The 72089-nt window shown below is 45.8% G+C and overlaps 1 protein-coding gene across 1 annotated transcript; it reads left to right on the top strand.

Annotated features, from left to right (window-relative positions):
- The first annotated feature begins 32591 nt into the window (after positions 1 to 32591).
- Positions 32592 to 69365, top strand: LOC142802886 (uncharacterized). Its single transcript, XM_075887966.1, has 10 exons — positions 32592 to 32644; positions 51347 to 51435; positions 52019 to 52078; positions 53922 to 54147; positions 58056 to 58227; positions 59572 to 59714; positions 61961 to 62090; positions 64933 to 65094; positions 65749 to 65883; positions 69009 to 69365. The coding sequence occupies exons 1-10, from the start codon at positions 32592 to 32594 to the stop codon at positions 69198 to 69200; spliced, it is 1362 nt and encodes a 453-aa protein (XP_075744081.1). The 3' UTR covers positions 69201 to 69365.
- The last annotated feature ends 2724 nt before the right edge of the window (positions 69366 to 72089 follow it).

The following is a 72089-nucleotide window of genomic DNA, read 5'->3' as shown; positions in this document are numbered from 1 at the left end:
TCTGGAACAGCCTACCCAACGACATTGTTTGTTGTAGTACGATTGACTCTTTCATCAACCGCATACAGTGTATTGAATTTGCACCATGATTTTTTTTTGTTGTTTGTTCATTTTTTTATTATTTTTTTTTTCTCTGGCAATGTATGTATTTCGATGTATCTGTGTACCCACTCCTGCTTGGGCCGTGAAGGGCCTGCAGTATATTCAAATAAAAATATATATATATATATATATATATATATATATATATATATATATATATATATATATATATATATATATATATTGTCACGTCACTCCAGGGGGTGTCGACAAGGTTTACTGACGTCTCAGCAACAGGGCCCTAACCAAGCGCGTCGGTTGGGCTTGTTTGCCAGAGCGAGGGCCCACGTGCACTTCTTTCTTCTCTGTGGTGTGAGCCTTCACCTTGGCATACGACCCACTACTAGAAAGAGGTGGCAATATTCCCCCTCAACAACAAAAAAGAGCATCGTCCCGATGCTGCAAAGTTATTGAAAAAAAAAACCAAAACAAAGTAGTTTAAACAATGAAAAAGGGCACCAATAATGAAATGTTAGACGCGATAAGTTCACCAATGATGAGGCAATTGTCGGAGCACAAATAAAAAAAAACACAGGAAAAGTGGTCTTTTAGGAACGCGCAAAATAGGGCTTCATGCGCACCACGTGAACTACGTCAGAGGTCGGTTGTTTTCGTTGTACCCATCGTGACGACGTAGCGTCCGGAACCACTTCGTAGTTTACGTCGCTCACGCGGCGCAATACTTTATACGGACCGAAGTATCTGCTGAGCAACTTTTCGGAGAGGCCACGGCGTCGAACAGGGGTCCAAATCCAAACTTGGTCTCCCGGTCTGTAAGATACGTCATTGTGACGCATATTGTAACGTCGTGCATCAACCTGTTGCTGCTGACCAATGTGTAGCCGGGCGAGCTGGCGAGTTTCCTCGGCACGCTCTGCAAATTCTTCTGCGTCAGTTGTTAATTGATCGGCGCCTTCACAAGGAAGCATCGCATCCAGCATCGTCTGAACTTCGCGGCCGTAGAGAAGGCGAAACGGTGTAAATCGGGTTGTTTCTTGAACGGCGGTGTTATAAGCGAACGTCACATAAGGCAAAATGCGATCCCATGTTTTGTGTTGGACGTCGATGTACATGGAGATCATGTTTGTGACTGTCTTATTTAGTCGCTCGGTTAAGCCATTGCTCTGCGGATGGTAAGCAGTCGTCGTTCGATGCCTAGTGATACTTAGTCGAAAAACTTCATCAATAAGTTGTGCAGTGAACGCTGTTCCTCTGTCGGTTATCACTGTAGATGGAGCACCGTGGCGCAGAACAATGTGGCACATGAAGAACTGTGCTACCTCAGAAGCCGTGGCTCGTGGTATCGCCTGTGTCTCAGCATAGCGGGTCAAATAGTCAGTTGCAACAATGACCCATTTGTTGCCGTCAGACGATAAAGGAAATGGGCCGAGAATGTCCATGCCAACTTGGTCAAATGGCTTGTGGGGTGGATCAATTGGCTGGAGTAATCCAGCCGGCTTGCTTGGTGGCGACTTTCGACGCTGGCATTCGCGACAGCTTTTAACGTACTGCTTCACGCTTGCAGAAAGTCCGGGCCAGTAGTACGCCTCACTTACTCTGGCGAGCGTTCGCGAGTAACCTAGATGACCAGATGTGGGCTCGTCATGACACGCAGAGAGGACTTCATCCCGCATGTCCTTCGGAACGACGAGGAGGTAAGTGCGGCTCGTAGGACGGGCGTTTTTTTTGTACAGGACATTATCTCGGAGGCAGAAAGATGTCATGACGCGAGATAGATGGCGAGGTATAACGGCGCTATGACCCTCCAGATAGTCGATGAGCGGTCGAATCTCTTCATCCTCTCGCTGGCGTCTGCTCAAGTCAGATGAGCTAAGGGCGCCCAGGAAACCGTCATCGTCGTCTTCTTCTTGATTGACTAAAGGTATGGGTGCACGCGACAGCGTATCAGCGTCTTCATGCTTCCGTCCAGACTTATATACGATAGTAACATCAAATTCCTGTAGACGCAAGCTCCATCGGGCCAGTCGTCCAGAGGGATCACGAATGTTTACCAACCAGCAGAGGGCATGGTGGTCCGTCACCACTTTAAATGGACGACCATAGAAGTACGGGCGAAACTTGGTGATCGCCCACACTACTGCGAGACACTCTTTCTCTGTGGTCGTGTAATTCACCTCGGTACGGGACAGTGAGCGGCTGGCATAGGCTATGACTCTTTCTTTGCCGTGTTGATGCTGGACGAGCACTGCGCCGAGGCCGATGTTACTGGCGTCAGTGTGCACCTCCGTGTCAGCATCTTCGTCAAAATGCGCAAGAACAGGGGCTGATTGCATCCGCAGTCGTAGCTCGGCAAAAGCAGCCTGTTGTTCGGTAGCCCATACAAACGGTGTGTCGTCGCGTGTAAGGCGAGTCAAGGGTTCCGCTATCTTCGAAAACCCTCTAATAAATCGTCGATAGTAGGCGCACAAACCCAGAAAGCGCCGAACAGTCTTTTTGTCTGTAGGATGCGGAAACGCGGCTGCAGCGGCAAGTTTGTCGGGGTCGGGTCGTACTCCATTCGCATTGACTACATGGCCAAGGAATTTGAGCTCTTCATAACCAAAGTGACACTTCTGCGGTTTGAGTGTAAGATCTGCTGATTGAATAGCCTGTAGCACACTCCTGAGGCGGTGAAGGTGTTGCTGGAAGGTTTCAGAAAAAACGACAACATCATCAAGGTATACGAGACAAGTTTGCCACTTCAGACCAGTAAGCACAGTGTCCATCATTCGCTGGAAGGTTGCGGGCGCTGAGCACAAACCAAAAGGAAGGGCTCGAAATTCATACAGGCCATCAGGGGTCACAAATGCCGTTTTCTCGCGGTCTCGCTCGTCAACCTCAATCTGCCAGTACCCGCTTTTTAAATCCAAAGAGGAAAAATAGTGGGCGTGGCGTAATCTGTCTAACGAGTCGTCGATGCGTGGCAGCGAGTACACGTCCTTTTTAGTCACGCTGTTCAGCTTCCGGTAATCGACGCAAAAACGTAGCGTTCCGTCTTTCTTCTTGACTAGGACGACCGGAGAGGACCACGCACTGTTGGAAGGCTCGATGATGCCGTCGTCAAGCATTTCTCGAACTTGCGTACGAATGGCTTCTCGTTCCTTCGCTGACACACGGTAAGGCTGTTGGTGTACTGGGCGGGCGTCGTCGTAAGTGATGATTCTGTGTCTAGTGATCGAAGTCTGGCGCACCTTAGAGGAAGCAGCGAAGCATGACTTGAATTCAAGCAAGAGTTTCCGCAGTGCTGTCTGGTTTTCAGGTGTGAGGTTAGAATTAATATTGATATTGTTTAGAGACGTATCGGCGGCCTCCACTGCTTCCGACGAGAAGCAGATGGGAATGGTTCCTAATTCATCTGCAAACGCTAACGAAGTGCCACGGAAAAGGTGTCGGTGTTCGTTGCTGAAATTTGTAACGAGCAGTTGAGATCGGCCATCACGTAGCTGTATGATACTCCTAGCCACGCAAACACCTTGTCAGCAGGTGTTCAAAATTACTTTCTGCAATCGCTTCACCATTTCGCAATCCACAGCATGTGACGTCGACAATAACACTGGCTCTTGGAGGAAGCGTTATACTTTCAGCAGAAACACGAAGAACGTCGGTACGTTGTTGGTCGTCCTGCTTGTCGATTGCTCGGTCGGCTGAGAAGGTGATGCGATTCTCTTGAAGATCAATGACAGCTCCATATTCGTGCAGGAAGTCAACACCAAGAATAACGTCGCGTGAACATTCACGGAGCACAAGGAAACTTCCTACAAAAGTATAACCGCAGACCCGAACTCTACTCGTGCAGGTTCCAAGCGGAGAGACGGTGTGGCCACCAGCCGTTCGAATCATGGAGCCATGCCAAGGCGTGATTACCTTCTTTAGTTGTCTGGTCATTTTCCCGCTTAGTATCGAATAGTCAGCCCCGGTATCAACTAAAGCACCTACTGCATAGCCATCTATCAGCACCGGTATATCCAGAGAAAGCCGCACATATCGCTCAGTCGAATCTACACCCTTTACTGTTAGCGTCGATCGGAGGTCTTCAGCACGTCGACTGCCAGCGACCTCGCCTCCAAGGGTCGCTTGCGTTAGTTTTCCCGGCGGGGACTGGAGAACCGTGCGCCAGCATGGCGCTGTGGCGAAGATGAAAAGCGCCTCGGCGACGGTGAGCGCGACTGCCGTCCAGAAGGCGGTGGCATGCGCTGTTGAGCCAGGTAGTCCTCAATGTCCCGGGGTCGCTGGCCATATCGAGGAGGCGCTGAATATACTGAAAATCCGCGCAGCCCGAGGCGCCGGTATGGACACTGGCGGTACAAATGGTCCGCTTCACCGCAGTGGAAGCACAAAGGTCGGCGATCAGGAGTGCGCCAAACATCAGATTTCCGAGGCAAAGCACGTCTGTCGTCAAGGTAGTGTGCTGGTTGTTCCGCAAGATGCACAGGGCTGGCGTAAACGAGGGGTGGCGGTGTGCGTGTGTTCTCGTAGTACCGTAGAGGCTGCGCCGACTGAAGTGAAACCGTAGGAGGTGCCTGAACAAACAGCGGGGAAGAGGAAGCTGGGCGTTTCAAGGCTTCTGCATAGGTCGGACGGTGGTAGTCAGCCGGGGCGGGTGTGGCGTTATTCAGACTCACAGGGTCACGAAGGGCATGATGCAGCTCGTCCTTGACGATGCTTGCAATGGAACTCACCGCAGGTAGTGGTGGTGTGGCAGCCTTTTGCAGCTCCTCGCGTACTATGGAGCGGATAAGGTCGCGCAGACACTCGGTGTTGCTCCCAATATTCGTTAGAACTTGAGCAGTGGACGTGTTCACTTGCCGCTCATACAGGGTGGATCGATGCTGAAGCATCTTTTCCATCGTGACAGCTTCAAACAAAAACTCGGCGACCGTGTTCGGAGGGCTCCGTACAAGACCAGCGAAAAGCTGCTCTTTAACTCCCCGCATCAGGTGACGCACCTTCTTTTCTTCTGTCATACTCTGATCGGCTCGTCGGAACAGGCGCGTCATATCTTCCACATAGGTCATGACAGTTTCATTGGGCATCTGGATGCGGGCCTGGATCGCTCGTTCCGCTCGTTCGTGGCGATCAGCACTTCTGTAAGTATCCAACAGCCGGCGGCGGAATTCGGGCCACGATGTCATCTGTTCCTCGTGATTCATGTACCAGGTACGTGCTCCATCCTCTAAATAGAAGTACACACGTCGTAGTTTGGCCGCGTCGTTCCAGTCGTTCAAAGCAGCCACGCGCTCGAAGTCGACCAACCAGTCCTCGACGTCTTCGAGCTCGGTGCCATGAAACGGTGTCGGAACCTGCGGACTTTCGAGGGTGTACCGAGTCACCGGGGGGTTTTCCGTACCTGTTAGAGTGGTTTGAACGGACGTGCTCATCATACTGGTGTGAACTATAGGGTCAGCTTCGGGAGGCAATCCCCTGATCCTGCGGCTTGTCCGATGAACGGGAGTGTTGACTCGAACTGGGCTTGTGGTGCCGCTTCCAGGAGGGGTCTGCAACATCCGTGAGGGGCCTACCCAGCACCTCCACCAGTTGTCACGTCACTCCAGGGGGTGTCGACAAGATTTACTGACGTCTGAGCAACAGGGCTCTAACCAAGCGCGTCGGTTGGGCTTGTTTGCCAGAGCGAGGGCCCACGTGCACTTCTTTCTTCTCTGTGGTGTGTGCCTTCACCTTGGCATACGACCCACTACTAGAAAGAGGTGGCAATATATATATATATATATATATATATATATATATATATATATATATATATATATATATATATATATATATATATATATATATATATATATATATATATATACAGTTACAAGAGCATGAGCGTGATCATATCGACGAAAACCTAAGGCATATATCGTTCTGCGCCTCCAAACACCGAGAGGCTCAAAAAGCGATGACAGCAATGCCTGCCAATCTGGTGGATTGCTCGTGGGTTGCTTAAAGGCGTAAAGGCGCCCCACTATACTCCTTGTGATACTCATGGCGAGAAGACAATTTAAACGCATACGAGTGCCATACTTTGGGTGACATGATCCCGAGAATAAACGTATACATCCCATCAGTAACTAATATCAGTTGCAGCGCTCCACTGGCTAAAGTGGCTTGCCGGGCCTGGTCCAGGCTTGTCAGTTTGTTTCCTTGTGCCTAATTTGTAGCGTGGAAACTTGGGCAAGTTGGTAGGACATAACTGGATGTACGAACAGTGCAACCTAGAAGTAGTTACTTCATAACTACGGAAGCGAAAAAACAAGGACAGAAAAGAGCGCTATGATTAAAACACTGGGAGGAACAAAAGAACAAAAAAAACATTCATTTATGGCCTAATTTGAGAGTCGCACCTCCCACGACCAATGTGGTAACGGGTGTGTTTTTATGAGCGTGGAGATTTCCGCAACAGGTCGGCGAGGGACAACTGTATGTAATTTGTGTGACTGTTAGCATGTCTCCACACCAGATGCATTCATTGCAGTATTCGGAGGGGTATATTTTGGAAAGTGTGAATGTTGGGGTAAGTTTTCGTGTGCAGACAGTGCCAGTCTCTCTATCGTGCTCTTTTCCGTTTCAAGTGAGGTGGTTATATAGTGCGTCGCGTCAGCCGTTGAGCTTTGAGAATATCTGCTGGACCGCTTGGTCGCCGGTCGTCGTCTCCAGGGGCGTCCATTGCTCGGTATGTACTTGCGCGAGCAAGTTGGTGCCGCCCGTTCATACCCGCTTACACCAGCATGTGCCGGGCACCAAATGATGCTGCGGTTCGATGGGATGCGCGAGCCTAGGATTCTTAGGACAGTTCGTCTTATTGTACCATGCATAAAAAGTCGACATGCCGCTTGTCAATTTGTTAAGATGGTGGAAATTATATACCTCATATGTCTCTCTACGTGTGTGACCCTCTACGTGTGTGACCCTCTACGTGTGTGACCTTGTTGTGGTGCTGGAAGGGCAGGCGTCTGTATAGTACAGTCAGGATCAGTGCCATGTCTGCGAAGCGTCCATGCGTGAGCTTGGCGTCGTGCTTTGTGGAAGACCGGGTGCATGTGATTCGGTATTGGTGCCACACGGATCAGCGAGCGTATATTCGGAGGTTGCAATTCTGCACTACCTCCACTGCACTACCTACACTGGGAGGCTTGGTGCTGCATAATGCCACGATGAGCCTACATCTGTTCACTTAGGTTCCTTTCGACCTATCAGCGAGCTCGACAAGCGTAGTGCTGGCCAAAGATTTCGGCATCCGTAAAGCGCTACGTAAAAAAATCTTCTGGGAATGCCAACGCCGCCAATCCCCGTCACTGCAGCCCGCGGGGCTTCCTTGACCGATCGCATCACCTAGGAAGCCATTCAATCAAATAGGAATGGGTTTATTGGGACCCTTTACGCTGTCAGCTGTCTGGAACAAGTAAATCGTAATCGTCGCAGACTATTTGAGGAAATACGCCGAAACAAGGGCGCTATACAATGCGCTACGGCTTCCGATGGACCAGATAGTTCTCCGACATAGTGCCCTGTCATGCATGCGTTATCACAGACAGGGGAACAGCTTTCACGGGTCCGCTCATTCACGACGAACTCAGGCTCAGCCACACGAGTCATCCAGTACTACGGAATATCACGCGCAGGCCACTGCTTCAGTGACAAAACAAAACCATCAACAGCATGTTATTCATGTACATACGTAGATGTTCCGCACAAGACATAGTGCCAGATGCCACCGTACGCCTCATTCGTTTACAATGCTGTCATCCAGGAAACTGCGTAATTCGTCAAGGGGTGGTTCGTCAACGCCTTGTCTATGAACTTGAGTTCCATACTATGCTGGATGCTACGTTTCCACACAGTTGCGACGTTTCGATCATGTCTGAAGCTGTGCAACATCCCCAGTACGCCGAAAAAACGCACCACAACGGGCGGAATACACAACTCACCGACGTCGGTAACACGTCTCCCATCCCATTACAACAATCGTAGGTTTGTACACCAGACTACAGTTCTGGTGGTGATTGATGGTGTTGGGTCTGCTTAACGATGTCATGATGTGTGGCCAGGAGCATGTGAGACCATCGTTACATAATGATTGCGTCTGTAGCAAATATCCGAATTTGGCATCATCATCATCATCATCATCATCATAATCATGATGTGTCGCCATTGAATCGTACTTTACGCATACCTTTTGCCGCACGTGGCTGAAGGCATGGACCATGTTCATTAGGTCTGGCCTCAGCCGGAACCAATGCTGTGGCAACTGCCGCTTCTCGCTTCGGCTCAACAAATGTGAAGGAAATCTGTTTAGGGGCCCAAAATTATGATCGACAAATAAAAAGCATTTCCGATAATTTTTTTTCTTTATTTCATGCTGATAAGCACGCAGCTTACGTAACCTTGCTTTGTTTTATTTATTTCACATTTATGTTTCATTGACTCTGGTTCAGTACACATTTGCGTAACCGCTTAACCTGTTTACGTTTCCACAATTGTTTTTGTCGGTAATGCCCTCTTACATATAGAGCTTCTGCTGTCTTCGGCCTCGTTGAACGCACGAGTCGTAATACCGAACCTCGGCAGCTCCAATGAACCGGGCCCTGGCGGTTTCCAGCGGATAGGCAGCTGACCACCAGGGACAGTTTGATGTTTGAATGTTTTAGATTCATTCACGCGCTGAAGTATTAACATCGGAGCCATCGAAGGCACTGATGTCATTACTTGGCCAGAGTCCGTGCTTCCGCCACCGGTCGGGTTGACTGTTCCGTCGGTGCCTTCCATTTAGGATTAGGTTTACCAGTTGAAACTCACCTCGATGAAACTCACCTCAACTCGATGAAACTCACCTTAACTCACGACGGGTACTGGATGGTTGTCCCACTTCTGATAATGTTGTATTCGGCATCGTTGAACACACGAGGCGTAAAAAAAAGAAAGTTAATTTACTTAAACTCAGATACCCCTGTGCCCCACAGGCTACACAAACGCTGCACAGGAGAACAGTGCGCGAGTCTGTCTTCCACGTCGTCGTCTTCGTCCTTCACGCCCAACTGATCATGTGCATCTCATGGAGACGCTAGTGATGCTTTAATGCCTCTTATATACATGAACGCTTCTACCACGTCTATATAATATATCACTGCAGCTGATACATACATACATACATACATACATACATACATACATACATACATACATACATACATACATAAATACATACATACATACATACATACATACATACATACATACATACAGCCATGCATACATGCATACATACATACACACACACATACATACATACATACATACATACATACATACATACATACATACATACATACATGCATACATGCATACATGCATACATGCATACATACATAGATACATACATACATACATGCATACATACATACATACATACATGCATACATACATACATACATACATACACACACATACATACATAAGTACATACATACATACATACATACATACATACATACATACATACATACATACATACATACATACATACATACATACATACATACATACATACATACATACATACATACATACATACATACATACATACATACATACATACCGAACGTCAGCGTTCGGTATCACGGCACTAATGTTTGAGAGCGCACATTCGCGTGGTTAGCTGATGACATATTGGCACACTGTGGCTTGCTGATACCACTGCCTAAGCACCTGTGTTTTGAGTGAGAGACGGAGAGAGATAGAGACACATATTATTCAGTGCTGCAGAAAAATTCCCCTGCATCTTCCCACGGGGAAGATGCCGGCCGCACTGTACTCATTCATGTCCGTTTTGTTGGACTTTTTTATTGAAATAGAAAATAAACAAAGGAGCTTTTGTCACCGTTACTTGGCGACGGCTACCCCTTTCCACTTAATTGGTACAAATATAAATAGTAAAAAAACAAAAGCATGTATACATATATACAATCCTACATGGGTGACAGCAAATGTTCTCCTATATGGGCAGAACAAATACGTAGACGACACGCTCATTTTTAACTTTTGTCCGCTCAGTATTCGTCACAAATCATCGTTTCTTCGAAGAACTGTTGCAGCACCTTCACTGCTTTGCCGTTTGTTTTGGATGGCCATGGACCTAGTATTTTATTCAACCCGAATGGTCGCTCAGGATCTAACCTATGCAGTTCTTGTTCTAATCGCCTTCGTTGTGTGTCATGTTTCGGACAGACGAGCAAGAGGTGGCAGATATTCTCGTCGTCGTGGCCGCATGAACATGCTGACGATGTTGCACGATGAATACGAAGTAGGAAGTGCTTTGTGTAAGCAGTTCCGAGTCGTAGGCGATGAATGAGTGTGTGGATACGTATTCGGAGGTTACGGTCTAATTGATATTCAAGATTAGGATCAACAGAATATAGGATCGATTCCTTCGTTTGGTCTGTGAACCAGGTAGACAGGCACAATTCACGTTTTGTTGTTCTTAAACTTCTATTTACATCATATTGCGATACCGGAATGAGCCACGTTTGCGTAAAATTATGAACGGTTTTCGGCAACTCATCCGCCAATTAATTTCCCTTAATTCCGCATTGACTGGGGACCCACTGCAATGCCACTCGATGATTCAACTTCGTAGCTTCTGAGAGCTCTTTTAATATAGCGTATACTATACGCACATCAATGTGTCTTGAAGTGGCACTTTCCACACATGCCAGTGCTGCCAGAGAGTCTGTAATTACCACCCATTTTATTCGTGTCGTTGACAGTTTAATAAAGCTTATGGCTAGCAGAATCGCTACGAGCTCCGACATTGTTGAAGAAGAGAGGTGGCCCAACCGACATGCATATTCTTCGTGCAATTCCGGAATCATGAATGCTGATGTCACTGTCTCTTTGGTGACGGATCCATTATTGTACACGTGAGTGTATCCTTGGTACCTGTCAAACAGATGATGTGATGCCAACTGCTGCGCGGCAACGGTTGGCACTTTATGTTTGCTGCGAAGTCCTTCTATTGACGTTTCAATAGTTGGTAGCGCAAGCAGCCATGGAGGGTAGTTTTGGTCCAGTGGCCAATGTGTCAACACAGGAATCCGGGAAATGTACTGTTGGTACACATGGTGTATTCGCGATCCAGCACGGTTCACGATGTTGGATATGAGCGGATGGGAAGGGTGTTGCGTGACCAGACGAAAGTGGTGCCGACATGTCTCCACATTTCTAATTACTATAAAGTTGGGTTCTCTTGCCTCTGCCAGTGTCAAAGAACTTGATTTTGCCCGTGGAACCCCCAGACATATGCGTAAGCTTCGTGCTTGTAACAGCTGAAGTCGGTGTAGCGACGTCTGAGAGATGTTGTGGAGAACTGGCGCAGAGTAGCCAATCTTCTGTCGGATTTGTGCACAATGGACGTGGAGGAGAGACGCTGATGTACCGCCCCAGTTTGTTCCCGCGATGCGACGTATAACATTTATGGTGCTGTTCACTTGATTTTGTAGATCAGCAATATGCTGACTCCATCTGAGTTGGCTATCTAAGGTAACGCCAAGGAAGCGATGATTTCGTGCGATTTCGATTTTCTGGCCATTTACAAAAAGCTTCAAGTTTTTCACTCTTTTTCTCGTGAATGGCAGAACTACAGATTTGGCGTGAGAAATCTGCATGCCTCACTCTTTGAGGTAATCACTTATTGCGTCTAGTCCTCCTTGTTGAAGCCGATGTTCGATCACTTCCGGTGATTTGTGAGACGTCCATATGCATATGTCGTCTGCATACATGGATATTTTCAAGGCTTCATGCAGTACTTCTGGAAGACCTGCCGTTGCAGCATTGAAAAGAAGCGGACTTAGAACGCTTCCTTGGGGTACACCTCTGCTCATGTTGAAGCGATCGCTGTCGCCGTTATTGGTTGAAATATATATTTGTCTGTTACATAGGAAGTTTGCGATCCATTGAAGGATACGACCGTGAACCCCTAGTGAGGTAAGCCCGTGCAGCACAGAAAGGTGGCTCACAGAGTTGAATGTCTTCCTAATACCTATGAACGCCGCAACAGCAATGTTTCCACAGCTCATGTCATGTTATACAAGTGTAACCAGGTCGAAGACGCAGTCTGTGGTGCATCGCCGTTGCCTGAAGCCATCCATCTGTTCTGGAAGTGAGTTGTTAGCTACAATCCACCGCTCTTATCTTCTTTCAATCATTTTTTCGTTACTTTAGATACACAGCTAGTGAGGCTGACTGGTCGGAATGAGTCAAGCGAAAGCGGTGATTTACCGGGCTTCAGTAGTGGGACGATTCTCGAGACCTTCCAACACATTGGAACCTACGCCTTCGTCCACATGTCGTTATATATCCGTAGAAGAACTGGCATGCCGTTGGGTCCTAGATTTTTCAGAACACTGTACGATACGTTTTCGGTACCGGTTGCCGTTCTTACGGGGGTTAGTGATAGAGCAGTACGCAACTATAGTAGAGAATACGTGTTATCCAGTTGAGCATGTGATAAAATGTATGCATCTTGGATTTGCTGCTCTACAGAACTAGGCAGTGCAGTAGTGTTGGGAACCAATTGCCCAATTCCAGTCAGCATTGTGCAAAACTTATTAGAAACATCACGTTCGGATAATCCAAGAGATATGGCCAATGCTCTGAATGGGTTTCGCTGGGATACTGGATGTCTTAGAGCAGTGATTGTTTGCCAGATTTTCGGAAGTGGAGTAAATGGGGTCAATGAATTGCCGGAATCATGCCATTTTTTCCGACCTAACTTTTGCATGTGTCGGTTAGATTGGATGTGTGTGGCCTGACTCTTCTTATAATCTTCTATCCTCCGAGTGCGGCGATAGCGACGTTCTGCTCGCCTTCTAATAGCTCGTAGGTGCTCATAGTTTGCATCTACACGGGAGTGGCCTGCTGGGACAGCTGTAAACCTTGTCGCACGGGAGTAACTGCTTTTAATGCAGGACATAAATGTATCCAACTCATTGACTCCCATCAAGTAACGTCCAGTATGTTCATGAAATAGTTTCCACTCAGTTAGCTTTGAAATCAATGTGGCCGTTTGCACTTGCATTCTTAGGTGTTGCATGAGAACTGGGTAATGATCACTCCCTCGTGTTTCGTGGTCTGTACACCAGTTCATATCTCGTGCAATGTCAGGAGAAGCTATAGCCAAATCTAGACAGCTGGAATAATTGTTACCTCTTAAAAACGTTACTGATCCATCATTCAGTACAAGACCACATCGATCAATTGCTTTTTTGAGTGTTCGTTGGACTAATTGTCGTGAATCGAGGAGCTCCGAGAGATGCCCATGCCTCTCTCTAGGCTCTTCAATGCGCGAGAGGAGGTGGTCGGTGCGAGAGGGTTTGGACCAAGTGTCTAACTCGTGGCAGGAAACAAACGAGGTCAGGACTCGAAACTCCCCTGAACCGGTTTGGGGGAAGGCTTTATACAATTCCGTTTCACTTCACTTTTTATTAACCTCTCGAGTTGAGTTGAATGAACTTTATTTGTCCAATGGTTGCTGTGCCCCGGGGCTACGGGGGATCAGCGCTGGATAAGTGGCGCGCCGAAAAAAAGCACTTGGTGGAGAGTCGCGACACAACTCAGCTGCTCGCGCCCAGGCGACCGGCTGCAGTGTACCATTCGGAGAGCACGCGCGTCCGCCACTGCCGTGCTTCATTTTGGATCGAACAGCTGGAAAAGTCGTTGCGCCAGTAATACTGCACTGTGATTTAGAAAAATAACTTAGTCCGAAGGGTATACTCTCCCATAAAAATCACTAAAGTATGGAGAGAAGCCATCGTGAACTTACAGCGCAACACCAGGAAAAATACAGGACAGGGAAGGAGTAGAACAGAAAGAAAAGACGGCGCTGTTCTACTCTGTTCTACTCCTTCCTTGTCCTGCATTTTTTTGGTGTTGCGCTGTAAGTAAGTTCACGATGGATCCTAACCAACTGGCCCAACTTACCATCTTACTACAATATGGAGAGAAGCCGTGCAAAGCTGACAGCTATACATAGTATCGAAGGGACAGTGCTGTGCGGTGATGACAACTCCTTCGTCCTCACTTTCTGGTTACGTGCTGAGTTTTGCGCTAATGCTTGTGGTGGCTGACATGCCCCCATTGATAGGTTCTTGCTACGACGATAGCACGCTCCCAACATCTGCAGCAAAAATGAACAAAAACAAAAGCAGAGTAAGTGGCGGCTGCGTCATTTTTCTTCTGACATCGTCTGTGCGCCCTGTCCGCTGTATCTATTCAGGGGGACGTGGTGCTGGTAGTGGTTAGAAGATGAGAAAAGGCACCTAATTTCTGCAACCCGGTCGGGAGCACGGCGCAGTGCCTGAGGGGGACGTTGAAACCCCTGTAGCAGCATAGCGCGTGTGGGGCTGCACTGCTCTTCTCGAGGGCACGGAATAGATTAGCGACCACAGCGGCCACACTTAGATGGGGGTGAAATACAGAAAGAACACCCGTGAACCAAGATATATGATTGGAGAACCCCAAGCGGTCACAATCTTGATACGCACACCACCTCCAAATGGTATCTTGCTCGGCACATGAAAGCCTAGCAAATAACGAAGTTGAACAGACGCCTTAATTTTAAGCCGTCGGACACAGGCAAGTGGGAAAACTGAAACTGTGTGTTAGGCGAAATAAACGACGAGTGAAAATTGATTGATTTGTGGGGTTTAACGTCCCAAAACCACCATATGATTATGAGAGACGCCGTAGTGAAGGGCTCCGGAAATTTTGACCACCTGGGGTTCTTTAACGTGCACCCAAATCTGAGTACACGGGCCTACAACATTTCCGCCTCCATCGGAAATGGACGAGTGAAAATCGAATACATTTGATACTTCTCTAACAAGGCATGAATTTGGATTTTATAGCCACGGCAGCCAGTGAGAAAAACGCTTATTGCATCGGCTGACTTCAGAAAGCTAACCTTCGAGTAGTCCGCTACTTTGTTCGTAACAAGAACCCTGTCTTTTGCACAAATTAAGTTAAAACAGAGGCATGTCCACCGAGAGTGTTCGCCGCGAGAGTATTTTTTAATACAGTTCAGAGGAGACGGTGAACGTGGCCCCTCACGAGTTTTGTGGACATGCAGCTTCCCTTTACACGCAACTCTTCACGAAAAAAAAAAATTGCTACCTGCCTATCGTATCATTTTCACTTCACGCGAGATATTAGATGGAGTTTGGTGGTGGTGGTCAAATGGATGGATGCATGGAAATTTTGTTAGTCCTCAAGTGCATGACTCAATGCTCAGCGGGCCAGATGAAAAAAAAAAAAGTTTACATAGGACATCTGTTGCATATAATACGCTCGTTTTATTTCCGGCAAAACGCCGTTTAAACTCGACTGTTTGGCCCTGGTTTCCACTGGTGGCTGTCTTCACTATCGAATAAATATAGCAGACACGTGCCATTCGGTTTAGAAACGAGCCCAACAGCACTAGACAGGAGAGCGAGAGCAGAATTTCACTCGCCTGACCACTTGGATGCAACGCCACCTGTTCTTTCTACGTCCTCCCATTACTCTAAACGTCCGCCCTCTATTTATTTATATATTGTTGCACTTCAATACGCAGCAATACCGCCAGCGCCCTTTGGTTTTGTTACGGTGATGTGCACCCGCACCGCCTCAATATACCAGCCGCCTCTCCCGTCTGCGGGAGCAGTTGAGAAGTGGGCGCTTTGACCGCTAGTGTGGTCGTGGAAACTCCAGCGCTGGTTCCCTATAGGCTGCCAAGGACACATCGTTCGAAAAACATCTCCCGAGGTCCTCGGCGACGGCCCTGAACCACTGGACGATCCACGCCCGGTCTTCGAGGGCCTCACCGAGAAGGGCGGCTTGCCATCGCTCAGGAAGGCGCCCCATTTCGGAACTCGAGTAAATACGTCACCGTGTGGAGAGGGGGGCATCGCGTGAATGTTGCGTAATTCTTTATGTTTTGGGAATGCCTCATTGTTATTTCGTCTTTATTATTCTTATTTACTGAATGAATGAGAAGCTTTGCCTTCAACATGAAGCGATAGCCAAGTACAGATGGCCCCTGACTGAATTCCGAAAGCGCGATCCATACACATAGACAGTTTCAAGGTTGCAAGCGTTCTACCCCAACAAACTTCTGGTAACGTCATTTACCAGTTTATAATATCGAAACTGAAATCACGTTTTCAAGTTCTTTTCAAGGGTAAAGGAAGTCTCTCTTTTATTCTTAACATAAAAGGAACGCGTGTAAAGTACGAGGCAATCCTCTATATTTTCAGTGTATAGCTCGAAACAACATTTATTTCAATATATTTTGCCAAAGAAGAGAAGGAAATTGGAGAAAATCAGCGGCCTTTTTTCCAAAGTTTTTGTTGTCCACCGATGCTATTAAGGCACATTGGTGGATAATGCCGCATGTCATCATCGTGCAGCACGAGCAGTGTTTTTTTTCTCTTGCTAGCGGACGCTGCCTGCGTCGGCCTTGCGAGGCGAGAGAAGGAGAAGCGAGCGACAGTTTTGTGGGTGTCTTCCTGGGCCGGCACGAGGCGCGAGCATGCGTAGTGGGGTTGTGGAGGGCGCCCCCACCGACGCCGAAGCTCTACATCGTGTGAACGATATGTTCTGCATTTAAAAGTTGAAAGGTTGGCTCGAAGCACGTTCTCATCGTTTGGGTGGAGAATTGAAGACGGCGCCATTGAATACTGCTCGTTGCAGACTGCTTGAAGACGGCTCATCGTTTGGAATTTGAATCGGCTAAGTGAAAGAGAGAATGACAGAGAGAAAAAAAAAAAAACAGCGGGTTGTTCTTTAAGGGGATGAATATGGTGGTATCCATCCACGGACCATTCCACGAAGTTTATCACGCAAATAAATATTTATTGGCATAGGTTGATCAATGCCTCGGCAATATTGCGTTCACGACAAGGAAGCAGAGAATACAGGCTTTAGCGGTACCTGTTCAGGTTGTGGTTGATTGATACATTTTGTCAAACGTTTTGTCAGCATCTGTCTCTGTGCGCGACATATCGCCGGGAGGCGTGAAAAACTTGTTAAACGTTGCATGCGATGACAAGTTGCATAATACATGACAGTGAATAAGCAGTATTTTACACTTTTGCGTGCGTACATGAACGCACACTTTCAAACACACACGCGAATGTACATAGCGTGTGATCAATTGAACGCACCGGCAAAATAGATATCTTGCTATGCACCTGCTAATGGGGAACATATAGTTCGCGTTTTTTTTGTGTGGTTGAAATATCATAAAAAAGTATCCTGCCTTCCCTTCCGCAGCCTGCACAGAACTTGCGTGTGGTCATTGCGAATTCGCGTAGCGTCGTCACGTTTGATTGCGTGAAGAGATCGAAAGTGTCTCACTAGAATAAAACTCAAAACACGCACTTTATCTGAGTCCCTTATCAGTGATATATGGCCAAGGTTCGCTCTTGCTTTGCGTTGCATACTGCCATGTGGTCGCGCACGGCGACACCAGCTGCTATAGGCGACGTGAAGGCGTAGTTTTTCATATGGCTGCGCGCCCGTTCGCCACAAGGAATGTTTGAAAATTATCCAGATTTCAAGCTAAAAGTAGCCCAAGTCGCCATGTAATTTTATTTTATAGCCATACTCGTTGCCAAATATGTATACAATCAGAACTTTTATACAATAAATATGACTTTCACTATGCGAAAACGTACAAATAAAGCGATATTTTTTTCCATCTTGCGGTTCAAGCCAGATGCGAGTTGCAAAAAAAAAAAAGATTTATTTATTTACCGCAAGTCGAAAAGCATGTATGGGGCGAGTGAATAAAACACAAACAAAAATATAAGCAGACTACAGTGAGTCAAAAAGAACAATGAAAAGACTTACAACAAGGTAGTAAGCTTCGGGTCTTACAACATCGAAGGACCTCAAAGCGATAACGGAAGGGATGACCCACAGTGCGGTGGTAAAATAGGTAGGCCATGGAGCACTCTTTGCTGCTATATATTCGACAAATGAAGCTCCAGCGGCGACAATTTCGATGCGCTATTGGAGAGCGAGTGGAAGGGCGGCATTTCACGGCTCCTATGGATAGCAGGGCAGTTGTATATACGTATAGTCATGCATAAATAATTACACTGTATTTCTGCTGATATAACGTGATATATGTGACAATATCTATAGGTATTACAAGCCACGGCTGAAGCGACGCAACGCGGTTCAAGAAGTACACTTGGTCTGTTTATAACTAGGCAGAGTTTTGTGTTTCAGATCTGGCATTTTATGACGTTTAGTTTTCATAAATAAGAATTTGTAGCAATGGCGCAGCAACTCTAGCATGTAAGTATCAGTTCAGTGCGTCTGTACACATTTATGCAGCATTCAAGCAAACAAGTCAGTGGAGACGTTAAATGTTTCTGCATATTTATTTAAAACCGAAAACCGAAAGTGGTACCTAAATCTGCCTTATATTGGTGCTGATATTTGTTTCTCGTGGGGGTGCTTCGGCGCGCATTGGCCTGTTGCCGGCGCGTTAAATAGCTTACGTAACTGAAAAGGTTGAAACCAGTGGCGTTCTTCTTCTTTTACCTACAAACGATAAAAAATATTGACTATATACTAAATGAGCCTTACCGGGAGTTTAATGTAGTGAAAAAGTAGCTATGACGTCATCAAAGTTTCCTAGCCAGATTGGGTGTGAAAGCAGCCAGTTTGAAGAAAAAGATAGCCACCTACGGCAACCCTGGTTGTGCGCTTTGACGTCGCGGTGTCCTCGTCTGTAATCGATATCGCGAAAAACTTAAACGTTTCACGGTGTATGTTTTAACCCAAAGTTCTGATTTCTGTCTACGTGCAGTGTGGGAGTAGCATCTGCCAATAGAACCGCCGGCCAATTCAGGGAAATAGTCTTTTCTCATTATGCACGTAAGCCACTATCATCACAGAGAATTGGAAGCGCGTGCTGATTTGCTCGAGGCGGAGAACGAGAAGAAGACAACGAAGAAGAAGAAGAAGCCTTGGTTCGGCGCTCACGAGCTTTCTTCGGGGTTCTCTGTTCTCATTTCATGAGGAAGTGCCGTGAGGTCTTTCCGCGAATTCGGCATTACCGTGCGCACAGAACAACATGCCTCGACGCAGCAGGTCAAGTGAGTGTATGGCGCGTGCAAATAGATATAGATACATGTCGCAGTCGAAGTCAGTTCATGCACGGCGGTTGTGAATTGCTCACCAGTATGCTCAGCTCGCGACAGAGCACGGGGCGCACCACTTTGATGCCCGTGTAGCCGGTCGGCAAATAACAGTACTTTACTGTTCACGGCGTTAATGAAAACAACAGATGGGGAAGCCGTTCAAAGTGTCGGTGGCTTTAACTGTACAGTTTCGAGTGTGGCGGAGTAAGTTTGGTAGAGATGTGACTTTGGGATTCCATACATGGTGCACCCTTAAGATTACATCCATGGTGTTCATGTAGCCATGCGGAGCTCGGCCGTAATCGAAGGCACACTTACTTGAGCCACCCTTCGCTGCGACCGCCCGCCACCGAGGACCGCTTGCTCAAATTTGCTAAGCGGCCGATCACAAGACAAAGCTTCCTGCACAATGTAGCCTCAGCACATGGTTTTTTTTAATGGCGTCCTTGTGACAAATCGGTCAAAATCACCTTTAAAACTATTTCTATCCGCTATACATAACAATGAAGTTGAGGAAAGTATTTGGGGTTTTTATTTGTAGCAGCTATGGCATAAATGTGCGTGTCACAATCAAGTCAAGACATATTGCGAAAGTGGCGAGAAGGGAGTGGAGCTTTTCACCCTTATAACACATCTCGGCTCTTGCAATCCGCTTTATATTTCGAGTGATTGATCGAAAAGAGAAGTGAGATAAGTAATCTGACTGAGTTCTGCAGGAAGCCGCAAGTCAACCTTTCGCCATTCGAACTACCTTTTACCGGTTGTTATATCTCAGTTTTGTGCGAGGCTGAGCTTCTGAGTAGACATACACGGCAATTTTCGCACACTGTAATGATCACCTCGCTGACTTGGATGCGACCTTAAATATCCCTGCATGCATCAATCGGCAACAGTGGAGTTCACCTTCCTGCCTCGTTGCTTACTCTTACCTATTTGCCAGGGGAGTCCAAGAGAACGACGAGAGCGCGGTCTTCTACCAAGCTTTCGGCGAGTGACCGGTCGACGCTGCCGACGAGTGCCACCACTCGCTCTACCACTGGGCGCGACACCGCGACATCGGCCTTTCTGTCTTCAGGTATATATTGTAACTGACAATTATGTCTCAGTTTCGCCAAAACGGTGAAGCAATGAATGCGATAGCGACATATTCGAACGTTTTCGAAACTAGCCTATCCTTTTTATGAGAAATAACAATTTTAGTAAAGATGCGCTTAACCAAGTTTCCTGCGGTGGGGTCACAATAGATGACCACAACAAAACTATTGCGTAGTGACAGCGTCGATGAGTAGCGCCTCCCGTGGGCAGCGCATGCTGGTACTAAGGGCTGTACTACGTCGTTGGTCGCCGCTGGTGGCAGCGCATCTATACGTGGGCGGCTTCGTGTTGAGAGCGCAGCCACTACCCCGGCCTCATAGGCGATGTTCGCTCCGCAGAAAGACCAGACCCTGATATATATTGGGGATGGCAAAATCAGCTGAAACTGCCCATATAATTGATACCGCAATGAAAAGTCATGACTATGCCCCCTCTTCAGTGTTACTTGAGGCGACCCCCCCCCCCCCCTCCCTAAAAGGAGTGGCTGGATCCGCCCTTGCTACCAATGCCACCAATACTCACGGCTCAGGTCCTTTAAAGGTACGGAAGGGGAGGTCAAGTTTATAGAAAGTATAATGTAAATGCAAGTCGTAAAGCGGTAGCAGCGTCGGTAGTGATGCAGCAAGAACTGGCCGGCTATACCATACGGGCGTCGTCGCAGCAGCAACCAGGCAGTCCTAGCTCGCACCTCGCGCCAACATGTCGATGTCGCTGCAGTAGTGGGCATTCCTCTTCACTAAAAAAGAAAGAAAGAAAGAAAGAAAGAAAGAGAGAAAGAAAGAAACAAAGCAAGAAACAAAGAAAGAAAGGAGAAGAGTTGAGTGGATGACACGAGAGTGACTTGTCAGTCCAGGCAGGGAGGACGAAGCCAGTGCGTGCTATTCCTGAAATTTGCATCGGAAAACACCATATATGAATCTCATGCAGTGCAAAAAGTCTCCTCAACGTAATGAATGTTTCGTGGCACAGGCGTATAGAGTCACGCCAGGCGTCAAAACGCGCGAATTGCCGCGGAGGTTTGTTTCGAAACGCCCGCCCATGATAAAGCGCTGAGATATAACTAATCTTTGTCAGCCGCAAAAACTATCAGGAGAGTGAGGTTCACGTGTTGTGGGCCCTTCGCTGACTCGCAAAAGAATTGTGGCCTAGCGGGCACCTAACTGCATTTTCAGTAGGCAATCTATGACAGTTCATTGGAAACCTGAGCTACGCTAGCAATTGAGAAGGCGAATGATTCGCACTGGCTCGATTACGCCATACCACGAACTACTTTCGATCGCAAAGCTCAAGTGGCCTCCAGTTTCTTTTTCCCTTACGCCAACGCGTTTCAGAGTATGCGAGATCAGATAAAAAAAAAGTTGTCTGCTAGCCTTACTTCGCATAACGTTATACACTTGGACGATTTAGCATTAATTGCTTCACACTTTCTGACGAAAGTGTGACTTTTTCTTGCTGTAAACTATTTTCTGCCCTTGCAGAGTACACGGAATCTCCGGTGCGGAAGGAAGGACGGACGAAAAAAACTTTATTAAAAAAGAAATCATCAAAAAGAGCCTTGCCGGACACGAAAGGTAAGGAAGACTGTGTGGCGTCGATTGCTGTTCTACAGCCTGAAGTGTCAGGGTACTCGTGCCAGAATTTTGCTCCCTCTTTCAGTATTACACTTTATATTGTAGTGCCGGTAATTGTATTCAAATACACGGTAAAAAAAACATAAATGTGGGAGAAGGCATCTCACAATGAATGTTTCCTTTAATGCAATTATAGCCTTGAAACCATGTACCTAGAGACAAAAACACGATATTTTTTCCTTAATGCTGGTAGCATCTTCACTGCTCGGTAGTTTAACTCGCTTTGCTCAAAGCACACTCTGGTAGCTTTCCGTTCACTTCCCCTACTTTTATGAACTCTGCTGTTTTCCTCTTTTGTGCACCAAGTCTCATCAGGGTCTAACATAGACTCAGGACGGCAGTGTCCGCACTATTAATCCGTGGCGCGCACATCAAATTTCCTTAGTTAATTAGTGTGCACACTGCCATCTCAATTGAATCCATGTGCGGCGCACACACGAAGGCTCCCTAAAACGAATCGCAGTAGTAAATCTGTCGTGTTAGCAGATGAGTCTATCGACAGCTTAGGCGTGGTCGGTTAATTCGGGCGATCGATAAATGTTCACCAATTCCCAACTGGTTGTGAACGATTAGTCGTTTCCGCCAGCCAATAACAGGTGAATAAAACCTTTTTTGTCGTATAGTAATCAATTATTCGACAGTTCTAACGGGAGCATCCGAGAACAATTTTTAATTTCTCAGGTTTCACAAGTAAACACCAGAAACAACTGAGGCACACCATAGTGGTCTGCTTGATTTTCGACCACCTGAGGTTCTCTAAGGCGCACTTATGTTTATGTGCACGGGCCACTTAACATCTTCGCCTCCATCAAAAGTGCGACTGCCTCGGACGGGGTTTAACACGCACCGTTGGAGTGAGACGCACGTTCGAGTTCGCAGCCGAGCGCTGTAACCACTGTACTACGCGGTGGCTGATATTTAATTAAAGGTTAAAACATTTGATGGTCATGTGCATTTATTGGAGCCCTAGATTTCCGACAAATAGAATTTGGGCTCTACTTAATTATTTGTTTGAAAGGTGGAACGAAGATGGAAAACTAGAATGCCTGATGGTTTGATGATTATTTTGGTTTGCTAAACAATAAATATAATGGGCGCTTATAGCGATAAGCAATATATGGTGTAAATCGAAAGAGGACGCCTATTCGAGGGATGATGGTGACTTGAAGTCATAAAAAATTGTTGAGCAAGGAGTACTGCTGGGGTGTAGCGGAAGAACTGATTGAGCGGCGATATGACACTTATCGAGTGCATGTATTGAGCCTGTGCTTTAACCCAGCGACACCAAGATAACTTGTCTTTCTTGTGTGGCACATTCATTTCTTCACAGCAGGGGTCTCAAACTCGCCTCACCTGGTGGACAGAGTCTTGCATGGGCCGGGGTATTAACGAATTAGAAGAGTTGCTTGTGGGGCAAGTTGGTACATGTACTCAATGAACTACAAAAGCCTCAAAACGTCAAAATTAGGAAAAGCAGAACAGTTGAAACGGATACAGAGAGCAGAGGCGTGGCAATCTGGGGTTTCGCGTCTCTGTCTCTGTTTTAAGTGTGAATACACTTCATAAGCGACCCCAAACCATCCACCGCCGTCGGCGGCGTCCGCAGTCTTCTCTCTATCTTTAAAAGAAAGAGGACTTGGCGGGCCGCAGCGCGACGCACTACCGAATAAGCCACGGACGCGACGCTGATGTCGGTGTCAGTAACGCGCCTTAAACCCCCTCCCCCTTCGCTCGCTCCTCCGCTCTCCTCGCTCGCTGCAGCTGCGCGCGCACCCCTCTCTCTCGCGCGCCCGCCTTCTTTCTCAGTCTCCCGTCGAAAGCGGGTCGTGAGGGGGAGTAAAGTTAAAATCCGTTGGCATTCGCCAGTGAGTTAACGTAAACTCCCCCGTGTGATCAAATTGCGATTCCCAGGAACCATTACGCCATAAAGGCACCATAGTGTGATTAATATATATAATAGTGCGAAATAATAAATACCCCTCATAGCATCACCCCGTGTATCCGCACTTAACCATGTTCACCATCGGGGAAATGCTTGGGAGTTTTCTACTGCTCTGATTTTTCCGACTTGGACGTTTTGTGACTTTTGTAGTTCACTAAGTAATAACAAATGCGGAGTGGAGTGAAATTAGAAGGAGAGAAGGCGGCTTGCACAAGATATCAGCAGATGTTTCCATTTCGAATCCTACAGGAAGCGAATCATACAGGGAATTTATCGGGCATTTTTAAAAGCACCTAAATCAGGATTTGAGAAACATCGATACCAACATGCAGAGCAACTGAAGTTTGGGCACCGGTTCTGAAACAATAATTTGTTATGTGGTCAACACATGGTGACCACATGGGTTGTTTCAGGAAAAGAAGGCGCGAGACCAGTTAGGTCTGCGTAGTCCATGAGCACACTTAACAGAAAAAAAAGGGACGAGAACGGTAATGTGCAGGCCGCTCGAAAAAAATTCACGAGCGGCCTGTTTGAGACCCCTGCAATGAAGGGATGTTGGTCTTACGAGACAGAGATGGATGGATGAATAGACTGTTTTCTCGTGGAGTCAGCATAGACATGCTTATTCACTTGAAACAACTCTCTAGGACAAGACGTATACGCTAAAGTCGACGTGAAGGACTGCACAAAGAAAGAAAATTTACGCTCTGCGAAAGTTAACAGTCGAAGTCGCGTTTAGGTCTTCTCGGCATGCGGCTACTGTAGGACCGTTTCAGACGTCGACGAACGCTACGCAGAAGGCGAACGAAATCATAAATCGCGCATTGTCAAAATATAGAAGTGTGGTTCGGGCGTTCAGGTAACAAAACAAGTCCCGCTCAATCGTGATCAGGTATTCACCAATAGATGATGATGATGGGGGGCTACCGTAAGGCCATGTCGCGATAGTTGGCCTCCACTGTTTCGTAGCATTGAACATACGCTGTTACAAAATGTGACGATAGCCGAACTCTTGAAGCTGTTTAATAATACACTGCGCAAATAAAAATACACTGTGCAAAAATTGTGACCGGTTTATGTGAGGAATTTGTAGAAAGGCGTAGAATTACATCCCCCCTCCTGAAAAAGAAATCTTAGTTGAAATAGAGGATTGCATATAAATCTGGAAAACATATGCTTTGCAAAAATTTGATGTCAACGTCGCGGTGGTTGCGGGTTGCGGCTACTGGATCCATTATTTATTATTTCATCCATTGCTTATGAATATCAGTTCTTTTAGTACACTGTGCCCATTGTTTAGGTACAAATTCATAGCTGTCTTTCAAACAGCACTAGTTTAGGCATATTGTTTTTTTTGTTGTCACTTGCTTAAAAGATGAAATGGAAGCTTAATTAGCGTATGTAGTGAACCTTAATGTGCAGAGTACTGTTGATTTATTTCCGATAAATATCCAAACTCTGAAATATAACCAGACTTGGCATGGGGGCTTTGGAGGACGACTTAAGCTTAATGGGACTGTTGTTTGTGTTCCATCATTCGCATTCTCATCCGTCTCTGTTTGCTGCCGGCTGCTTGCTCTACGATTCTTACTTCGGCTGTTGCACAGTGATCAGTGTCCCGCGCGTAATATTGCCTGCTGTTTCTTAGGCACCAAGATACGCTAGTTACTACCAGATGCACGGCTTAATTCTGCACCACAAACACTTAACGTACCTGCATTTTATTCAACGGCATTAGCATTTTATCGACACGCGCAGCAGGTTTGTCCCAATGTGGACATTCACAAAAGTCGCATTGTAGATTCAACGGCGGCTCTTCTGCTTCCTGTAGTTCCTCCAGCCCATCTAGAACAATCGAGACATGTCTCGCGGAGCGCGATAACGGCATCGTTTTTGTCTGGTCACCTTCGTGACTTTATGTGGTGTCTTGGACGGAGAGTACTCCCAACACGGGACAGACTGGAGAAGTGGGGCATGGTCCCATCTTCCACTTGTCCTAACTGCCCGTTACAGGAGTCTAATCAGCATATGCTGCAGCAATGTGTCATTGCAAAGGTGTTTTGGAAGTCAGTTAACACTACTTTTCGTGGCCTAGGTGTTAATCGCTTTGTAACATCTGCTTGCTGCTCGCGTAGTCTCTTTGCACGCCTTCTAATAGCTGCGGGAGCTTTTTGTTTGTGGCGTAATAGGTGCGAAGCTGTGTCGGCAAGTCATCGTTGTCGTGATCTCTTTCCGATTCTGCAACGCCTCTACTCTGAACTCTTATCGTTTTTGTCGGAGGAATTGTTCTTCCTTGGGGAGGAAGAATTTCTGCTACAATGGTCGTGCCGCTTTCTGTCCGTAGTTGACAGACATGTTCGATTAGTCTTCCACCTGGCCTGGTTCCTATAGCCAGGTAACCTGTCAATGTCTGATTAGTGCATGTAATCAGTATGTGTTTACTATTTCTATGTGTTTGTGTATGTCCCATATGGGTGTGAGCTCTTATACCGGGTGTTCAAAATTAAGCTTTATGATTTTTTTAAAATTAGGCGCTCGAAGGCACGTGAGAACCACTTGTGCAAATAAGTTAAGCGGCCAGGGGGACAGAAAGTTAGATGATAATTATCGCTGTCAGCAGCCCAATTAACTAAAATTTAATAATTAACTTTTTACTGGCTGCGGTAAGTTGGCATGTTTATATTGAAAAAATGTAGGCAGTGGTGTTTGTACACAGTTTCAGTTGGAAGATTTTTTCTAGCACGCCTGTGTTCCGAGATATCCGGCTCCAAAGTTTAATTGTCTTTCGCACGATTACGCATGCAAGAGGGTGAGGGTCCGCGCAAAGCTCCTCCCTAAAGTGACGCATCTGTTGCGTGTGGTGTTTAGTGTGTGAAGAGGGTGGAAGCGTAGGCATAGGTGATAGCAATTACCCTTGCCCTCTTCGGCCGGCGAAATCAAAATGTGACAGCGCGGTGCGCCATGAGCCTTACGCATGATCCTGATGAACGCGATAACAGGAGACCATTTTTCGCGACGTTTTTTCGTGACTTTAGATCACACTGAGACATCTTCTTGTGAACGCGTTAGCAGGACCGTCCTGCACTAGGGTGCCTCCGGTTAGAGCACAGCGTCTCTGCATTGAAGGTCTACCAAGGAAATCCACGTGGAGTCCTTTCGAGCTAATATGGCTGCTTCTGGCGTGAGGTATTCTACCAAAGTAAAAGTAGACGTGGTGCTTGCAATGGCTGAAATGAATGGCAACGCTTCGTTAGCAATGGAGCTTTACGCGTCTCGCCACCCACACCGTCCCCTTCCAACAAGGCCCACTTTCACAAACCTGTTTCGACGCTTCTGCACAACAGGCTCTGTCCACCTTCCGAGACGGACCAGGAAGGCAATCGTCGATGAAGACTTTGAAATCGACGTTGTCGCGTGCGTAACCTCGATGCCAGAGCTCAGCATCCGACAGATTGCCGATCAGTGCGGTCGCAGCATCGGAACAGTCACAAATGTTTTAAGAAAGCACAAGTTCCATCCATATCACGTTTACCTTCATCAGGACCTAAATGAGGCGGACTTTGAAAGGCGAGTTGACTTCTGCAATTGGGGCCTCATCAAAACTGATCAAGAAAATGACTTTTTGCACAGAATAATTTGGACTGATGAAGCTCGGTTTTGCCGAAATGGAAGTGTTAATCTTCACAACGCCCATTATTGGGCACAAGAAAACCCACACTGGCTGAGGCAGCACAAGCATCAAGTTCGCTGGAGTGTGAATGTGTGGTGCGGCATACTCGGGGACAGGATCATCGGACCTCACTTTTTTGAGGACAACTTGAACGGAAAGATGTACACAGAAGAAATATTAGGTGTTGTCATTGATGATCTTGTCTGCAGTCTTTCCCTGAATGACCTGCGCCAAGTATGGTTTCAGCACGATGGAGCACCACCACATTTTTCTACCAGGGCGAAGAACTGGTTGGACAGACGTTTTCCACAACAGTGGATTGGGCGCGCAGGAGCGATGTTTTGGCCACCAAGATCACCTGACCTTTCTCCGCTCGACTTTTTCCTTTGGGGCTACGTTAAAGATCGAGTTTACGTAACAGAGCCCAGCGATGTTAATGACATGAAGGACAGGATAACATCTGCCTGTGCGAGTATTCCTGCAGAAGTACTGCGCCGAGTCATCGAGTCGACGCGACAGCGGTTCATGCTTTGCGTTGCTGCCGAAGGCAGGCATTTTGAACACTTTTTGGGGCATTGACGTCTTGAGAGGTGAAGAGTTTCGATGAGATTTGTGCATGACCGAAATATGCTTATGTAGCAGCAGGAAATATGCGTTAGCAAGGATAAAACTGTTTCAGTTATTATTGGTGGAGTTGTTGCTCTTGTTTCAATAAAAGTTACAGTACTCGGACATCAGCAGTCACGCTATTCGCGTAGCCCAGGCAACGACCACGCATGCTTCTCTAGTGATTATTACGCACGCGCACTGGCATCCAGATTCTCCGCTCGCACCATTATCTCGGCATGGTATCTGCCACTATCGTTAGAGGCTCTGCAGTTGCGTGTTACGACACTGGTTGCAAGCGTTCTTCGATTTTTGATTTCGCCGGCCGAAGAGGGCAAGGGTAATTGCTATCACCTATGCCTACGCTTCCACCCTCTTCACACACTAAACACCACACGCAACAGATGCGTCACTTTAGGGAGGAGCTTTGCGCGGACCCTCACCCTCTTGCATGCGTAATCGTGCGAAAGACAATTAAACTTTGGAGCCGGATATCTCGGAACACAGGCGTGCTAGAAAAAATCTTCCAACTGAAACTGTGTACAAACACCACTGCCTACATTTTTTCAATATAAACATGCCAACTTACCGCAGCCAGTAAAAAGTTAATTATTAAATTTTAGTTAATTGGGCTGCTGACAGCGATAATTATCATCTAACTTTCTGTCCCCCTGGCCGCTTAACTTATTTGCACAAGTGGTTCTCACGTGCCTTCGAGCGCCTAATTTTAAAAAAATCATAAAGCTTAATTTTGAACACCCGGTATATTCGCACTTCATTCTAACGCTGTAAGTTATGTAACTTTTATGAATATTGATACCTGTTGTACATATTTTATAACATCTTCACCAAGTCTTGTATAACATCATGTACATTGTCCCTATTGTGATCAGTGTATATTTGTAGTGTATGTAGTTATCAGTACCATGAAATATGGACTATGGACACCCTGCGGACTTGGACACTTTGTTTAAATGTGTAATGTATGTTGTGCTTTGTCATTTGTTTGTTATTGTGCCCGTTGTACAGACGCTCGTTCCTTAGGTTTGTTGCATCCCATGGTAGAATAAACTTTTTCTAAACACAATGAGTATTTATTTCATAGCTTTCTTGTGAAGGACTTAGTTCATGGGACGGCTTCATGCTCTCTCATAGTAGAGTACCTCGTGCTATAAATCGTTGGCAACTTGTTCTAAACAATCACTTCTGGCCTAATCCGAGGCCTAAGAGATGGCTTTCAGCTCTCCCATACTATAAATCGTTGACCACTTTTTCTAAACACACTAGGAACAGCGCAAACATGAAACATCCTTAGATCAATGATTGACTTACTCCAAACAAGACGCGAAAGCCAGAAGAATTCGGGGAGATTGTCGCACACGTATCCAGGCACTGAAGACCGTTTTCTCCAGGCAATCAATACCAAATTCTTCAATGACAAAGTATCGATATCTCCGTACCAAGTTGACTACAATGGCTACGCACACTCAGGAATGAATGAGCTCTTCACGGAAGCAGAAGTGCGAGAAGCAATCGCCAGCGCAAAGTGGAACACAGCAGCAGGGGTGGATCAAATATCAAATGCCATGATCAGACACATGACCGATGAATCTATCACAGCCCTCACGAGCTTTATAAATTACCATTGGGTTAAAGGGACGACACCACATCAATGGAAACACGCTGTTATTATCATAATCCCAAAACCAGGAAAGAAACTGGCTTTAAAAAATTTTCGCCCCATATATCTCACATGTCTACGAAAGCTGTTAGAAAGATTAGTAAACGCTCGACTACAACGTCACTCTGAGGAAAAAAACTTCATGCCTGACATCATATTTGGCTTCAGTTCACATCTTACAACACAAGACATCCTCCTGCTTTCAAAAGAGGTCTTAACCAACGTCCCCATGGCAGGATAACACATTGTCATGGCCATTGACATAAAAAGAGCCTTAGACAACATAAGCCACAAAGGGATGCTGAATGGCCTAGCCGAGACGAACTGTGGTATGAGGATGTATCAGTACGTTCGAAGCTTCCTGAACGAAAGAACAGCTGTCAACAAAGTAGGAGATGATAAATCCAACGTCATCCATTCTCCGAACAGAGGCACACACCACAAGGAGCAGTGATTTCACCTACACTCTTCAACACAGCCATGATTGGACTGGCTAAAAACCTCCGAGAAATTCCCGACATTCGACGTTCTCTATATGTGGATGATATAACAATATGGATAACAAAGGGTAACCTGGGCGAGAAAAAGAAAATCTCCAGTTGGCAGCCAATATAATAGAAACATATACAACAGAAAGAGGATTGCAGTGCTCACCTGAGAAGTCGGAATCGATTCGCCTCACTAAAGACAAGAAACAAAGAGCAGATCCGGGACTCACACTTGGGATCCGGCTTCAGGGGATGGTTGTTCTGGAGCGGTCAGCACTAAGAGTGCTACATCGTGGCTACAATCGAACAACAGGCGTCTTCACACTTTAAACAGATTAATCAGATGATAGCCCATGTGGCCCATAATCGGAGATGGATGGGGGAGCATGGCACCCCCATACTCGTGAAAAGCCAAGTAATCAGCAGAGTGATGTACTCGCTCCCTTACCATGCCCAGAATAGGGAGGAACAAGACAAGGCTGTTCAGTTCATAAGAATGGCAAACGAGACAGCCTTGAGGTTGCCGTGCAACACATCTATTGAGAAGCTTCTATCCCTCGGCCTCCGCAACACCTTTGATGAGCTAGCTGAGGCCCAACTCATAGCGCAGAGTACTCGATTGGCGCAAACTCCAGCAGGCAGAGATCTTCTTCATAGAGTCGGTCTTGAAAGGTGTATCGGCACTTACCAAAAGACCAAGACACTACCTGACAGATCAGAGATTTGTATGTGGTATCACCAATACCACAAAACATGGATCCGACATTACACGCAGGGTGGAGAAAAGCTTGAGCGGCATACATCGACACAAGAACAAGGATCTCGAAAATTTCAAGATTCACGTATGCTTCGCCATACTGGGCCAACGCAAAAATTATGGTAGCGGTTGTGGTAAACAGAAGTGGTAAGATCACAGCCTGTGGTTCGGTACTCAAGCAACTGTCATAGAATCAGAAGAGATTGCCATTGCCTTAGCTATAAGGGAAGGCACGGAGTGCAACTCTGCGCTGACTATTATCACAGATTCTCAGGCCGCATGTAGAAATTATCAGAAAGTGAAAATTGGTGCCAAGGCACACCGGATACTCACCCAAAGTAGCAGACAGCTGGACATACGCTATACCCAGACAATCAATTGGGCTCCAGGACACGGCGGTGTTACTGGGAACCTATGCAGAAGTGGCGGCTCTAAGTTTCGCTAGTAACCGAGCTGCTGATGGCAACACCATCGAGTACCCGACATCCATCAATCCCAGTCACAAAGCGATCATGCAATAACTACAGAGATTTGCGGAAACATTACCCAGCACCACACAACAAACTTTCGGCCATGGATTTTGTGACGTTACGCCGACTACAAACTAACGCATACATAAACATCCACAGATTGAATACATAGTACCCAACAGCATACAGAGACATATGCCCATGATGTAGAAGCACACCGATGCTCTACCACATCACGTTGGAATATACGGCACACACCGAAGAACAGGAAGGAGATAACAGCAGAAAGATGTGTGAGGCAAAGCCTAGCCCTTGAGGAGCAGCGGAGGCTGGTGAGGAGGGATGGAAGGATGGTGAGAGCCAGTGGCGCCTTGGAATAGGGGCCCGACACACGCGGCGTTGCCCTGCGTGAGCGACAACGAAGTCTTTTTCGCTAATAAAGTTTTGTTCTTCCTCGTGCTAAAATTTGTTAATTCGGCCTCGTTAAATGTGAGGCCCAAGGGACGGCTTTCAGCTCTCTCATAGTATAGTATATGGAGTACCAGACACTCTAAATTGTTAAACCACTTTTTCTAAACGCACATTTTACGCACAGTGACTTTGCGTTAAAGTTCCAGTAGGATGGATGCTGACCGGGACAGCTTATGGATCTCCCAAAGTAGACTGCGTGTAGTGCTCTAAAGCGTTCACTACGTATTTTAAACAGAATGTAATTTTTGTGAACCCGGCTTCATCAAGTGCGAGGCCCGCGGGATGGCGCCAGTACTCTAAATACACACAGACACTTTTTTTCTAAACACACATGTTCTAGTGCTAGCAGAGCTTGCCACGCTCCCATAGTAGAGTAATCGAAATCATTGGACACTATCCGAAAACCATCATGGTGCCTTGAAGGCACCCTTCGCTGCCCCGTATAAGGAAAATTGTCGAATTGATTTGAAGCCGTACATGTGCGAACCATGGGTGGCGCCACGCCTGGTGGTGGTGCGTACATCATGGTGCGTACATCACGGTGCGTACATGAAGTAGCAGTACTGAGGGTGTTTCTTTGTATAGCTCCCCGTAGACCCCCAATCAACACGGCGGTGTCAACGCTGGTTCTCCCTTGGTTCATTCTCAGCCCTTTCGCACGGGCGGAATCCAAGATGATAGCGCACACTGTGTTCGTCGCCATTGCAGCAGGCGCAGCAGCCTCGCAATGCCTGCGTTGACTCCTCCGCTCTCGTGGCCAGCGCACCGCGTTTCAGCGCGCTGCTCATAGGCGCCCATCCCTGCGTTGGCCGGCGTGGGCTTCGTCCTAACAAAGTGAACGAGGACAAAATTGAGCGAGCATGGACCGCAGCGGAGGATGAAAGAGTGCGATAGCTTGCGTATTCTAGGCTCTGTAGCTTGGAGGGTGCGAGGAGGAGGGAATCAGAGCGGCCAGACGACAGGTTCCGCGGCGGCCGCCCAGTATGTGGTTTTTCGTGACTGAAAAATATTGCGCTACAGTTACTGCGGAGAACAAAATTTAGAGAGAAGACATGAAATGAAGTGGACAGCACAAGCTCAAACCATCAACTGATGATGATATAAGGGGGTTTAACGTCCCAAAGCCACCATATGCTTATGAGAGACACCGTAGTGGAGGACTCCAGAAATTTCGACCACCTGGAGTTCTTTAACGTGCATTCAAATCTGAGAAAATGGGCCTACATCATTTCGGCCTCCATCGGAAATGCAACCACCACAGCCGCGATTCGATCCCACGACCTGCGGGTCAGCAGCCGAGTACCTTAGCGACTAGACCAACACGACGGGGCGCAATCTGTCAACTGAAGTTTATTGAAAGAACTTGGAAGAAAGACGGCTTCCAGGAAAGAGAAAAATGGGTTTTCGAAGATGGTGGGGCGCGACAATCTTGCTCCTCAGTCTTCAGATGCTACACGTGGGGTGATTACGATAACCAGATGAGGCGCTGATTCAAAGCTTTTACCTGAGTATGCTGATTCCATTGCTCTTTCTGGCTTCTGAATAATTTGATTTGCAACTGACACATGGGCTGTATTTGTCTGATATGTGAAAGCATTCCCGAATTTCGTGTGCAGTCTTATTTTTTTAATTTTACCAGAATTGTTTTTATAGGAACTCAAAGGCTCCCATGGGACCTTTGAATCCCTATAAAAAATTTGGCCTCGTATCTGCATGTTACACCGCAAATATCGTCGAAATACGATAGTCTTGCTTCTGGAGAGAGTGAACAAAACGCTTATTTGATGTTCTGCGCGAGAAAATCGGTGAATGGTATTCTGGAGGCGCTGCGTTAGAGTGCCTCGAGCGTGCAGCGGAGGTGAACGAGCGCATCAAGCCACGTCACACGTGAGACATGAGGGCCATCTGGCAGTTATCCTGGAAAACGGGGTGCGTGCCGTGTGCGCCCGTCTCCGAGGTGATAAGGTGTAGAACGCAAGGTGATGGGTAGGTGGCACCACCGTGTCGTCTTAGGAAAGTGTTGGAAACATTTTCCATTTTGTGCAAGCGTTGCATGGCCAGCGCAGCGTTATAAAGGCTACGATCCTCAAAATTACTCATGTATGTCTTTTCTAGTAAAAAATACACATACATATTATTGGCGTGTTGTTATGGTGCCTCAGATATACGCACTAATTGCGCACAAGTATGAACGCTGAACCTTGGGCAATATTGGTGGGCACTGCGGATGGCGTCGGACGTTTGGAGTTTTGTTTGGTCACTAAGGGGCCGTTTAAGGTACCGTTAAGGGCGGACAAACAGACAAATGCACACAGACAGACAGACAGACAGACAGACAAAAAATTTTTGCGTCGAAGGTTTAAAAACCTAAGTAGCGCCAACCACGCACATTCGCCTCTACCTCCTCTCCAGCTACTGCAGCAGCGCTATACCCTCTTCCGGAGCACGGTTGATGGCAAGCCGGTGTCGCCGTGGAGCGTGCGCTTGCTTCAATGGCCGTAACACAAGCAAAGCAAAACACACGATAGAGAACGGACAAAGTGGCGCTTGCACTACCAAGCAGACGTGAGAGAAGGAGCCTGCACACTGACACGAATGGCGTTACTTTAGTTATTATTAGGGACTTTACGGTACGCAAGTAATGCCCGCCGTCGTGCGGTCACTGATGGCGTTATCACCAAGGTATGCGGCGAGTGCATCCACCGATACTACATAAGGAAATGAATGGCTGCATGAACGAAGATATCTCTTTATACGGCGACTGCTGTGGAACGCGCCAACACGCTGCCTTCCGCAGTCTCCCGGTTCGCGAAGAAGTCGCGGTACGCTCCCTGTGGCCTAAGGGAAATCTATCATCATCATAAACAGGTATGCACCGCAGAAGTTGGTTAATAACAATTATCACCACTGGTGCATAAAAAATGAAGAGGTCAAAAGTTAGCCCGACAAATAACGGCAAAGGGACGGCGGTGAGCCGAAGACCTCGAGTGCCAATGGCGAGACAATACTATCGAACGGTAAAGGCAACGGCAGTTGAGAGGAGGCCCCGAAGCAATGGAAGGTCAATGTGCCAACTACGAAGGGGAGGTGGATCTACGAGAGATGCGAACGCATGGTTTCAGCGCGAGGTTTGTATCTTGAGTTCGGACAACCATGCCACGCCTGTGACTGTATGTGGTTTAACTGAAACCTCTGTGCGCCGAGAATATATATATATATATATATATATATATATATATATATATATATATATATATATATATATATATATATATATATATATATATATATATATATCATCATCATCATCAGCCTGACTACGTCCACTGCAGGACAAAGGCCTCTCCCATGTTCCGCCAGTTAACCCGGTCCTGTGCTTGCTGCTGCTCTCATCTGCCCACCTAACCTTCTGTCTCCCCCTAACACGCTTCCCTTCTCTGGGAGTCCAGTCAGTTACCCTTAATGACCAGCGGTTATCCTGTCTACGCGCTACATGCCCTGCCCATGTCCATTTCTTCATCTTGATTTCAGCTATGATATCCTTAACCCCCGTTTGTTCCCTAATCCACTCTGCTCTCTTCTTGTCTCTTAAGGTTACACCTACCATTTTTCTTTCCATTGCTCGCTGCGTCGTCCTCAATTTAAGCTGAACCCTCTTTGTAAGTCCCCAGGTTTCTGCTCCGTAGCTAAGTAGCGGCAAGATACAGCTGTTATATACCTTCCTCTTGAGGGATAGTGGCAATCTACCTGTCATAATTTGAGAGTGCTTGCCGAATGTGCTCCACCCCATTCTTATTCTTCTAGTTACTTCAATCTCGTGGTTCGGCTCTGCGGTTATTACCTGCCCTAAGTAGACATAGTCTTTTACAACTTCAAGTGCACTATTACCTATCTCGAAGCGCTGCTCCTTGCCGAGGTTGTTGTACATTACTTTCGTTTTCTGCAGATTAATTTTAAGACCCACCTTTCTGCTCTCCTTGTCTAACTCCGTAATCATGAGTTGCAATTCGTCCCCCGAGTTACTCAGCAATGCAATGTCATCGGCGAAGCGCAGGTTACTAAGGTATTCTCCATTGACTCTTATCCCTAACTGCTCCCATTCTAGGCTTCTGAAAACCTCGTGTAAGCACGCGGTAAATAGCATTGGGGAAATTGTGTCCCCCTGCCTTACACCCTTCTTGATTGGTATTCTGTTGCTTTCTTTATGAAGCACTATGGTAGCAGTTGATCCCCTGTAGATTTCTTCCAGAATGTTTATATATACTTCATCTACGCCCTGATTCCGCAGTGTTTGCATGACGGCTGATATTTCTACTGAATCAAACGCCTTCTCGTAATCTATGAAGGCTATGTATAGTGGTTGGTTATACTCTGAGCATATATATATATATATATATATATATATATATATATATATATATATATATATATATATATATATATATATATATATATATATATATATATATATATATATATATATATATATATATATTGAAATAATTGAAAGAAGTGTATACCTAAGGGCTCATTTTTTTTCGTGTTTTAACACAATATTAATCAGATCTAACAGACAGTAATGCCAAGGAATGTACAGGGGAAGTTATTAGAACCAATGGGATGTAAATAAGAAGAAAGAAAATTGGATGAAAAAATAACCAGCCGTGAGCAGGAATATATATATATATATATATATATATATATATATATATATATATATATATATATATATATATATATATATATATATATATATATATATATATATATATATATCCGTGCGTGTGTGTGTGTGTGTGTGTGTGTGTGTAAAATTGAAGCAACCACATTATTCTTCAGAATCGAGCAGTTTCGCGACTTGAAAATTTGCGTCGCTTCATGCAAGCTTCAAGATTTTTTTTTTTTTTTGCAGAGGAAACATTTTCTTCGATAAAAAATGAAGTTGTTTGCCGGCGATATTTGTTTACAAAGTATGTACATCGAGCACGCATCACGCGTGGTTGCCATGATGCGGTGAATCCCTCTCATTCTTACCGCGTTTGGAACGTAAAACCACAAATATTAATAATAATATAAAGCTTCCCGCGTGAATGGATGACGATCTTTAAAGCCGAACTCTGAGTATGAGTTTCAGTCGGCGTTTTTCTTTTTTTCAGAGGAAGTGTAAGTATAAACCCTGTTTTCATTCTTTTGCTTTAGATGCTATATACTTTATTGTTTGAATGTAAACATTCGACAGAAGTCTCTCTGGTTGGGTATGAAACTGAGAGATGATTTAGACTCCAACCAATTGTTTCGAAAATACCCGACGTTTCGAAACCGACTTGGTTCCTTCCTCAGGGGTGACTGCGCAGGCTACGTAGCAGCGGCAACACGCCACACGCCAACGCCACACGTCAGCTTGCCAACGATGTGCGGAAGTTCTGCAAAGAGCGCAGAGCAGTCGCCGAACATGCTGAGTCGTTGGATCACCAGGTCAATTTCGAAGTGACCGCAATGCTTGAAAGCGAGCCGAACTGGAGGAGAAGGTTGTTACTCGAGCCGTGACACATACAGAGGACGGCCCATAACATCAACCTCTCTCTCGGAACCCTTTCCCCAACGTATACAAACGGACTGCGCTCCACGGCAAAACGAGAGAGATAGAGGGTCATTATCCACCCCGTGAGTGCTTTGAAGACTTCGCTGCTACATAGCCTCCGCAGTCACCCCTGAAGAAGGAACCAAGTCGGTTTTGAAACGTCGCGTTTCTTCAAAACGTTTGGTTGAAGCCTAAATCATCTCCCCCTTTAATGTTTGCATTAACTTTCTGTGACAGCCCATACATGCCGTGTCGCATTTTCAGGCAGCGTGTGCATTATTTTGTTAGGTCATATTAATGTTAAGAAAATTTGCATTGCATGTGTGGGCAGCCGTCTGTAATTTCAGCCTGGTATTGCTGCTTATCTCTTGGAATTAGTTTGAAGCTTCATAGTGTGCATGAGCATCTCCTCACTCTGCCGCAGTGATTGTTAAGCTGGCGTTTACAAGTACAAACGTGACACTTTAAGAGGATCGACAATCATTAGTGTCCACCTGCAGTAGTGCTTATTATTATTATTATTATTATATTTATTATTATTATTATTAATATTATTATTACTTTATTATTATTATTATTATTATTATTATTATTATTATTATTATTATTATTATTATTATTATTAATATTATTTCATATTATTATTACCCCTACTACTACTGATATTTAATCGATACCGTGAACACGAAGTCCATTCAGGATGTAGCAAAACAGCCATTTTGGTTAGTTGGGAGTGGTTCATGATGAAAGATAGAAGTGGGGCGCGGTACGGGACACAGACTGAAGAAGAAAACAACAACAGAAACGCACACTCGGAACAGAAATTTTCATTGAAGGTGCAACACATAAATAGCTTACAAAAAAATGGTCCCATGTTACAAGTTCTCTTGCCTCAAAAAAAAAAAAAACAACAACTGAAGAACCATCCCTATTCCGCAATAAGTCATCAAAATATCAAGGCACGTGCGCCTGAACAAAAAAGATAAACAAAAATATATATTAATAGATGAAAGAAACAAAAAAGATTCGTACAACGATTTTACTAAATATAGGTACTCTTTCTCTGAAATGGCAATGGAGGGTTGGCTTACGCATCGTTCTCCGCATCTCTTAATGTGAAATGATTATATTATTTCACGCGTGGTCTTATCCCTGTGCCTTGATAGGACAGCCGTGTCTACAAAAAAGGGTGAGAAGCCGCACATAATGCAATGTTGCACCAAGTTAGCAATGTCCTTTAAGGTAGCCACTCTGTACAGCTCCTGTAAACGGATATTTAAACAACGACCTGTTTGGCCTACGTATACACGGCCGCATTACAGTGGAATCAGGTACACAACTCCTATGGCAGACAGAACGAAAAGCGAGCTGTGTTTGACCTGGCCTTTTTTGGACTCTACGCACTTTGCTTTCGCTGCTATCTTTCTCTCTCATGACTTTTCCACATGCAATATTAAGTTTATTAAGATCCCGGTTGCGGCGGCCGTATTTCTGGTGGAGGCGGAAATGTTGTAGGCCCGTGTGCTCAGATTTGGGTGCACGTAAAAGAACGCCAGGGGATCGAACTTTCCGGAGCCCTCTACTACGGCGTCTTTCATAATCGTATGGTGGTTTTGTGACGTTAAACCCCACATATCAAGTTTTTTCGGAGCCGAGAAAACAACTTTCACATCGAAGAGATTAGCTACATTATTCAACCCATGGAATATTTTATGAATGTATAAAATAACTATGGGTTTAGATGTGCGCGACATTTCATGCTCTATTTCTTGGGCCCCCAGACCTGATTTCACGCTTTTTAATAACTTATCGGCTACATTGCGCATGACTGTCGGCGGGAAATCAGCGCGTGCTAGCCTTTGTATAGTGTATTGCTGAAACTTCCGAGCAGTTTATCTGGACATGATTTGGATATCGCTGCTCGTAGGCAAGATACTGCAATCTCAATTTTTCTCAATTTTTTAATGTCTTGAATTAAAATTAGGTATCGGTTTTTTTTAACGTTGAAGAAACGACCCGCACACATGATTATCTTTAGCCGTGTTGTTGTTCTCTGCTTCAGTCTGTGTCGCGTAGCGCACCTTACTTTTATCTTCCAGAATGATCCATTCAGGATGAATGAATACATTAGGTCAACAAAACTATTTTCTTATAGTTGAACGATGCGGTTCTGAGAACGCAACTTGAGAAATTGAAAAAAAAAAACCGTTTTAAGAGTGTACTTTAAACAACTGAAGTTTCAAAGGTAAACTATTACAGGGAACACTAGTTGTTCGTTTTTCAAGACATGATCAAGTCATTTCCTAGCGACCCCCTGTAAATAAAACGACCATTGCGACGAGTCTTCAATTACTTATACCGCTTCACACCGCTCACGTACAGCGCGTTGGTTACCAGTGCAAGCATGGCAGATTGAAAACGCCATGACAAAGTTAATATTCGCTGCACGGCGGCAATTCAGTGAGATCGGTGCTCGTTGAGGAGAAGTGGTATATATTTGTTTGCCTTTGAACGTTCTGTTTGTTCAGCTATTTTTTGCTTAATTTTGATTTCTTGAACGTTTTTTTCTACCTGGCATTTTTACCTTGCATCCTTTTTTTGTACATGTAAAACTTCAAATAGCTTACCCGTGGATAGAGACTTTTGTTGATTGAGAAAAAGGTTGCACTCGCCTCATGCGCATACCAAAAAAAAGTCTCAGAGGGAAAAGGGAAGTGACGTACCCTCCTAGACTAATTGTAAAACATTAACATACAAAATTATTCGCTATGTTTATCCTAGAACAAACTGCGTGAATCCTCAATTGGTAATGACAACAATAATATTGCCACCTCTTTCTAGTAGTGGGTCGTATGCCAAGGTGAAGGCTCACACCACAGAGAAGAAAGAAGTGCACGTGGGCCCTCGCTCTGGCAAACAAGCCCAACCGACGCGCTTGGTTAGGGCCCTGTTGCTCAGACGTCAGTAAATCTTGTCGACACCCCCTGGAGTGACGTGACAATTGGTGGAGGTGCGGGGTAGGCCCCTCACGGATGTTTCAGACGCCTCCTGGAAGCGGCACCACAAGCCCAGTGCGAGTCAACACTCCCGTTCATCGGACAAGCCGCAGGATCAGGGGATTGCCTCCCGAAGCTGACCCTACAGTTCACACCAGTATGATGAGCACGTCCGTTCAAACCACTCTAACAGGTACGGAAAACCCCTGGTGACTCGGTACACCCTCGAAAGTCCACAGGTTCCGACACCATTTCATGGCACCGAGCTCGAAGACGTCGAGGACTGGTTGGTCGACTTCGAGCGCGTGGCTGCTTTGAACGACTTGAACGACGCGGCCAAACTACGACGTGTGTACTTCTATTTGGAGGATGGAGCACGTACCTGGTACATGAATCACGAGGAACAGATGACATCGTGGCCCGAATTCCGCCGCCGGCTGTTGGATACTTACAGAAGTGCTGATCGCCACGAACGAGCGGAACGAGCGATCCAGGCCCGCATCCAGATGCCCAATGAAACTGTCATGACTTATGTGGAAGATATGACGCGCCTGTTCCGACGAGCCGATCAGAGTATGACAGAAGAAAAGAAGGTGCGTCACTTGATGCGGGGAGTTAAGGAGCAGCTTTTCGCTGGCCTTGTACGGAGCCCTCCGAACACGGTCGCCGAGTTTTTGTCTGAAGCTGTCACGATGGAAAAGATGCTTCAGCATCGATCCACCCTGTATGAGCGCAAGTGAACACGTCTTCTACTGCTCAAGTTCTAACGAATATTGGGAGCAACACCGAGTGTCTGCGCGACCTTATCCGCTCCATAGTACGCGAGGAGCTGCAAAAGGCTGCCACACCACCACTACCTACGGTGAGTTCCATTGCAAGCATCGTCAAGGACGAGCTGCATCATGCCCTTCGTGACCCTGTGAGTCTGAATAACGCCACACCCGCCCCGACTGACTACCACCGTCCGACCTATGCAGAAGCCTTAAAGCGCCCAGCTTCCTCTTCCCCGCTGTTTGTTCAGGCACCTCCTGCGGTTTCACTTCAGTCGGCGCAGCCTCTACGGTACTACGAGAACACACGCACACCGCCACCCCTCGTTTACGCCAGCCCTGTGCATCTTGCGGAACAACCAGCACACTACCTTGACGACAGACGTGCTTCGCCTCGGAAATCTGATGTTTGGCGCACTCCTGATCGCCGACCTGTGTGCTTCCACTGCGGTGAAGCGGACCATTTGTACCGCCAGTGTCCATACCGGCGCCTCGGGCTGCTTGGATTTTCAGTATATTCAGCGCCTCCTCGGTATGGCCAGCGACCCCGGGACATTGAGGACTACCTGGCTCAACAGCGCATGCCACCGCCTTCTGGACGGCAGTCGCGCTCACCGTCGCCGAGGCGCTTTTCATCTTCGCCACAGCGCCATGCTGGCGCACGGTCCTCCAGTACCCACCGGTAAAACTAACGCAAGCGACCCTTGGAGGCGAGGTCGCTGGCAGTCGACGTGCTGAAGACCTCCGATCGACGCTAACAGTAAAGGGTGTAGATTCGACTGAGCGATATTTGCGGCTTTCTCTGGATATACCGGTGCTGATAGACGGCTATGCAGTAGGTGCTTTAGTTGATACCGAGGCTGACTATTCGATACTAAGCGGGAAATTGACCAGACTACTAAAGAAGGTAATCACGCCCTGGCATGGCTCCGTGATTCGAACGGCTGGTGGCCACACCGTCTCTCCGCTTGGAACCTGCACGAGTAGAGTTCGGGTCTGCGGTTATACTTTTGTAGGAAGCTTCCTTGTGCTCCGTGAATGTTCACGCGACGTTATTCTTGGTGTTGACTTCCTGCACGAATATGGAGCTGTCATTGATCTTCAAGAGAATCGCATCACCTTCTCAGCCGACCGAGCAATCGACAAGCAGGACGACCAACAACGTACCGACGTTCTTCGTGTTTCTGCTGAAAGTATAACGCTTCCTCCAAGAGCCAGTGTTATTGTCGACGTCACATTACTGTGGATTTCGAAATGGTGAAGCGATTGCAGAAAGTAATTTTGAACACCTGCTGACTCAAGGTGTTTGTGTGGCTAGGAGTATCATACAGATACGTGATGGCCGATCTCAACTGCTCGTTACAAATTTCAGCAACGAACACCGACACCTTTTTCGTGGTACTTCATTAGCGTTTGCAGATGAATTAGAAACCATTCCCATCTGCTTCTCGTCGGAAGCAGTGGAGTCCGCCGATACGTGTCTAAACAATATCGATATTAATTCTAACCTCACACCAGAAAACCAGACAGCACTGCGAAAACTCTTGCTTGAATTCAAGTCATGCTTCGCTGCTTCCACTAAGGTGCGCCAGACTTCGATCCCTAGGCACAGAATCATCACTTACGACGACGCCCGCCCAGTACACCAACAGCCTTACCATGTGTCAGCGAAGGAACGAGAAGCCATTCGTACGCAAGTTCGAGAAATGCTTGACGACGGCATCATCGAGCCTTCCAACAGTGCGTGGTCCTCTCCAGTCGTCCTAGTCAAGAAGAAAGACGGAACGCAACGTTTTTGCGTCGATTACCGGAAGCTGAACAGCGTGACTAAAAAGGACGTGTACCCGCTGCCACGCATCGACGACTCGTTAGACAGATTACGCCACGCCCACTATTTTTCCTCTTTGGATTTGAAAAGCGGGTACTGGCAGATTGAGGTTGACGAGCGAGACCGCGAGAAAACGGCATTTGTGACCCCTGATGGCCTGTATGAATTTCGAGTCCTTCCTTTTGGTTTGTGCTCAGCGCCCGCAACCTTCCAGCGAATGATGGACACTGTGCTTACTGGTCTGAAGTGGCAAAGTTGTCTCGTATACCTTGATGATGTTGTCGTTTTTTTTTGAAACCTTCCAGCAACACCTTCACCGCCTCAGGAGTGTGCTACAGGCTATTCAATCAGCAGATCTTACACTCAAACCGCAGAAGTGTCACTTTGGTTATGAAGAGCTCAAATTCCTTGGCCATGTAGTCAATGCGAATGGAGTACGACCCGACCCCGACAAACTTGCCGCTGTAGCCGCGTTTCCGCATCCTACAGACAAAAAGACTGTTCGGCGCTTTCTGGGCTTGTGCGCCTACTATCGACGATTTATTAGAGGGTTTTCGAAAATAGCGGAACCCTTGACTCGCCTTACACGCGACGACACACCGTTTGTATGGGCTACCGAACAACAGGCTGCTTTTGCCGAGCTACGACAGCGGATGCACTCAGCCCCTGTTCTTGCGCATTTTGACAAAGATGCTGACACAGAGGTGCACACTGACGCCAGTAACATCGGCCTCGGCGCAGTGCTCGTCCAGCATCAACACGGCAAAGAACGAGTCATAGCCTATGCCAGCCGCTCACTGTCACGTACCGAGGTGAATTACACGACCACAGAGAAAGAGTGTCTCGCAGTAGTGTGGGCGATCACCAAGTTTCGCCCGTACCTCTATGGTCGTCCATTTAAAGTGGTGACGGACCACCATGCCCTCTGCTGGTTGGTAAACATTCGTGATCCCTCTGGACGACTGGCCCAATGGAGCTTGCGTCTACAGGAGTTTGATGTTACCATCGTATATAAGTCTGGACGGAAGCATGAAGACGCTGATACGCTGTCACGTGCACCCATACCTTTAGTCAATCAAGAAGAAGAGGACGATGACGGTTTCCTGGGCGCCCTTAGCTCATCTGACTTGAGCAGACGCCAGCGAGAGGATGAAGAGATTCGACCGCTCATCGACTATCTGGAGGGTCATAGCGCCGTTATACCTCGCCATCTATCTCGCGTCGTGACATCTTTCTGCCTCCGAGATAATGTCCTGTACAAAAAAAAAAAAAAAACGCCCGTCCTACGAGCCGCGCTTACCTCCTCGTCGTTCCGAAGGACATGCGGGACGAAGTCCTCTCTGCGTGTCATGACGAGCCCACATCTGGTCATCTAGGTTACTCGCGAACGCTCGCCAGAGTAAGTGAGGCGTACTACTGGCCCGGACTTTCGGCAAGCGTGAAGCAGTACGTTAAAAGCTGTCGTGAATGCCAGCGTCGAAAGTCGCCACCAAGCAAGCCGGCTGGATTACTTCAGCCAATTGATCCACCCCACAAGCCATTTGACCAAGTCGGCATGGACATTCTCGGCCCATTTCCTTTATCGTCTGACGGCAACAAATGGGTCATTGTTGCAACTGACTATTAGACCCGCTATGCTGAGACACAGGCGATACCACGAGCCACGGCTTCTGAGGTAGCACAGTTCTTCATGTGCCACATTGTTCTGCGCCACGGTGCTCCATCTACAGTGATAACCGACAGAGGAACAGCGTTCACTGCACAACTTATTGATGAAGTTTTTCGACTAAGTAACACTAGGCATCGAACGACGACTGCTTACCATCCGCAGAGCAATGACTTAACCGAGCGACTAAATAAGACAGTCACAAACATGATCTCCATGTACATCGACGTCCAACACAAAACATGGGATCGCATTTTGCCTTATGTGACGTTCGCTTATAACACCGCCGTTCAAGAAACAACCCGATTTACACCGTTTTGCCTTCTCTACGGCCGCGAAGTTCAGACGATGCTGGATGCGATGCTTCCTTGTGAAGGCGCCGATCAATTAACAACTGACGCAGAAGAATTTGCAGAGCGTGCCGAGAAAACTCGCCTGCTCGCCCGGCTACACATTGGTCAGCAGCAACAGGTTGATGCACGACGTTACAATATGCGTCACAATGACGTATCTTACAGACCGGGAGACCAAGTTTGGATTTGGACCCCTGTTCGACGCCGTGGCCTCTCCGAAAAGTTGCTCAGCAGATACTTCGGTCCGTATAAAGTATTACGCCGCGTGAGCGACGTAAACTACGAAGTGGTTCCGGACGCTACGTCGTCACGATGGGTACAACGAAAACAACCGACCTCTGACATAGTTCACGTGGTGCGCATGAAGCCCTATTTTGCGCGTTCCTAAAAGACCACTTTTCTTGTGTTTTTTTATTTGTGCTCCGACAATTGCCTCATCATTGGTGAACTTATCGCGTCTAACATTTGATTATTGGTGCCCTTTTTGATTGTTTAAACTACTTTGTTTTGGTTTTTTTTTTCAATAACTTTACAGCATCGGGACGATGCCCTTTTTTGTTATTGAGGGGGAATATTGCCACCTCTTTCTAGTAGTGGGTCGTATGCCAAGGTGAAGGCACACACCACAGAGAAGAAAGAAGTGCACGTGGGCCCTCGCTCTGGCAAACAAGCCCAACCGACGCGCTTGGTTAGGGCCCTGTTGCTGAGACGTCAGTAAACCTTGTCGACACCCCCTGGAGTGACGTGACAATATGCTGTGTGTGTGCCTCAATAAATACTAAGTAAATGGTATACATACGTACACATACATACATACATACATACATACATACATACATACATACATACATACATACATACATACATACATACATACATACATACATACATACATACATACATACATACATACATACATACACACACATACATACATACATACATACATACATACGTACACATACATACATACATACATACATACATACATACATACATACATACGTACACATACATACATACATACATACATACATACATACATACATACATACATACATACATACATACATACATACATACATACATACATACATACATACATACATACATACATACATGCTTACATACGCACGTACGTACATATATAATTTATCCAATTAACAGCGTGAACTACGCCTTAGATGTTGGCTGCTATAATTCTTTTTCAGGTAACTCGACCGTGCAAGTTTTGTATATGAATAGGCTTTTGCTTTCAATGAGCCATCATGTTCCACAAATACCTTATCTTGAATTACGCATTTCACTCAGCCAGGCCTCCCACGAGCCTTGTGAATAGGCATCAGTAATCGCTGTTTCATTTTGCAGCCCGTCAACTGCCTATTTACCCGCCGGGGGAGCTTCGTGGTAAGCATATCTCTTCTACCATTGCACCGGGTGAAATGAAAAGTGCTTGAGACTTAGTTGTGGCCAACCATTAAAAAAAAAAAGTTGGCCCACTGAAATAGAAAAGCCTTTTCCTTCGTATTGTCACCCGGATGTCCTACGCAGTGCAAAGTTGTTTTTACGACCACATATGACCATACAAATTACTGCGTAATGGTTTATGACATTACGACTAAAATTGGCTGGCCTTGTTGGTAGTTTCAGTAGATATAAAGATAGTATTCAGCAGATGGTTTCCAGTAGGCATGTGTCACTGACATACTGACACTGCTCTAAGTGCGGAGTACAACAGGGGCCCGGTTTGTCTATCCATCTCATGAGCGTGATCACGCTGATATGAAAGTGTCAACACAAGGCGAGGAATACTTAAACGTGGGTTAAAGTGAACGAACATAAAATATTGTAATAAACAGAAGTAAACGAAAAGTAATTCAAATAATTAACGTCGCTAAAACATTTCGTCAACGGAGCTGATCGACTACGACGGGGTGCAACATAGCGCGCCTCCGCCTCATTGAGCGAGCGAGTTACCCTCCCACGGCGCCACCTATGCGTCGGCGCTGTGCTGCATCACTTCGCGACTCCATCTGATGGCAAAAACAACCTGAGTGAACTCGCTTCAGACGACGTGTGTCTCAACTGCTGTAACAAGGAGGAAGTCGATAAAGCGCAGAAATAGCGTGCTTAATTTGTGAATTTTCCTAACAAGATTCTTCTTGTGCCGGGGGAGCTCTACATGCTTGCCGGAAACATTATCGTCATCGATGCTTTCGTAAACCGCACAGCGGGAACTCGACGAACGAGAATCACTGGGTGCCCATGCGACGCACTTCTCAGATTTCACACTATTCGAGCTGTAATATGTTTTTTTAACACAAAAGTGCTTTATTACGGGATTGAGCAAGACTTCAGTGACGTACTTCTGTTACGGAAATGACGTCAAAAAATACACATGTTCAGAACAAAAAAGTTCTGTGGAACCCATGATTTTACAGTCGATGGCAACAAGCCAGCCGCTCTATCTACTGCGCGACGGTCACATACTTTGAAGGCTTGAAAAACCCGCCTTTCATATCTGCCACTGCCCTCTCACAGGGCTGTTGGCAAAGTGCAGCGATTCATCACGACCGTGACATTTACGATTATTTAAACGAGTCGTTCACACGCATCCGCCCACTTCAGTGCGCTTTCAATGGGAAAAGTGCAATTTGTCAATGCCTCAACAGATCGCCATGTGGCAACCTTGACAAAACTATCGGAGTGGCTCATAGCATTCATTCATACAAAAAAGATCTCGCCGTATCCCCGAATGACGATTGAGAAGCTGGCTCAGAGAAGATCGAGAAAATCCGTGAATCCTGCTTACAAATTCCAGTACTAGCTGTTATATAAAGACCCTATATACGTGACGGTAATACCGCGTATGTTAATATATATTATATTAGGACATATTAGGATGTATATTTCTTTCTCTCATTAAGAGAAACGAAACCCGTCAATAGCAAGCGCTTTTGTATAGGTGCTCCATCTAGCGCAAATTCTTGAAATCAGAGCAATGGGGGCGCCCCGGGAGATCGGCTCTGGAAATAAAGTTACGGCGCAGGACTTCTTCTAAAACAGTTCTGCAACGCATAGAGGAACGTGTCTGCATCGTTTTGATCATAGTGTCGGAAAAATGATGGACCATCTCCCCAAACGGAACCCGGATGAGTTGCGAAGCAGCAGCGGTTCGCACGGCGTGGACCTGGTTGAAATGGGTGTGGAAGCGGGAGCTGGAAAAACTGTTTGAAGCGAGACTCGGTGTTGCGTCTTCGAGTAAATGTTTGTTTGAAAGTAAAGGACACAGGGAGGCGGGTTGGGTCTTTTGTAAGTCACATTGCAGATAAACGAGCTGAAATGGAAGGCCGCGTCCGAACGGCTGCTGCAGACGCGCAACTAAATCTGTCTAGTGTTTCCCTTCGACGTGCGGTCGAGCTTTGCGAACGGTAGAGAGGGTGCAACGAGAGAGAAGAGGGTTGCGAGTGGGTGGAGGAGCCGGCAGCTGCTGCGGGTGAGAGAGAGAGAGAGAGAGCGATATCAACGCGCAGCTACGACTTGCCATACTTCTCACCGCTCCAACACCTGTGGCGAGAGGGTTTGTGCGGACGCACGGGACAGCGTTACACAGGCTAGTCAAAAAGCTGCTTCGCAGCTACAATAGTTTACACCGTAGTCTTGATGTAACTGCGCATTCTCCGCTTGCTCTCGCCGCGCGATATATCGTAGACAGCCAAGAGAGAAGACGCAACGCGCGTTGTGTTTCCCTCTAATCGGGCAGGCGCGTTCAATAATTCCAACATGTGAGGAATAGGCGATGTTAGCTCAAGCTTGGCGTACAATCAATTACACTCTTCCGGCTGTTAAACCACTTTCTTTGGTTTGGCTCTCATCGTTCACTACAGCTACCACAGGCACCCATTACCATAAGGGCATATTTTATCATTAATCGATTGTTAGCCATGGATGTTAGTCATCTGGATCAAAACGATCGCCTAGCGTCAACGTGTATGCATATATGTAAGACAATACCTTAGCTATCAAGTAGCAACAAACATTGTATAAGCTGTCTTGTATAAATGTACAGTAAAAATCAATCAACCTCCGTAAAGTGGTGTTTCACTTTCATGTTGTACAAATTCCCATGACGGAGGGATCAACCATGTTTCTTTTTAGTATAACAAGTGCTATGAGGAATCGTTTGTGATAACTGCGTCTTGTCGCTGCAAATCAGGCCCATCTGTAATGTCCATTTCGACGTAAGTAGTAGAATCAAAATTACGCCGATATGAGACGAAATGCCGACCTAGAAAACAATATCACGTTCATTACTTATTCATATATTTTCGCACGTCGATCGGTGCGTATTTTACTGTGCATGGTGCTTAACGTATCAAGGGTCACATATTCTTCTTATAGAAGACGAGAACGAGGATTGGCCTTTCTGGTGTGCTTGCTGCTTTCCATCTCAGCCCTGTTCACATAGATATAAGTTAACCCGCAAACATACGAATATTCTACCTAACAATGTTTTAATTCTCACCCTGCACAATCGTTTTTTCTTTGACCTAGCGTTATTAAAAATAGCCATGCTAAGAGAAAACGCGCTCTAGATCACCAAAGCCGAACAAACTGTTTACCAACATAAACTAGTTGCGATCACGCTCATGTCGTTGTTCAAGTTCAATTTCTTTGGGTGACCTGTACACCGGCGGACCAGAAAGCTCAATGACTATACTAATAAACGTCACTGGCACGGACTAGAGTGATAAACATTGCTTTATGACAAATACATATATTTAACATGGCGCATAAGTAATTTCTTGAGAGCTAGGGCCAGTGCTTTTGCTGTTTAGCTTAAAGACTTTCCAGTCGAAGTTTATTCCTTTGTGCCCGCTGCTTCCGGTTGCAACCAAGATAAAGGACACATCTGAGGCAAGTTCGGTCCGGAATGGTCTTAGGAAAACAGACTGCCGTATGAGTTCGTAATTCACGATGAATAAATCATTCATCATAAATTAAGTGTGGTATGTATCGGACAGAGAGGCCGCTGCCTGTAAGATCACCTTCGATCTTTGAATAAACAGCAATTGATCAAAGTTGTCTCTGAACTGCCGTTAACGTGGGTGCACTCCTCAGCTTAGTAATCCCAAAGTGTCTAGACGTCAGCTTGATGAAGCTTTTGATAATTCTGTAAGTGGGAGAGAGCTGTATGGCCAAGCCTTTTGTTACGCTAAACAAGGCAGAGATAAAGTACCAGGATGCACGCATCTGAGGTTTTGGGTTCTTTTTGTGGAGAACATGGGTTTTTTAATGCGATATATATTAATTTGTTATGGAATACAAGTTCACTTCTTTCTATGCGCTTGTATTCTAGCTTACTTGATCCTGTCACCTGTTTTTTTTTCACGCTATATTATTCATCAGTTACGGTCAACGAAGTCAAGAACAACGTTCCTTGTTTACGGAGAGTTCAAGTGGAGAGAAGTGCAAGTCTATATCGTGGGTAAAATGCAAAGGCCCGAAAGAGGATCAATTCATAAAAGATTATTAACTGCTATATTCCAGATTACTGTTGTTCACTTTTGTGTTGTATCACTCTATATAAGGTACGCAAAGCGAAAGAATAGGTACCTTTGGTTTCCTCGTAGTAATCTTAAACATTTGGCTTTCTGAAATCACAAAGTTCAGGCGTCTGCGCTGATGAAGCTCGTGTGGTTTGAGCGGCAAGCTATATAGTTTCACTGGGCGCTAACTTAGCACACACCGGTAGATTTACACGTCTGAAGCATAGAAGCGTCGACTGACTAATCAAGAGATATCACAAGGCGAGTACACGTCCACCATTCTCCGTATGTTGCTGAACCATCGCGATTAGCAGTTTTCAGTATGAAAGCACAATTACAAATCAACTGAACTCGAACGCAAACTAAAACTGCGATAATATACGTCAAGAACAGAATACAGAAGTCCTGCGGCAAAGTGGTGATATATGGTTGTGAAATGTAGTTTTCTGGTGCATTGTCATCAGTGCAGGCGTTCGTTACACTCTGTTCGGCTTTCGCAGGCAAATCAAGGCTGTCCTGATTTTTCTGTTCGCCTTCCTGATCGTTCTCCTGGTTGCGCTGTGCTACACCCTGTTCAACTGTCTCACAGGTGAACTCACATATTTGTTTTTCAATGGTTCGAAGGATCTGCAAGTGTAGGGCTACCAAACGTCTTCCCTCCCTTGACATCTGTTCTGACAAAAAGTGCCAGGCTGTGTTCTTTTGTTCAAAGTATTTAGGAAATTTAATATGTGAATTTTTGTATTTTTCATGAGACACCTATCACATGTCCTTCAGAAAATTTCACTCGAGCATGAAAAACAGAAAGCGTGACCCACATACATACATACATACATACATACATACATACATACATACATACATACATACATACATACATACATACATACATACATACATACATACATACATACATACATACATACATACATACATACATACATACATACATACATACATACATACATACAAACGCATGTACGTACATGCATGCATGTGTACATAAGCGGTGGGGTCAGGGGAACGGAAATTGGGGACTACGTGACTTACGCCATACCACCGTGCAGAACACGCGTTAGTGAGGAAAGATTGTGCTTGGATCTTCGCCACTTTCGTATACTACACATGTGCCATATGTTGTGTAACCACATTGTCCGCGTTTTCCTGTGCAGCGGCATCTGAGCCGAAGACGCGTGCGCACGGTGGCGTCACCAGTGGGTTAGACACTGATGGTACCGATGAAACCACCTCAGAAGATCAATCTACTCCTTCGGTTCCAACGGTCCCCACGCCCCGTCCCCCGAGCGTGCGCCCGATCAGAACTTCTGGCCAGCCCATTACGGTGTCAAGGACTACGCCTGAGATATCGAGACATACAACGGACCGGCCTCCTGACGAGTCTTCTTCCACTCATGATCTGACTACGCACTCCACGGAGCCCATTTATACGACTCCCGGTACGAGTCCAGCGACCTACCCTAAGCTTACCAAGCTTACTGCCACAACTACAGCCGACACTGTGTTTATAACTACTATACTTGTAGATGTTACGCAAAATAAGTGAGCTATATCAGTGCTTCCTTTAGAATGCAATTGATGACAGTGGTCAACCACAGCTCCAGAAAAGTAACTGAAAAACAACGGAAATATGATGAATTATATACTTATGCGTTACTTTTCATCAAAATTGTATTGTCGCAACACAGTAACACAGTTTCACTCAAACCACAACCAACTTCGGCGGCTTGCTTGGTAAAAGAAGTCTGGAGGCATGCGTGAAGATTCAGAGGCTTACTGCGGCTTCCGTGATAAGTGTTACACGTTGTCAACTTTCAACAAAAGTTATTCTTCTAACGTTGTCGTCGCTAATTATTCCATATTTCCTCGTTATGTACTTCTACACTGGAATTTCTCTCAATACATGCGCTAGAGAAACGGGCAGTTAACACCTTGCGTGCCGACTCGTTAGTGATCAATGATTATAGCGTCCATGTGTTCTGTGACGAGTCGCTATTAGTTGTTGCTGGTACTCGGGTGAAGCAGTGCCCTTGTTTAACTTAGCAGGGGACCTCTACAAAGTGGTTTTATATTTTTTGGGAAGAGAACTGCCGTAGAAAACTGGTTAGAACTTTATTTTGAAAGAATTATTATAGATTACCGGTAATCAATTGAAAAAAATGTGATTGGATAACTCGGAACGCTGCAATGGTTAATCGAGCGTGTTACTTAATACAAAATATGTAATTATTAAGGAGTAATCGATCGCGTTATGCACAACTGTGATGACTACTATGCAGGGCCGCATTCAATCACCGGGTTTGATACAACTACCAGCACGTCTGCGACCACAAGACCCAGTAGCGTGACTCCGTGGTATACTACATCTACCGATATACCTGTGACTTCAGGGCCCAGCATTGGGCCTACCGGGTCTACTACGCCAGCAGGTACGTTCTATACAGAGTTCCTTATAACGCGCACAGTGCGAAAAAAAAATTCTTACATGGCCGTAACGCGTAGCTTATAAGTAATCGATTACTTGTAATCAATGACGAAATTACGATTTTTGCGATTTTTGTATTTTCGTAATTTGACTTCGTCTACTAATTATTTATTCCACCCTTCTCCTTTTTTGTACTCCACACGCAGTTATTCGTAAATATACTATTTGCCATATTGTATAGTGAATGTGGTGAGAATTGAACGGGGGGGGGGGAGGCACAAACCTATCTGCTCGTTGCCCACCCGCTTTGGGAATTTTTTGTCAAATATAGTGGCAGAAAGACGCAGAAAATACCATAGATACATCGGGGACATCGCTGACCCTTAACAGGTTTCTTCATTGAAGAGGCCGGTAATATACAGGCAGCGGAGAAATGAGAAGCGAAAAATTTAAAATGGCACAATTGCTATCAAGTGACTCAGCCTGTTGGCATAACTATTAATTTGGATAAAGGTTTACAATATACATCTCGTAAATCGCTATCCCTCTGACGAAACTCGTTCTGACGAAATCTCATAGCGGACGCATTGTCATGCGTACACGTGCTGTTTGTTCTGCGACACCGATTGCAGCGCCAGGAGTCTACCCCATGGGCGCGGCTCCCTTGTTCTGCACGTTCGGCGTGCACCAGCAGGACTACGACAAGATCAACGTTGACGCCTGTGACTACGCCTTCATCCCCTTCTACGTGCAGGACAGGGACACCTTCATCGACGACTCCAACCCGGTCACGCAGAAATTGATCGCCAAGGCAGCCTCATCCACTGAGACGTCCTTCGCCATCAGCGTCCCCAATGCGCAAGTTTTGTTTGGTTGTTTGCGCTCCGTAATTCCGCCCCATTTTTTTTGATACTGCAGCCTCACGGTTTGGCTCCGAGGTTACCGCCTGTTCTAAACAGATGCATTTTTCACAATTTATAGTGCTTCGCTACCCGAAATAAAACACTGTTCTCTTCCGAGACAGTTGTCCATTATTTTTGTTTTCGGCACAACAATTTTCAAACCTACACTTCGGCTTTCCTTTTCCAATTCACTATAATCATGGGTTGCAATACGAGAATCTGCAATTAGACAAGCATTTTCAAATTGAATGGTAGTTTACTGCTAGGTCGCGGGTTCGAATCCCGGCTGCGGCGGCTGCATTTGCGATGGAGGCGGAAATGTTGTAGGCCCGTGTGCTCAGATTTGGGTGCACGTTAAAGAAACCCAGGTGGTCGAAACTTCCGGAGCCCTCCTCTACGGCGTCTCTCATAATCATATGGTGGTTTCTGGACGTTAAACCCCACATATCGATGAATCAATCAATAAGTTTACTGCTATCCAACAAGAGGAAGATATATTTTACATCAGACATGCAGGCGCCGCTATCGTAACTGGACTGTTAAACGGATGTTTTCTGTGTTTGTTTTTGTTGCGATGTCATCTGAAAAGGCGAGGAAGTGCCGAATGCACCAACTGAACCGTTTTCATGCAGAAACGCCCGCCATATAGCTGCACGTTAAGTTGTAAGAATGGTTGCAAAGATGGTAGCCCAGTATGTGGACACGGAAACCAACCCGTAGAATAGCCATTATCACAGCTGCATCTTACCGGTAATTGCCTACCGAGAAGAAACCTGAAGGCTGACAAGGATGGTTCAACTTAAAAGGAGGATGGCGCAGCAAGTAGTGGAAAGTAACATAGCAGGTGTAACCTCAAGAGTGAAGAAGAGAACAGGGTAATTCAGGGAACAAACCGCTGTTAAAGGCATCAGTACAAATCAAGAAGGCATGAACATGGGTTGGGTATGTTGCCCGTAGGCAAGTAGGCCGCTGGTCATTAGGGGAGCAGAGTAGATTTCAAGAGAAGGTGAACGCGTGACAAGGAGACAGGATATAAGGTGGGCAGATTAGATTGCAAATATTACGGGTATAATGTGGTAGCAGCAAGTACTGGAACGGGTGATTGGTGGGAGGGGCCTGTGTGTTGCAGTGCGCGTTGTAAAACTGATGATGGTGACTCTGCAGTGCAAGCGTTGTTGATTTTGTGTCTTCAGTCAAGTTCAGAAAGCAAAAACTGTTACAGAGACCATGGAATATATGGACACTTTTTCTTTCTTCGTGAACTTAACGGATCTGTGCACAGTGGTTCCTTCGTGGTTATCGCCGCGCCGAGTTTAACACAAGCGTGGGGGTTTGGTCCGCAGGCACGCTACCCGCAATGGTGGTCTTATTATTGTTGCGCACGACCGCTCACTTGAAAGTTGCTGGTTTGATCGCTGCCGCGGCGATCGGTTTGAATAGATCCGGAATGCCTGAGGCGCATGTGCAATTATATAGGTGCACTTAAAAGAACCCCAGGTGTTCGAAGTTTATAGAAACTTCCACTACGACGTTTCTCAGTCATATCATGAGCTTAGGTGCAGAAACCTAGCAAATTATTGCGATAGCGATTATATGGACAGTCTGGGATGATTTTTTTGCCGTAGCTGTCTACGCCGTCATTCACTTATATATATATATATATATATATATATATATATATATATATATATATATATATATATATATATATATATATATATATATATATATATATATATATATATATATATATATATATATATATATATATATACGGGGAAGGATACGCTAGCCTCATCTTTCTGCGGAGCAAACATCGCTTTTTCGGCGGGGGTCTTCAGCGCGTGCATTTATCTCGTGAGCGAACAAGAGGGGGAGGGGGTCACTTATGGTTGCCGTGTTATCGCGACAACGATTAGCGCACGCCTTGTGCCCCCACAGCAGGCGGGAGCTTCTACGGGCTGCGTTCTCAACAGGAAAAGAAAAACGGCGCCCATTAAATACGTAATTAATTTTGCCATGTGACTCTTGCATTACTGTCATTCCGAGCACACCCGAGGTATGGCCTCCCCACACATGGATGCACTCTACATAACAAACTGCCACCAGTGGTGACAAATGATGTACAGCCCTTAGCACCAGCATGCGCTGCCCACGGGAGGCGCTTCTCATCAATGCCGTCACTACGCACGAGCCTTGTTTTGAGCATTTACTGTGGCCGTGCCGCAGGAAACTTGGTCACTTAGCAAGAGCAGGTTTACTACAATTAATATTGCTCCTAAATATGCTAGCCTTGCCTCATAAAACATTCCAATATGTTGCTATCGCATTCATTGCTTTACCATTATGGCGAAACTGTGACTTTTTTTTTCATTGCACGCCACAGTGGTGACATTCCAATGAAGAATTAAAAATAAAGACGTCTGTGCACCATACTTACCGGCCGGTCAAGTAATGCGAGATGGTAAAACGTGCTTGATCTCAGCGAGGCTTCTCTTCTTTTCATGAAAAGTTTCTGAATTTCAATAACTGAATTCAGAAGTATTACTAAATAAAAGTAATAATTTCTTTGCTGGTGGCCAATCACAACCACGTACACATACTTTCCCCCTTTTTAGTAAGATAGTTTTTCACTAAAAATTAATCAGTTTTGCGTGGCTGGAAAGCATCATGTGCGATTGATAACATGGTTGCTCAGTAAATTGGTACAGTGATCAATGCGTTGTTGTGTAGCAACTCTTTACTTAAGAAGGAAGCTTAATTCTGAGAAGACAGGAATCGGTACTTCCGCGATGTGGTATGAAAACCACCATCACGAAAACGAGATGGCCACTATTATAGCTATAGCCGCGGAGCGCCCTCGATTTCTTGACGGAGCTTCAAAGAAAGAAAAGAGTACCGCTATTTATCGAGCATGCTCTCATGCATATTTTACACATACTTTCCCCCCCATTTAGTAAGATAGCTTTTCACTAAAAATTAATCAGTTTTGCGTGGCTGGAAAGTATCATGTGCGATTGATAACATGGTTGCTCAGTAAATTGATACAGTGATCAATGCGTTGTTCTGAAGCAACTCTTTACTTAAAAAGGACGCTTAATTCTGAGAAGACAGGAATCGGTCCTTCCGCGATGTGGTATGAAAGCCACCATCACGAAAACGAGATGGCCACTATTATAGCTATAGCCGCGGAGCGCCCTCGATTTCTTGACGGAGCTTCGAAAAAAGAAAAGAGTACCGCTAATTATCGAGCATGCTCTCATGCATATTTTAACGCTAGGTAAGGCTCGGGAACCATTAGAGTTGTTTCATCACCCATTTTTTCGAATGAATCCACGATGCTAGCTTATTTATTATGCTCGTAAATGGTTGTCTTGGCGTTCCTTAATAATTCATTTCCGCTGTGCACAAAATGAAGAAATCATTCTTGTAATTACGGAACACAGTTCATGAGACGAAAATAATTATGTCACCCGAAGAATTACATGAACAACGATATCATTATGAGGCACGCCTTAGTGGAGTGCTCCAGAAATCTATCCGGCCTTTCTTTTTTTTTGCTTGCACCGACATCGCACAATACGCGGGTGCTTTGCATTTCGCTATCCTGGAAATGCACCTGCCGTGGCAAGGATTTGATCCCGCGACCTTCCGCTTCATCGGTAGAGTGCCATAACCACTATATCACCAAGGTGGACGATAATAGGGGAAACGAAAGAGAAAATCGGCTTTGCAATGTCGAATTATGCAGGACACTCGTTTTATGCTCGACAGTTCAGAAGTGTGCCTTACCAGTATTGCAAAAATCAAGGTGGCAATGTTTCGGAGTGTGACCTTCACCTCTCCGTCACGTTCCCTCGGCAGGAACCGGTCGGCCGTGCAGCAGGATTTGAGCAGCCTGGCGGGTCAGGAAAGGGTCAGGCAGTACTGGACGGCAAAGAACATCTACCACTACGCCGTCTTCGACATAGGCGTCAGGCCCAACGAGACTTCCCAAAGCCGGCGCATTATAAAAGGAGCGTTCGATTTGCTGAAGGTGAAGTCATTCTGCGTAAACGTACTGTATAGGCTCCACCTCAGTGTTCACAGCGATGACATCACCGCGGCAGAGCTAATTACACTTCGTGGCAAACTCCCCCTGGTGTTTAGAGCCATATTCAGAGCACTGGAAAACATTGGTAGCACGCTGAAAAACTCGAAGAATCATTGGTGCATTCACCTCGGACATCTTCAAGGGGAAAGGCGTCTTAGTTTTCATCTGAGTTGATGGATTCATCCTGCCTGAAGGAGTTTCGTGCACCTAATGCGGAGAGGCCCTTCACGCCTTCAGCGCCTTGCCTGGCTATATGTACTGTCTCTGTGATCGACTAAACTTTGACCAAGCAATGATGGCATGTGATGACGCCATACGGTGACGTAATGACGTGATGTTTTTTTTGCGTCATTCAAGTTTAGGTCAACGATGGTCAATTTTCGCTTTTGATGAAGCCCTTAAGGCTTTAGCCTAAATGAGGACATTTCTTTGCGCACCCAACAATCACATGATTCCTGAATGCGCCTATAGTATGTTATTTAAAAAAAACATAGGTCATATTTGCAGGTCCAAGCTCGTCCTGTTGATCATAGTGGTGTTAGAACAAATGAACAGAATTTGCAGCTGCAGAACTGCAAGATGTTTATGTCGTTTTAATATTGCACGAAGCGTCGTGGTCAGCGTGACAGAAGCAAGAACAGTTGGTCAATTCCCTCGATGTGCTTAACCACTTGTGAGTTGGCTTTACAGTCATAAGGAGTCTCGGGGACAGGTTTGAAAAATGGTTCAATAAACAACGTTATACGGAAGACTTGAATAGATTGAAAAGCACACTTTTCATGGGACCGCATTTCACAGACTGAAACAGTGATTCTGGCTACTTGGTGGCCACTACTCAGTGCAAGCCTCACCTAATCTTATTCAAGCATCTCTGATTGTTTCAGATTGTGAAAACCAGACCAAGTGCTCAACACAAATAACGGAGTGCATTCTGCAAAATTCACGGGCGTCCGCGATTATGATGGAGTCTAGCATAACTTTTGTATTAGAGATGTTCAAGAAAAACTGTTGTTTCTGCGGCTGGATTAGCTTTGTAAGTGAGATTTCGCACACGTGAGGTTTTGCACACAATATCATGTCCGGCATCTGCGTTCGCAGGGTTGGCTCTCACATGTATATATTTTCAAATTTAACTAAACTTGCCTCAGAAGAACCTTAATTTTTCTCGACAGACGTTCAGGGGCCTTCTGTGTCTGGCGTGTACTACGACCGCATTAGCTATTCCATACAGTTATACGGTAAATACAACCTGTTTGTCAAAGTAACAGCCCTATTTTATTTTGCCAGACGTTTAGAGGCCTTCAGGAGGATCTCAAGTCGAACGACCCGGATCGAACTACTAGCGACATGCGTGGATTTGTCGTGGCGAGCTTCTACCTGTGGCCGGGCCCCGAACTGACTGCTCTCGTGGAACTCGGCAGAAACTTGAGGCAGGTGCCCTTACAATGGATGACCTCGTTGCTTAAGCAAAAGTTTTGGTTTGGCATGCTTGGCAACGCTGACTGATTATCGACTTCAACAAAGAAAATGGAGATGACCCTGAATATACTTAGGTGTCTGTAAGTGGCACTCGCCCGTCGGTGGTCTTGTGCTAAGGTGTACTGTTTGGTTCTTTTCTCTTTACATGCACGATCAGAACCAGTTCATGGGGGTGTATGAGAAGTTTAGAAATTCTTCAGCGCGAGTTGAGTGGTGCAGGCACAGTGTGACACCACAGTCTAATGACGTCGTGCCGATGTGGTGCAGGCCTCATTTTTGTTCGTTTAATTGACGCCATCAGTCTAACATTTACCGACGGCAAACCGCACATGCTGGAAGTTCATGAGGCGTGAGCATCTTGGCAAAGCTCACCACGTTAGTACAGGTGGCTATGCCACCTCTGCTCAGCTGCCAGTACGTATGCGCACGACGGCACCAAGCTGGTACCGTCATCATAGGAAGTGCAGCAAAATCGCGAATCAGCGATGCATCTCCCCTGCATCTTTTGAAACGAATGGCATGATTGAGATGTGGCCATTGCTTCACCGTTGAAACGAATGGCAAGGTGCTGGCAATGTGCCGCTTCTCGTTAACTGGCTGAGGTTCTGCAGGCAAATCGTATGGGCCTTGTGTTTCATCGCGCTGCCGAAGCAGATCTCAGTGGAAACGTACAAAGAAGCGCGTGTTTGGGATCGGCTCCATCAGATGCCACACCGATCCGAGATCCTCACAAGAAAACCACCTATTTTTGATTTAGCCCATTCAATTTTTTCAATTTCCTGCCTTTTAGAGATCCCGCATCTTAAATAAAACTATGCTTCAAAATCACGTGTATCTCAGAAAACTCTCGAATTGACCTAGAACAAGAAGTTTTTGAATGACTTGTTTTTACGAGGCTGAATATGTGAAAATCGGAAGTGTGTCTACTACCGAAAGTGCTTGGGAAAAAAAAAACAAGAATGTCACTTGTTGCTCGTGCTACCAAAGGTTCAAGAGGTGTGACGCGTATAATTATGCTTCCTGAAAAGTTCGCAAGTTGCGCCACTTGGTGCACAGCTGAAAACCGAGTGCCCAAATACGGAGTACTAGCACTTCGTGCTTTACCGCTGGCTTTTTGTAAAGTTTTTACCACGTTCAGCTGTGGTAAGAACTATACAAATCCATACATCAGATGATGTACACTATTTGTGCATGAGATCTTCAAGATGTGCGACAAGTCCTACATAAGGCAGGTGGCGGGGCGCCTGAACGATGGGGCTAGGGAGCACGAACAAAAAAAAAATATGATTCGGCACACTGCAAAGACTGAGCCTCCAAATGGTGATTTGAGGAGATCAAGACTCTGGGCAGAAGCCAGGATCAGGCTGCCCAAGAGCCGATGCAAGCCTATTTTATGAAAGAGAAAAAGTGTTGCTGTGTGTTGGATACATTTGTTACTGCTCGCATTCGACAGAGTTTTTTTTTTTACAAATGATTGCCTAGATAAGCAGGTGAGTGTAAGCATTGGGTGCTGTGAATGCCCAAGCTTACATGTTCCTACGTGTTGCTAAATGTGTTTAAAGTTTACAACGCGTGTCGTTGTTCCTACCACTGATTCGTCTTCTGTATGCAGTTAGGCCTTCAAGCAGCAAGCACCAATTAGACCAGACTCGAATTCCCTTCATTTGGTCGAGTCAATGGATGAAAAAATCCTAATTAAACGATGGCATGCTTTATGCAATAGTGTGGTTGATGATTGATCCATTGATTTATATGTGGGGTTTAACGTCCGAAATTTATACAGTAGTGTGAATTTGATCGTTGGATTTCCGGCAGTATATATATATATATATATATATATATATATATATATATATATATATATATATATATATATATATATATATATATATATATATATATATATATATATATATATATATATTATAAAATAAACACCTATAGGAATACAACCATTAAACTGACAAAAGTGCATGACCGTAACAATGACCTTTAAGGAATAGTGGTGCAGATCCGACTGAATAAAGAACATGGGGCAGACTTTGCCCTCTCCCCTTCCCTTTCTGAGGTGATTAAGTGGTTGGCGGAGTGGCTACTTCCTCCATTTCTTCTGCTCAGTTTGTGAAATAATTAGACTGTCCTGCTCCTGCTTTAGTACTGTTGATGCGGTAACAGCACTCACGCCTTCTTATCGCAGGAATTTTATGCTGGATGGGCTCATAGTTTTGACGCACTTGACGGTGGACGAGTACCAAGCGGGCTTGCCATGTGTCATCACTGGAGGGGCGCCTTACGAGCTGAATACCACTACGAATCTGCTTGGCATGGTGAGCAATCTTTTCGTCTGTTTTCCCTTATAGCCGACTGTATATAACAAGTAGTAAAAATAACCGATGGTACATTGCATTCACAGCTATAGATAGGGGGTGATCTGGAAGGAGGGAAATGAAGAAACTCTCAGAGGCTCACCTACGCAAACGCATAAACTACTTGAGGGGGAAAACCATCCTTGTCGCTTTCTTCTCAGTCTATGTAATTATCTTCATCCACCCTCCTCCGAAAGCTTTCGGCACGTAACAAAGTTTCGCATTGCCTCCGAGATCGAAGGCATGGAAAGCGCTCTGATTGGTTGATTCATTGATTCATTGATTGATTGATTGATTGATTGATATGTAGGTTCAACGTCCCGAAACCACAAGTGATTATGAGAGATGCCGTAGTAAAGGGCTCCGGAAATCCCGGCCACCTGGGATCCTTTAACGTGCACCCAAACCTGAGCAGACGGGCCTACAGGATTTTTGCCTCCACCCATTGCAAGGGTTCTGCATCTCGCTTAACTTTGCAATAGCTCTGTGATCAGCCCGTATTTGACGAAGCACCTATATCGCGTGGTGACGTCTCATGTCAACCACGTCACATTGTGTTGACTTCACAGGGACGTCATGACGGTTGCAACAGCTGTGACGCCGTGGTGACAACGTATGGTGACGTTCTCGCGTGAAGATTTTCCGAGTCACTAGCGTCGATGCCGCGAACGTGGTGTGTCGACGCCGCCCATGGCTGATTTTCGCGTTAGACCAGGCAGCTGATCAGGCCACATGCGGGCCACGATCGCCGCATGCAGTTTCGGATTTTATGCGTGTTGTCCGCGGACGCGAAAGCGGACTCGCGTTACGAAGCATGCGCAGTGGCAGCGACCACACCGCAAGGGCTCGCGGTGCGCTATTTTAAAACTCTCTATTGGTGTGCGACACGTCTACAGGGTTTCCGTGTAGCACACCGTAACATCAATTACAAGCGAAGTGCTCTAGAGCGAGGCAACTGAAAAAAAAAAAGCACTGTTCCACTGAACGTGAAAGCTGAAGATAGGGCAGAGGAGCAATTCGCCTATCTTTTCGTGACGATGGCGTAAGCGGTCAGGCATGCGTTGGTGTTCCGAAAGTTAGGCCTGCTAACCATTCGCGGCGGGAAAAAGAACTTTCATTTGTGGTACTGTGGTAACTTTTCCACTCTAATTAACCTCTCTTTCTTTCCTCATTGAAGTTCACTGGCGGAGCTAGGAACTTTTGGTGGCTGTTCTCGACAGAAATAATTGTATTATTGAATGCAGTAAGCGATGCTAGACTTCAACACATGCAATATATATATATGTATATATATATATATATATATATATATATATATATATATATATATATATATATATATATATATATATGATGAAATAGATGATCAGAGTTTCTTCCGGCTACCGTAAAAAAAGTTATAAACTTCGAGAATAGTGCAGTATAGGAAACAAAACAATAAAATATTTATTTAATCCTAACAGTTTCGGCTGGTGGACATCCTCCGAAGAAGGCTGGCCCACCAGCCGAAACTGTTAGGATTAAATAAATATTTTATTGTTTTGTTTCCTATACTGCACTATTCTCGAAGTATATATATATATATATATACTCCATACTGATATTTTGGTGTCCTTTAAGAGTTTGGAACGTTTGCTCACGTAAGTGGGAAAAGTACACCCTGTTTTCAAGCACGTATGAATAAACTGAAACAAGCCATGGCCATAGACGTAGTAAAGAAAGTGATCATGTTACACTCCAAACATCAGGTCATGCATCAAGAGAAATACGGTGTTTAGAACAAATGTTCGACAACTTAATATACGATGTACTTTACTATGAGAAATCAATAGGCCATCCGAACGCCTGCCATACGGGAAAACACAGATATAAAACAAGTTTGCAGAATACACGTTCACACGCCGATTCAGTGATGCCAACATAAGACAAAGCTTTATTCCTTCAGTGATAGAAAATTCTGTATATTACAAGAAAATCTCTAAAATATCTCTGTAATGTGAATATTAAGGCTAACTGACTCTTAATGAAGTAATAAAATAGCGTGCTCTGCGACTAAGTTCTCCTAAATTTTGTTGAGAGTAAAAAGCACCAAATTAGCCACCTAAATTTCAAGGTTTTTTTTTTCTTGTTTCATGGAGTTGCATTGAAACGCTTGCAGATAATACTAGTTGTCACAAAGACAGGTTTATCTATTGAGGACATTGAAGTGGTTATTCGAGCCTTATTTAAGAGCACCTTTCTTGTACTTGCAGCTCGTGGGTGACTCTATTTTCAATTTTTCACATTTTCAATCACCAGTCTTAAATAGGAAATATACACGATATAGCTGAATATATTGTTTTTACAGTCTTTTTTGTTGAAAGAGCGTCATTACTAAGCAATTCCTTCAATCTGGTCACAAATCGGCACACTTCCAGAGTCCCATAAAAATTTCTAGATTGCACTAAAAGACGTAAATTTCAAGAGATATATATATATAATTCCTATATGTGATGATAAATTCCTAGGGTGGGCATAACTGAGTCCATATCTCGCCCTTAACTTGAAATATAGAAAAGGGCCTTCTACCAAACCTTTGTGCCACTTACCTTATGACTAGCAATTACCACCCACGTTTTGTTATAGCAGCGCGATCATCTTGTTAGCCTCTCTCATCGCCCACAATAGGTCTGACTCTTAACCTATTTAATGACATTCTTCGTTTGACCACAGTCTTTAATGGTCTTACGTGGAGCCGTCAGATAAACAAATTGATTTCTTCCGGTGAAGTCTATATTCACCTCTCTCTCGTTCCCCTTTGCAGCTAGCCGTGATGAAAAATATAGATAAACAGACCGACTGGAACAGGAATGTTTCCATGGCCATCTCGGTGTCATTGTGTACGCGCGTCTACATGCCCGAGAAGCGCGCAGAGCTCGACGAAAAGTGCATCGACCACATTCGTCGTCCCAACACCACAGCCGCAGTAAGTGAACCGACGCTGCACGCCGATATAAGACGGGGCAGTTACTTGATAAAGCAGTAAAAAGAGGGAGGTTTTAAACGTTCATGAGTGCACTGCGCAGCATCTTTTTGCAGTCTTCTTGCCCTGGAGTTGTAATTTTTTAAGGGCCAAACTCAGCGCAACGCAATAACCAACAGTTCGCCGTTTTCTTGCTCTGCAGGAGTTGTAATTTTTCAAGTGCCGAACTGACTGCAACGCAATCACAAACAGTTACTCGTTGAAAGAGCACAACTAAAGTCAAGAATAATGAGAGGGTAACACTGATTTTGTATATTTATGTTTCATCGATGGAAAGTGAATATTGTATATTTGTTTTTCACCGACGCCGTTCGCGTTAAGCGTGCTGATAGCTGTACTTCCCGATTCGTATTTATGAAAAAGTGCTGACACAGCCGAACCCGAATAGCCGGTAGCTGCATAGCTTGTATACGCAGGCTAAGATCTGTGCACAAAATAAACACGATCTTTAGGAACAACAGGCATGGTACAGCTGTATATCATAAGTAGATAGTTATTCTGTATGTGTGGTACAGCGAGTGAGAAAAACAGAAGCGTAAAACCTTCACTTTTATTACTCACTGCCATGAACAAGCATTCTTTTTCATTTATTTCCAGTTTTGCAACGACCCGCTCTCGATCTACAACGCGCCGACCACTGTGAGGTGCGGCCATTACACGGCGATGTCCGCGAGTGAAAGCACGCCGCCGCTAGTGGCGACATTCGAGACAAACGAAACCGTTAGTGAAAAGGTGTTGTCTTATGTTACCTATAGCTATCTTTATATTTTATTTTCGCATATTTGATGATTGTCGCCTGGGGCACTGCCTGAATCTTGTTTCTTGGGGGCGGGATGGGGGCCTGACTTTTTTTTTTTGTCTATGCTTGTGCGCGTCTTCGCATGTGTGGGCGTATATACGTCAGCCTCTGCCCAGGCAGTGCCGCGAAAAACGCCGCCACTAGCGAAGTCGCGCCGGCCATATCTGGGTAGTGCAAAGAGAGCCGTCCGCAAGTGGACCTGCATATAGACCAACCCCTTTAGTTGGTGTTGAGGCGCTGTTTCTTGAAAGTAAATGACCTGGAACGCTTATTTCGTTAATCCAACCTCGTTTCAAAAAAGTAGGAAGATCATAAAAGCGAACTGCTGGTATACAATGCAAGAGATGTTTCAGTTATTTCGGGCGTGCTGCAACTTGTAATTTAGGTGCAAGTGAGCATCGCTTGACATCGAGTTCGAGGTAAGCACTCCGACGTGCGTCCTTTAACGCCTAAATACGTTAAACTTAGCCCTACACATGATGCCAAAACTATCCAGTGCATACACGAGCATTTTATTTTACGATCTGGCACGAATGACCCCGCCGATTTTTGCCCCGCGCGGTGGTCTAGTGGCTAAGGTACTCGGCTGCTGATCCACAGGGCGCGGGTTCAAATCCCGGCTGCGGCGGCTGCATTTCCGATGGAGGCGAAATGTTGTTGGCCCGTGTGCTCAGATTTGGGTGCACGTTAAAGAACCCCAGGTGGTCGAAATTTCCGGAGCCCTCCACTACGGCGTCTCTCATAATCATATAGTGGTTTTGGGACGTTAAACCCCACATATCAATCAACCCCGCCGATTTTTGTTTCTGTAGTTGCGTTCTCCATCCATATCTCGCGTTTTGTGCGTTGAAAAGTTTTATTACGCATCCTAGAATGTTCTGTTCGTGGTTCTCTCTTATTTGTACATACTGCAAATGGCGATTCATGCGTGTCAACTTTCTCGGTGTCAAACGAAAGGCAAAACCGAGGCCTCCAAGATAGCTCTGGCAATCGCGCAGACCAACGGCAAGAAAAACCTGATTGTGGTCATGAGCTACATTTCGCGACTTTACTGTATGACATACGTGTTCGCATTTGATAGTTGAAGCCGGAACTCATAGCCTTCGAAGTGTACGTGTGCCATGTTGTGTGGTGGCGACCTTATAAGATGATCGGTGGTCGCGGCGAGTGCTATGTTCCTCACGCGCATCACCATTCTGCTGTTGCACGATGCGCCCCGCAGTCAGAGGATCTTTTAAGCTTCATAACCAAACTTGCCATGGTTCTCCGTCTAGGCTACTCAAAACAATAACAGGAGACCTCCATTATCACACTTTCTCATGCGACCGCCTGAGGAGAACGCGAGTAGTTCGCTTACGTAACACGTTCGCAACGGCCCGTATAACCAGCGCTCTCGCCATTCTGCTTCGCGAAAGCTATTGGTAAAACTGCAGAGTCCTTTACGTCCGTGGCCATTCACAACCCCGTAGTAGTGTCTACGTCAGTCTTTCTTTGTAGAGCGCAAAGCTATTGCGTCTATTTGTTTCCCGTCGTTCTGGCGAGTGAAGCAGCAAGCACTTCATGGCGGTTAGATGACGCGTCCGACTCACGGAGAGAAAATTCGTACCTCTTTTTTTAACTGTTCACTGCTCAAACACACGTAATATTTAGCTCAACCATTGTTTCGCATGCCGCAGCTGCAGTTGGTTACGCAGCAAACTGTGCAAGAGAGTAGCGCTTTGCACTACCCAAAACTGCGTCGACAGGTGGCGCTACGTGTTCGTAGAGCTCCAGAGTCTGACGTATATACACGCACTTAAGATGTAGAAATTTTGGGGGTCTTTGAATCGCCCAAACTAGTCGCTACAACTTTCCTCGATATCGCCTGATAAGTTGAGTTGGGGAAAAGGTGTGATGAAAAAAGCAACAACGCCATCCAATCTTAACATAATGCAACGCCTCTTTGCAACTAAGCATATATGTCGGTGAATTTTTTTGCCCATCAATAGATGATAGATTACAACAGCGTTTGTTAAAATTGGAAGGGTAACTCAATCATGTCTGAATGCTCGACGGTAGCTTAGATTTAGAATAATTTGTGCCAAGTTGTGTGTTTGCGTCTGTCATCAACGCGCTTGCGTCATGTGCTTTTCGCTCGGGCACCCAGGTTCAGTTGCGAAAATGGCCTACTGTACCCAAATAATGCTATGTTTGCGTATGCTGTTCTTATCTGCCTGTTAAGGCTGTAGCGCTGCTACGGTCGATGACAAGGGTTCAATTTCTGGTCATGCCGGGCCTCGTTTTGATGGAGTCGAAAGCAGAAACGGCCGCATACTACGCCCATGAAAATAATATATGTGATGGTCACACGTGAAACCTCAATTCGGTTTCCTTGACCACGCCTATGAAAAAAAAAATATGCGATGTTAGCACGTGAAACCTCAAATCTATTTCCTTTAGAGCAAGGGTCGCCAGCCTTCTAGGTGAAGGGCAAAGTTGAATAAAGCCAAATCAGCAGGAGCTGGATGGCGTCGAGTGGGGGGAGAGAGTATTTTCATGCAAAGTACAAAAAATTGGCAAAATGACAATAATTTTTTCAAAGTGCGGAGGTTTTTTTTAGATTTTCACTATGTGCCACAAAGTATTAATATTACCAGGTGTTTCACGTCCTAAAACCACAATATGAGTATGAGAGACACCGTAGTGGAAGGCTGCGAAAATTTTTACCATCTGGTGTTCTTTAACGTGCACGGACATCACATGGTGCATGGGCTTCTATCATTTCGCCTCCATCAAAATGTCACCATCGCAGCCAGGATCGAAACAGCGACTTTCGGGTTAGCCAAACACCTTAGCAGCTGGTACACCGAGGCGGACTGCACGCCACAGAGCTGCAACCCAACATGGCTTACAAGCTGAAATGCAATTTCATGCTAGAACTGCAACGTTTACCTTTAGATAAAACGTCGCAAGGAATGAGGTGGGGGTGGTAGCTGAGGTCGTACCGGGGGCTACAGGATGCCGACCCCTGCTTGAAGGTTATACACCATGAAGCACAAGCATTTCTCTTCTATTGCAGTACTGCAAGGTCAGGAAACACTTCGGTGGCCTGAGCGTCGGCCTGGCCATATTCGACGTGGAGTGCGAGGACTGGCAAGGAAAGTGCACCGCTCTGAAAACTCCGATGCCGGGCACGAACAGATTTCGCGACATAGCCTCGTACGTAGCCAGTGTGGCCAATGTGACTGGCGACAAACTCCCTTGCACGTAATCATAGGACATGAGTGCGCGTTTGCGCGGCTGGCAACGATCATCTGACGACGTCATACGCGCGTCAAGCCCAATGAATATCTTGCTGGGCAGTTGTCCGGTGGACACAATAGCCCTCCACGAGTGTACTATGAATTTTGCGTTGATAAATTTTACCGTAATGTCAGATTTCTTTGTTTTTCTTTTTGTTCGTTCGGTTTACTGAAGTGATGTCACGAACTTTAGACATGCGGGAAGTTCATTTATTTAAAGCGCGAACTGGCGAACAACTTCTAGTCTATTGCTTGTCACTTGATTGGTCGCTAGTCTGTGTTAACTCGTACGAACGTTTCTCTTAATTCTGTTAGCTATCAGTCATAGCAACCACTTTCTTGCCAGGACTATATTTTTATGATTACTGCACTCACTTTAGCAGCGTTCATCCCAGAGGACTAAGGCTTTTAGAAGTTTACTTGAAATTTTATTAAGATTTATTAAGACTATCCCATCACTGCAGCCGCCGCTTTTAAATACGCCCAAACCATGTTATCTAGGTTTGAGTGGATGATGCCAGATTTTCTGGCGTGCCTTCTTGGTTGTGGACCTCCTCCAGCCTGCGCCGCAACTTGCGTTTTCAAGTCTTCTTCTAAGCGGCGATGGTAGCAGACATATTCTACAGCCTGTACCACCCCTCCTCCACCACACGCGCTTTTAATTTTGTCATAGTCCTGGCTTTGACGTGAAGATATGATCGTGACTGCAGCCCGTTATTTGAGTTGAGTTTGAGACCCCTGCTCTAGGCCCACGACTCCCAGTTACTACTTTTCCAACTGACTTGTGCGATTACTCGTTGTTTTTGCATTATTGCGAAGCATATTTGCGCAGCCCAAAAGAAGTGCTTGAACGTGTGGGAAACAGACATTCATCTCGCATAAGCATAGTGAGCAACTATTGTAGTTTTTTCTAGTGCGGGAACACTCGAATTTACAGATGCCAAACTGTTATCTTCTCACGTCATTTGTCTCCTCGAGCGAATCTCGGGTTGTGACGCACACTGGCGGGAAGCCAATGAGAATAGCTTCTCTGCGACTATGATTCGCCTACTTGCACATATTCGTGGCTAGAGTAAAATATCTACACATAAAAAGAAAGAAAGAAAGAAAGAAAGAAAGAAAGAAAAGAAAAAAAGAAAGAGAGAGTGGCACACAATAATCTTTCACGCCTGCGAAATGGCCCTTCTTTCAGTGCTCTGGTTTATTTTCTCTGAAAGCAGCACACAGAAGAACATAGAAACTATAGAAAATGGTATGCGAGGCGAGAAAGAGCATACTCGCTTCAGATGTCTTAGGCTAAATAAGGCGGATCAACGCGCATCGTCTCAGTATAGGTCATGGCCGATGCTTACTTTTATTTGGAGACGTCTAACCGCCTACCGTCGCTTGCACTTGTTTTTTTTTTTTCGTTTTTTCTTCGCTCCACACACCAAGAAAACGCGAGGCCGTTGCTGATGCCGAGTCGAAGAGCGCGCTCACCTCCCCCCCCCCACCCGTCGTCTCCACTTAGCAATATCACCTCGTCGTCGAGAAGCTTGCCGGTTGCCCACTCATCTCATTGCGAAGCAGCAATCTCTAGCTGTCGTGAGGACGTCCGTGTGAGTGGGTGTACACGAAGGAACACCAATGTGAAGAATGGGGAGAGAAGCCTCACTCCTCCATCACGGCGCCAGATTCCTCGAACAATATCCCAGGAAGTGATATTGCGTAGCAAAAGTTGGGGTAATGAGAAGAAAACAAGATAGTAGTAAGCAGAGCCGAGAACGTGACTGCCTTCTTTTTCATAACGACCATGGAAAAAGGGACACTAAGGAGAAGCCCGGACGTCACATTCGTGAAGCCTTCACATCGCAAACGACTAGCGAAGGAGCAGCTAAACATTGCGCGATTTCCGTCGCGTCATCAGCAAGACCAGGCACGCATCGAGTGATTCGCGAAACGTTCCGTTTTTTTGTTTGTCTGTTTGTTCAGTGAGAAAGTGGTGCAATCGATTCCCACATTGCGCTCCTTCTGTGTGTGTTAGCCGACGTTATCCCCAGCTGTTGTGTAGAATCGGTACAAGTCCCGTGCACTGCGCGAAACATCGGGTGTCTCCTTTCGGGTGTACGCATACGTTTGCTTCATTGTTTATTACTATAGCGCATCACAAGCTCGCAGATGTGCGTTTTTTTTTGTTCTTCATTGTGCCGAGTCGGAACACGCGTGCAAGTCTGTGGCGCCGTACACAACATGCACCGAAGGCGTCGTATTGCGTTTTCAGGGGGTGTATCTTTCATACAGAAGTGGAATAAACTTTTGTTGTTGTTACTAGTCTACGTGGTGTGCGTGGTGCGCGCACGCTGCATGCTCATAGTTGTGTGCGCACTGGAATTTGCGTGTAAAGTACAGAGGTGTACTCTTTTCGACGTAAAGCTGCGTCAAATGCTAGGTTCGCGTTGCGCCTAATAGCGACTAAGCAAGCTCCTAAACTTGTGCGGTGCCAGGCTCACTCCAAATGAACGAGCGAAGAATCACTAATCGGCCAGTAGAACCGATTCTTGATGATTGATTGATATGTGGGGTTTAACGTCCCAAAACCACCATATGATTATGAGAGACGCCGTAGTGGAGGGCTCCGGAAATTTCGACCACCTGGGGTTCTTTAACGTGCACCCAAATCTGAGCACACGGGCCTACAACATTTCCGCTTCCATCGTAAATGCAGCCGCCGCAGCCGAGATTCAAACCCGCGACCTGCGGGTCAGCAGCCGAGTGCCTTAGCCACTAGATCACCACGGCGGGGTACGAACAACCTGGCAAACGTGTGCTTGCTTGATGTTACTGCATGCAAACAGCACAATACGCACTAAGTTGACGCT

Source organism: Rhipicephalus microplus, chromosome 3 (assembly GCF_043290135.1).
Source record: "Rhipicephalus microplus isolate Deutch F79 chromosome 3, USDA_Rmic, whole genome shotgun sequence".
In the NCBI taxonomy this organism is placed as follows: Eukaryota; Metazoa; Arthropoda; class Arachnida; order Ixodida; family Ixodidae; genus Rhipicephalus; species Rhipicephalus microplus.
This window is presented reverse-complemented; position numbering and strand designations above follow the sequence as displayed.

Coding starts and splice junctions, on each gene's coding strand:
- LOC142802886 (XM_075887966.1), top strand. CDS start 32,592: ATGGGTGGCGCCACGCCTGGTGGTGGTGCGTACATCATGGTGCGTACA. Junction 58,228..59,571: donor GAGCGTTCGATTTGCTGAAG/GTGAAGTCATTC, acceptor TTATTTTGCCAG/ACGTTTAGAGGCCTTCAGGA. Junction 65,884..69,008: donor ACGAAACCGTTAGTGAAAAG/GTGTTGTCTTAT, acceptor CTTCTATTGCAG/TACTGCAAGGTCAGGAAACA.